General features: G+C 29.8%; 1 protein-coding gene, 1 long non-coding RNA gene and 3 pseudogenes across 7 annotated transcripts; 3 read left to right on the top strand and 2 right to left on the bottom strand.

Moving 5' to 3' along the window:
- The first annotated feature begins 18,650 nt into the window (after positions 1–18,650).
- On the top strand, positions 18,651–21,395 carry LOC111300300 (uncharacterized). Its single transcript, XR_002691423.2, has 3 exons — positions 18,651–19,894; positions 19,978–20,017; positions 21,121–21,395. It is a non-coding gene; the product is annotated as an uncharacterized LOC111300300 (long non-coding RNA).
- Positions 21,396–28,084: 6,689 nt separating this feature from the next.
- LOC149513628 (U6 spliceosomal RNA) lies at positions 28,085–28,180 on the bottom strand (annotated as a pseudogene).
- Positions 28,181–50,281: 22,101 nt separating this feature from the next.
- Positions 50,282–54,813, top strand: LOC111299031 (zinc finger BED domain-containing protein DAYSLEEPER pseudogene; annotated as a pseudogene). Of its 3 annotated transcripts, none has more exons than XR_016329638.1 (2): positions 50,282–50,743; positions 52,451–54,813. The product of XR_016329638.1 is annotated as a zinc finger BED domain-containing protein DAYSLEEPER pseudogene, transcript variant X2 (transcript). The 3 variants fall into 3 exon arrangements; XR_016329639.1 differs by having other exon boundaries at positions 50,284–50,743; positions 52,445–54,813; XR_016329637.1 differs by having other exon boundaries at positions 50,417–50,743; positions 52,448–54,813.
- Positions 54,814–55,478: 665 nt separating this feature from the next.
- Positions 55,479–63,727, top strand: LOC111299030 (uncharacterized). 3 transcript variants are annotated; one of them, XR_002691233.2, is made up of 7 exons: positions 55,479–55,987; positions 57,845–57,931; positions 58,579–58,761; positions 58,858–58,944; positions 59,027–59,098; positions 61,367–63,373; positions 63,581–63,727. XR_002691233.2 is itself a non-coding variant. In XM_022893907.2 (6 exons), exons 1-6 carry the CDS (start codon positions 55,799–55,801, stop codon positions 63,302–63,304), a joined length of 2,556 nt encoding a protein of 851 aa, XP_022749642.2. In that variant the 5' UTR covers positions 55,479–55,798; the 3' UTR covers positions 63,305–63,727. The 3 variants fall into 3 exon arrangements, 2 of the variants coding, with proteins under 2 accessions (XP_022749642.2, XP_022749643.2); XM_022893907.2 differs by having other exon boundaries at positions 61,367–63,727; XM_022893908.2 differs by lacking the exons at positions 58,579–58,761; positions 58,858–58,944 and having other exon boundaries at positions 55,667–55,987; positions 61,367–63,727.
- Positions 63,728–68,525: 4,798 nt separating this feature from the next.
- On the bottom strand, positions 68,526–69,302 carry LOC111300299 (uncharacterized; annotated as a pseudogene).
- Positions 69,303–72,089: the final 2,787 nt, after the last annotated feature.

Raw genomic sequence — 72,089 nt, 5'->3', positions numbered from 1 at the left:
AAAGTGATTACTCCCATCTTTTGTTGTTGAAGTATAAAACTAATGATTATATAAAGGGTGCCATCGCCAATATCAATGGATAAATAAAACCAAAATTTAATGTGAAATTAAAAGATTGTATTTGTACGGGATTAGAGGTCTAGTTGTCTATGTATCACAATTTGCTGATGTTGGTGTGGTACAACAACTCTTGACTAGTTATGTTTTGTCCCTCATTAAATTTGCCTTGTAATCTAAGGGAAGAAACTTGAGTTACATATGCTTTAAGCTTTAATTTCTAGGTGGCTACAGCACATTGTGGAAACTTATTAAGCCGAAAGCAAAACCGAAAAGCAACTTTTATGAGTCGATATGTTGTGGCTCTCGGTTGATGTAATGATGTTGAGTACTTTGGGCCAAATTTGGGCCTCGACAAAGCTTCCTTCTTCGTAAGCCATAACCCAAGCTTAATCTCTTAATCTATTGATGTGTTGTTTGAAAGGGGCAAGAACAGACATCTTTTTCATTGTTTGGCAGGTTTGGTGGCATATATCATTTCTTTAAATCTCTTTGATTGCCAATTTTTTTTCTTTCAAATTTGTTTCAATGAAAATGGTTCACATTTTGTTTAGCTACAGACATCATTTTGACATATAAGCCTATTGTGTCTTAGCTGGAGGTAGCTGGTAAGAGATTGAAAGTGAGATGGTCCGAAACTATAGCTAGGAAACACAATCAGGGATCACGGGAGTTGGTTCTCCAAAACTCACTCCAACGCTCAAGCCAACGAAGTATTAATGGTGACGTGAAAAAAAAGGTGAGATGCGTATAGAAGCTACAATAGAAAAAAATTGCTTGAGTGTGAAGTGTGGTTTAACAGTGATGACACGTAATAGAAATGTTAGCTCCTTGAGATAAGGTGACAACTGAACGTATACTATCTAGGTACTCTAGGGAGTAAACTATATTGACCAAAAGTGAATCGTGCTGACATGATTAAATGGGTGTATGAAAGCCCAATGTAATACTTTCATATTCCTTTTCCTCTTCTTACGCTGTGGCCCGAAGGGAATAAACATAGTATTGACAAAACCCAATTTCCATTCAAATCAATATAATATTAAAAAATGTGACAATTTTTTTTAGTGGTAATTTATAAATGCTTCGTTTCCATGGACAGTGTGCAGAGGTTTTCATCCCTCAGAAGTAAACAATTATACAGATAAAAGAAAAAAAAAAACTTTACTAAACATGTGAGACATTTCATCCACTGTTAATAGACATGAAGGAAAATGATTAGGGTTGACAATTCAACCTGTAATTTGCGGGTTTCGATTCGACTCGACATTTTAAGATCAATATTTTTTTTTTAAATTGAATTTCGAATCAAGTCGAATATTATTAAAAAAAAATTAGGTTCGAGTCAGGTTCAGATTTTAGATAAATCTGATTCAACTCGATATTATATAAAAAATTATTTTTTAATATATATTTATATTTAAAATATAATATTTTATTAATTTCAGATCGAAATCGATCGGATACCGTTTATATACAATTGAGTTGGGTTAGATTCAAATATAAAAAAAAAAAAAAAATTTTGGGTAAAGTTCAAGTTCGAATGAAACAAAAATCCGTTCTGATCTTATCCATTGTCAATTTTAAAAATGATTGAATGTTTTTCATTTTTATGTTTTTTTTTTTATAAACTAACAAAATTGTCAATCATATGCGTCGTGCATTTTTTAATTTTGCATAGGCTTCCAAGTGATAGGACCATCATTGCGATTTGGGAACATTGCTTCTTTGACTTTAAAACCTCGTGGAAAGTTGGTAGGCTTAGCACATGTTTGAAGAGTGAAGAATGCAGCTGATGCCCAGAGAATGAGATACAACAGGTAAGAAAGAAGCCCCAAAAAGCAGTCAAAGATTTCAGCCCAAGCGCAGTAGGAAAAAAAGCTTTAGGCCCTCAAGTTGGGAACCCTAATGGCCCATCACACTAAAGTTTCAAATTAGAAATTTAGAAAATTGCAAAATATCCAATTTGGACAAAAGTTGGACACTGTCGTACATCTTTGTCCAATTGATAAGTGGGGTATATTTCTTATTTATCAATGTCATTTTTTATTTTTATTTTGTAGTTTGATCTGCTATGTAGGTGATCAAGATTTTCAAGAATAGTTCGAATGCTTGATGTTTAATTCATGCAAATAAAATGTTTTCCTTTCATCTTGTTCGCACAAATCGAAGGATTTTTTTTTTTTCAAAATCTAAGTTTGAATCCAATCATGAAAATTTTAAAATTTGACAAAATTGCATGTGGTGATCCATTTGTCTTAAGAGCATCAAAAATAAATCCAAAATTTCTTGCTAGACCCACAATAATATTTTAGAACTTCAACGGCGATACATTCTTTTTAGTATATCAAATTAAAATTCAGAGGGTTGAGTATTAGTGTTAATAATTGAGGATTGGGCCCGTTTTGCAAAAAGAAATGTTGATAAGGGGCCCATTTTATTTTAAATTAATTAATTGATTATTTATTATTATTATTTTTTTGGCATTGAAAAAATCCACGGAAGGATGAGGAAAAGAAATAGAGAAGAGAGTAGAAGCCATCTTTGAAAGAGATGAACAGGCTGTTAAAATGACAGGACAGTGTCCCACAGAACGGATGAAGACATGCTTTGGCCATCTCCATCTTTGTCCACTGTCAAAGCTCCGTGCCGTTTCAACGTACGCCATTATTCCGTCCCTCATGCAGGCCTACTTTCACATGCCCCTCTCCCCTCCATTAACGTTGCATTAGGATGGTCCCATTTGGGCTTTGTCCTTCATCGGTTAAATTAAAAATAATACTCCTCCATCAGAAATTGTTTTAGTGCAATTAATTTTTATAGAATTTAAGAAAATTTTTAATGTTAAAATATTTAATATTAAAATTTAAATTTTTATAGAAAATTAAAGGTTTTATAATTTTTAATATAAAAAAGTAAAAATTTTTAAAATATAAAAAATAAAAATTTTAGATTAAAAAATAATTTTGAGACATCTTAAAAAAGAGAAATGAAAGGAATACAATTACTGATTTTGAATTATTATCATTTATACATGTAAGTGGCCAAAATCAAACCTCTTGGAAGTCGGATATCCTTTAAAATATGCTTTATCAAGTTTCCACAAAGAATCAATGCTCATTTCGATACGGTTTTACTACGAATTTCTTATGCCTAAACAATATTGAAGAGAATGACAAAAACGAATTTGGGTGTGTATGGCATTAATGCATAGCTTGAATTTCATACTTGTCTTGAAAATTTCTGATTTAAGTAAGAGATTATGAGGATGGAATGTTGTGATAGTCCCCTAAGTTGGCACAGAGAAGTGGATCCAAAAGATTATGTCTTCCCAAATTCCTATCATTAAAAAAAATTGAAGAATTGCATTCAAACATTTAATTTAATAATTAATTAGTATATTTTTTTTCTTATTAAAAAACTAAATTCAAAGATTTCATCTTTTAATATAAAAAAATATAAAAAGTGTTATTCATTTATAAAGAGGAATCCAATTTTTTATCTGAATGAAAATGAAAATAGATATTACATTATGGGTATATAGATATATATAATTTTAAATTTTTATTAGATATAAAGATAAGAAAATAATATAATACTCATCTTGTACCTGTACCCTATATATATTTTTATATATTTACTAAAAATGTATTTTTATTAAACAAATTAATATATATTTATAAAAAATTATATAAATATATGAGATAAAATAAAAAATAAATTTTATTTTTTATTTTTTTAAAACTATAAGTATGGAAGTTACTCATACTTATTAATACACACGAAAATGAAGATAAAAATAAATTTTAAAAAATTATTAGATATAAATATAAAGATAGATATAATATAAAAATTTAAAAATAAGAATGAAAAATACTCTACCTTTTTCATACTTACCTATTGACATCTCAAATGAAATAAAACGTGTTTTACTAATCTCACACCAACTCACCCCATCAACAACAAACGTATTTTACTAATCTCACACCAACTCACCACAATTTTATCCAAGTAAATTTCAAAGGGTGTAGGAAACTATAGATGGAAAGAGACAAAGATGGGCAACAATTAAGAAAAAAAATTTAAATGAAATTTTTTAAACGAAATTTGTCAAATTTTATATTAAAAATGATTAAATAAAAATTAAAATGAAAAGTAAAATGATAGAGTACAAAGTTTTGTTACATAAATGAAATGTGTAAAATTAAAAAGAAAATTGATATATTTTTAAATAATTATTTTTAGTAAAATTTTGATAAAATTTTTATTTTTAAATAAATATTGATAAAATTTGAATTATAAAAAAAAAATACAAAAAAGATATGCTTTGGTTATCCGTACAAATGATCGGATTCAGATGATGAGATTTCGTCTATCTGGCTTGTGTGCATGATCATCTGATTAACGAGAACTATGAAGGGCAGGTTCCTTTCAATTATCACAGGACCATCAAATAAGCCTTTTCCCTCTCTCTCTTATTATTGATTTCGTTTTCCCCTCTCCTTCATATCTGTGCTCTGCTCTCCGCTGTCACACGTTGGATGGATGGATTCACTGCCTTCTTTTCTCTTCTTTCCTCCCCCCTCTTTGACATAATTTTGTTCAAGTCTTCTTCGTTCTTAGCATGATTTTAAGAGCACACTTATCACATTGACTCAGTACATTCAAGATTTTAATTTTAAAATATTTTTTTAAAGGACCGAAATAAAAAAGAACTCTTTTTACTAACCTATGTGGAATACAAGAAAAGTTACGATATTTTATGTTTTTAAAATTTTATTAATTCATTCTATTCGGTAATTTGCAATTGTAAATGATTGTTAAAATATTTTTATTTTTTATATGTTCATAATGATTTGTTAGTAGAATATTAAATTTTTATTTTCAGTGATTAAAATTTAATTTTTGATAATTTAAAATATAAAAAAAAGTTTAAATTTTTATCTGTACGAAAGTATGAATTTTTACTAATTTTATGTTGAAATCTTTTGGGATTATATATATGTTGTTTTATTGAAATGTTCTTGGCATATAACTTCACTCAGTCCATTTAATGAAGCTTATTTCTTTATTTAATTTTGTCCTTTTTAATTTTCCATGCAATATTAATGTTTTAAGTTTCTAGTTTTGTTTTTCTTGTTGGTTTTGAACTACCTGTTCAATAGAGAAGTAAAGAGGGTCAAAGCTTTTAAATCAGGCCCAGGAATAGGGTGGTAGCTGGCTGGGGTAGTACAAGTTTGGGCCCATTAGACGTTGACAAGTGATTTCCTATATTTCTGTGGCTTTTTTTGTAGGTATACATCAAATGACTGTTTCTACAAATTTCCATTATTTTTCTTATATTGTCTTAATTATGAGAAATTATTTTATAAACCCATTCTAATTAAATTACTACTTTAAGGTTAGTGATCACTTGAATCGCATAGTATTTTATATGTTTAAAAATTTATGTACATTCATCATAAAAAAAAATTTATCAACAAAAATTTCTGATAATAATCCCATAACGTACAAAAGACATTTATTTCTGCCATAGTTTATCTCTTTATTGTATTCCCTGTATGCCAAAACTTTAATACATGACTTACATCACGGTTGAAGAAGGCATTGGGGCCTTAGTTCATTTGGTTGGAGGCGGGTGAGAATGTGGTAATAACATTAAAGTAACATGTTGGATCACTGAAAAAAGAATAACACCCAAACATTAATTCAAACATTTGATTTTAATGATAAATGTATATTTCTTATATATTTCAAATCTCTTTTTTTTTTTTCCCAAGTAAATGAAATTGAAAAAAAACAATGGTTTGAAATGGGCCATGGAAAGAATTAGTGATTGATGGAGGGGGTGGGGTGGGGATGATGGGATGGCTGACGATAAAGGATCATATGATGTGGGTAATCATGTAGGTGTAATAATAAAGCTTATAACTCTCCTATACGACAGACCACTCGAGTCGTACTATCCTCTCCCGAATTACAAAACAGAAAACAAGAACTGAACATAATCAGTAAAACTGATGGATGATTACATACTGCAACAGTTGGGGTGGTGACTGGCTGACGATGTGGTGGACCTGACTACTTATAACGGGTCTTTCTCTCAATTTTCTTACAACCCCAAAAAACTGAAACACATAGGTAAATTGTTAAAGGGTTTGGGGCACAGCCCCACCACCACCCCCTTTATAAGGCTCCACTCCCATCACCACATTCATATTATTTTATATATAAAGTGGGAGAGATAGGCAGTAACATCACTGCATATATCATAATGTGATCATAATATCTAATGTTATTTTGTCTCTAATTTATGTCAGTTTTGCATGATTTTTTTCCTGTCTAAAATAAAACAAAAAGTTAGGTTTATATATATATATATATATATATATATATATATAGGGGAGAGGCTCACTTAAACTATTATAAGTGTTAGATTTTTATTTTTACCGTTAAATTTGTGTTAAAGTAAATATTTTAAATTTTAACAATTTTCATTTAAGAGTAAAAAAAAAAACATTTATGTTGATGCAACTAAATTTCTACTCATAATATATATGTATATATAGAATATCATGCTTGCTTTTTTCCACTAGAAAAAAAGCAATTGCAAAACCGTAGAAATGACATTTATCGTGCTACACCAAGGCAATCAGATGGATGTTCAATGCATTTTGCATTGATTTTGATATAAATCACATTATTTTCAGTTCGGTTGCATCCAAATTCAGCCATAACCTGCAACCTTCCTACAACAAAGTTTCACACATGTCGTCTTCTTTTTTCCCCCATTTCTTCTACTTTACTTACCATATTTTTTCTCTGTATATCTCTTCTATTTCACCTCTCCTTATTATCCAATCTTCCCGTATCTCTTTTCTTTTTTTTCCCTAAAACTACCCAAAACGATGTGTTTTAGACATCTATTGCTACAGGTGCAAAAATAGATGGCAGTAATAGATGAAACTACCCTCACATTTAGAAAGCTCCCCTCATATCCCAAAGGGGAGATCCTATATACATCACTTAAAATTCTCTTCACATCCCAATATTATTTTTCCCAAAATACTTATATATGAAATGCCTTTTATATCTTTTAATAAATTACAATTTTAACCCTTTACATCCATTTACATTTCCTTTCTCTTCTTCTTCTCCTTTTTTTTTTCCTTTTTTTTTTCTTCCTTCCACTTGAGTTAAAAAACCCTGAATCTTTAAAACAAACCAAAATTTGAATTTTTTTTATTAATTTTGTAAAAATGGATAGCCAAATGAGAAATAAAACTAGAGGAGATAAGCTCAACGAGGTAATTTGTTCAATACCCATTTTGAATTGAAAATTTTATATTTACATAAATGAATTTTCGATAATACAAATTAATTTTCGGATATGCATATTCGAAATGCATATTATATTATCGGATATCCATATCCAAAAATCATTTTTGCATTGCATGATATTTATTTTCGTAAACATTAAAATTGTCAAGTAATGACATTATTATTTCCACTTCTTGATGGTATTATTATAATTTTTTAACATTTTGTAATATGCAGATTAATTTGATAACTGCATTAATAAAGCAAAATCAATTACCAAAAAATTTAGATACCAGATATAGTTAAATGAATTCATTTACCATGTAAGAGGCAAGATTATGTTTTTAAGGTAGTTGGTTTTGAAAAGTGTAAAATGTATAGATATAATAAGTTAAATATGTTGTGTAGGTGTTTTGTAGTAGAGAAATTTTGATTTCATGAGCTAAGCAAGTTGAAAAAGATAACAATTTTGTGACTGTAATTAAAAACTCTAAATTGAAAAGTCTGAGAAAATCTAAAATAAAATTGGCATGTGAATAAAGTGAAAAATACAAACAGCAATGTAAACACCCACCTCTTGAGCTTCAGATAAGAATAATTAAATAATAAATAATAAATAATAAATAAAAACAGAAGTTTAGTCCTAATGAAACTCTAAAATAAGAGGTTTTGAATTTTGAAATCGTGATAAAACAAAATTGGATTTCTTTTTTTGAAACAAAGATAAACTGATTAAAAGATAAAGGTTTTTTGAAATAAAGAAGGATTCTAATTTTTTTTTGAATCCTCATGTAATCCGGTGGACTAACCCCTATATAAGCCCCAGTAATCACAAGAACAAAGACACACAAAGAGGGAAAGCAAAAACAAATTACACAATCTTCACCCATCTTTGCCTTCTCTGTCATTACCATAACTCTATAGCTCTATTACTAAATTCCATTGCAAATAATCTAGCCTAAATTCCATTGCAATCAATCCAGCCTCACATCCAATCAACGTTTCCACTGTTAATTCCCTACTGTTGTCTATACCACAAGCAACCACCTAAAAGCTCAACACCAATTCCACTACAAGAACCTCTACCTCGGATCAAAACCAACATTTCCAGAAACCTACATTCTTAATAACATACATAGTACTTAAGAAACCACAAACCTGTAGACAGAATTAGAAACCACTTATAATTCACCATTAACACAGAAACATCAACAGTAGTCCAGAACCCTTCTCATACCACCCTAGAGTCTCTAGAAACCAGTCAGCCATTGCCTATGCCGAAGCTATAAACCTACTTCCCTTACTACCTCTATCACTGCCAACAACTAGTAGCAAGTTCCAAGTTCACCAGTTGTAGACATAGTTACCTGAGCCTCTAGAACCACCTTAGCCTAACTTCTTGTAAACCTAGAAAGCACCATGTCACATGGAAATGAAACAACTAGTGAGCCAAAATAATCACCTAAGCTTGCACCATTAAACCATTATTCGCACCTCAGGCGAGGTTGAACCACTACCCGTACCGTAGACGAGTTCATTTAGTTACACCCAAAACTTGTCGTTACCCTCATCAAATCTCTAACAAACACTTATCCATTCTTAATAATCCCTACCAATACCAAGCTAAAAAGGGTAAGGTCAAAAACTAAAAGGAAAACTAGAAGCAAAGAAACCTTCTCCGGGTTTCGGGTAGATAATTTTATAGGGGGTTTTTGGGGTTTTCAAATCAGCGACAAGATAGCCCAAGAAAAAGGGAATAACATATTGCAAAATAGTGGCCAAATAAGTAACAACATGAGAGATTCAAGAGGTCGAATCCACAATATTCAAAAACTCGATCTATAAAATTGGAGACATTTTCATGATAAACTAACTACGCCACATGAAAGAAGAGGCTGGAACAAGTTTTAAAGTGAAATTCGAGCTTGAATGATCATCGACAATGGTGGCCGACGATGACTAACGACAGTGGCATAGGGCGGCACTGGCATCAGAATTTGGAAACCTTTGAACTTTGCAGCCGTGTTCTCCTGATTTGGTGAGGAGTCAAAGAAAACAAAAGTTTTTAAAAAAGGGGCAGAAATTGGAAATCGGATGGTGATACAAGATTTTTATACTTTTATATTTGTATGAAATGATACCGTTTCATTTGTTAAAAATTCAGTTAACCCGCGTGTTTTTGTTAACCTGGCCTATGTTTTATTGCCATTTGAGCCGCTGGCCCATATCTTCAAGTTGAGCTTGAGCCATAAGCCAATATGCTTTTTATGTGTGAAGCTTAACCATGATGAGTTTTCTAAGTCGAGTCGCAATTTATTTTGCTTTTTTTTTGTTATTTTGCCTATTATTTATTTATTACTTTTTGAGTGAATTTGAAAAATAAAAAATAAAAATAAAAATTTCAAAAATACTTTAAGAAAAAGTTGAAAGTATCAATTTTTTTTTAAGATCAAATTTTAAAAAATACTTTAAGAAAAATTTGATAGTATCAATTTTTCTTGAAAATAAAAATTTTAAACAAAAAAAATACTTTAAGGAAAAGTTGAAAGTATCAATTTTCCTTAAAAATAAAAATTTCAAACAAAAATTTACTTTAAAGAAAAGTTAAAAGTATCAATTTTTCTTTAACATGAAAATTTTTAAAGATATTTTTTGGGGAAAGATTGAGAGTATCAATTGTCCTAAAAAAATAAAAATATCAAAAGATGATTTTGAGAAAAAGTTGAGCGTATCAATTTTTCTTAAATATAAAAATTTTGAAAAATGTTTTTTTTAGAAAAAGTTAAAAGTATCAATTTTTCTTGAATAAATGTATGAATTTTTTTTAAAAAAATAATAAAATAAGATAAGCGATCTACAGAAAAAGTTGAAGTATTATTTTTTCCTTTCTTGGATTTCTTTTTTAATGTCAAATAATTCGATGACGAAGCCTTTGCAAAAGATGCATACTCTTGAGGTGAGAATTTTTTTTTAATTTTTTGTTGAAAGTATAAAGTCAATTAAGAATAATTTTCAATAACTAATTACTCGGTAAGAGTTTTAAGGCTTAATGGATAATAAAAAATCGAGCTGGTACATCATTTGGATGGACGTTGTAGAGGTGTTATAACCTTCTTTACACGTAATCACACTCCCGGACCTAGTTCTGATTTTGTAAATATTAAATCTACCTTTTAAAGATACTTGAGTCAAACTTAGGGTTTTTCTTTAAAAAGAGACAGATTCAGTTAGGTGATCAATCTCACCTTAATAGTAAAAAAATAAGGTAAAAGGGATGCAGCGTAAGAGAATAGGAATAAAAAAGTGTGGTTGCTCATTTAAGTTACATGGAATTAAGTTGGTAGTGGATGATCAGTGGTGCATAAAAGTAGTCAGTGGATTTCATAATTATATTCTAGCAAAACAATTAATAAAATATTCATTTACTTGTCGATTATCTTAAAAAAAAAGAGAATAGTTGCTGATATGTCAAACAGTATGGTCAAACATATAAATATACTATTAATTATAAAACAACATGATTGGAAGAATGTTAGCACCATAAAGATAATATATAATGAATGTTAAAGATACAAATATTTTGAAAAAGTTGATAGATCATAAATGCAACAACTCATGGAGAAGTTGATCGATTGTAAATACTTAAAGTGGCATAGGACAAACGAGTAAAGCAATTATGTGAAAAATTTATTCTGGGCTCATCTACTAGTATAGATTTATTGCAAGTTTTCCTAAGTGTCCTGATTATAGATTGTACCTATAAAATGAAAAATATATTGTTTGCCATTACTTTAAATTGTTAGTGTGACTTCTACTGAGATGATATTTTCTAATGCTTTTGTCTACATAAAGGTTGAGCATTTTGAGAACTATAGTTGGGCACTGGATAAGTTAAAAAATTTGATGCTTGTCAGTATATTTCCTATTATCATTATTACTGATAGAGATTTGATATTGATAAATGTAATTGAGGTTGTGTTTCTTAACATAGTAAATCTTCTATGCAAATTACATATTTCAAGAAATGTGCTTGCAAATTATAATAATTTTTTGAGTCAAAGGAGAAATAAAAGGCATTCATGTCAGGTTGGAGTGTATTTGTATTTTGTTTATTAATAATGAGTACGAAAAGTATTTACATTCATTAAAAATTGATTATTAGACTTATCCGAGTACAATTAAGTATGTGAAAGAACAGTAATTGATAAAGTGTAAGAATAGATTTATTACTACTTGGATAGATAAAGTAATGCACTTTGGTAATGTTACAACAAATAGGTACGAGTTGTATTGCATTTTAAAGATTATTTATGGTTTAGGATTTCATAACAAAACATTAATATACCTTTATTAATTTGTTTAGGGTTAAGAGTTACACGCAAAATTAAAGAGGTACTTTGGATCATCTTAGAGAAATTTTAAATCATTATGGAAAAAAATTAACTCCCTTATTAAGCTTCAACATATAGAGATCAAGATTTCATTTAAAAAAAGTCTTACTATTATTGAGTATAATTATAAGCTTTCATTGTTTAAAGAGTTATAAGATTTAATATCTAGGGGAATACTCAATATGATATTGATGAAGGCCAAGTGAGTTAATCATGTTAGGATTGACAAAAATGTTTATGGTTGCATGATCAAAACAAAGCATACCTTGTGCTCATGAAATTATAGAGTATATAAGGGTAGAAAGTCTAGCTTTTTATTTGAAGTGTATCCTTATTAGAAAAAATTAGATTTGATGAAGAGCCAAGTTAATGATGTTTCTAAAGAGTTGACTATTGTGTCTAAGGTTGATCGAATCAGAAAACACTTTAATGAATGTGATGAGTTCGATAAATTAGCCATGAAAAAAAGTTATGAAAACTTAGTGATCTATCAACAACTACCTTGATTCCACTATTAGAGATGGCTAAGATAAAAAGTTGCAAAGCTATAAAAGCATATATCTCTACACGATGTGACTCATCACATTGAGAGATTATGTTATCTTTTCAAGATAGTACTTTACCACTAACCATTGTAAACTTAGTGAAAGTGACAACATAGATTGTTGAACTTTTTATTCAACATCCCTATGGTAAATGAAAAATGTGATATTTGGATAGTTAATTAATGGAGTTACACTCGTATATATAGAGTGTCGTTGATGTTGAGGCAGATGGACATTGTGATTTTTATTCTATTCCTGGTTACTTGGATTAAGATTAGATGCTTGAGTACAGGTGCGATAAGATTTAATTAAAGAGCTTAATTGGTTTTAAGTCAAATATGTGACTTTATATGAATTCATAAAGCACATTGATGAATTGTTAGAAACTTTATCATGTTTCAACATTTTTGCCTTATACGATAAGTGGATGACATTATCTCATATAGGTCATTTGATTACCTAATGATATAATGTTGTGCTAGTTTATATCAGTTTCAGATAGTACCTAACATGTCTCCCTATTAGATTTGTACCACCTACACCATTGGAATATATAGTCATTACAATTGGATTTGTTAATAATTATCATTTTGTACATCTATTGCTAATTAGTGTTGGTATTTACTATTTATGTTATTGATAATGACATTATATTTATTATTCTTATTTTGTGCAGATGTTAATAAAGTCGTTCTCACCAATACCTCTAATTGTATGTAATTGGTATAGGATTTGTTATAATTATGCTCGGGGATGGAAGATTCTGTATATACTTTATATAAAAGATTTCAAGTTATTTTTTAATACAAATTTTGATATGACCATTCAAGAAATAATACACATTTATTGATTATTTAAAATACTTGCTTAGCTGATTAATGTATATGTTAACAGTTTATATTAATGTTGTATATAAATTAAATATGTTATGGGATATGTTATATTGAAAATGTTACCTAATGGGATATGTTATGTCGAACAAGTAATCTAATGGATGTTTTATAAATATAATATAATATAATATAATGATTGTTTTATAAACATAATTTACTAAATAAAAATAATAAAGTTACAAAATCACTACCTTACTCCATAATATCAACACCCTACTCCTTCTCCCTTGGCCTCTTTAATCAAATATATACACGCTGTAGATGAGTGGGCTCAGCTATTGTCGATGAAGTTGATTTGGAACTTTCTAACAGGATTGATACTGTCGTTAATACAATGGGGGGAGAGCTTACGGGTAAGGCCAATGTTATCATCATTGTTAGGGGTGGGGACGGAATAAGCATAGATGGCTTGATGATGTAGATGTCAATGATAAGATTAAAAATAGAGTAGGCACAAGAGAAAGCCTAAATGGTACATGTGTTGATGAGATAAGGGATGAAGTAAGCACTAGATGAGGTTTATGTGATGTATATGTCAATAGAATAAGGGATGAAATAGGCATAGGTGGCCTGAATGGTGCATGTATCAATATTGACGATCTAGATTTAGTAGTTAAAGATGATTTTAATACTTGAAATGATCATGTAAGAGATGATGTTTGATTCGATACTATCAGTGTAGACTGATTGCTACTAGCTATTATATTTGATGACCCGGATAATATAGCATGTGCTTTGAAAACTATGTTTCTCTGTACATTGAAACCTTGTTGTAATCCATCAGAAAAAACATGCTTAAGAATAGATAAAGCAATCCAGCTTTATTGCCAAATATTAATAAGGTAATAAATACTAATAGCATATAATTAAAATTAACAATATAATCAATAGCCATAAAATCATAATGTTTAAGACTTTTAGTATCATTGATCGGCAAATTATAGATTGCCTGATACTGAAATCTGGATCTATGTTTTAGGTTTTGAATTTAAAAATATAAAATTGGTACAAACCAAACATCATAATTTGATGAATACTCACTCGATCTTTGATATCTTTGGCTTCGACACTCAACCGGCACAACATGTATAACCAATCTTTCCCAATACTAGTTCAGAAGTTATATGCAACATCGTGCATGTCAGACGATGAATCTTGCTGCTCAAGACAAGGCCAAAGGGTTAGAAAAATGGTTCGTACAAATTCAAACTTTCATAAAACCCTTTTTAGATGATATGGCTCTAGATGCCCCACACTTGATACATTTCATAAAAAATGAAATATCATGCAATGAATGTTTCTTTCATTGATCGACGTATGATTCCTAGCACATATCATATATCGTCAACACATCCAATTGCTTTCGTAAAGCTTATAACATATTAGTATAAGTACAAGCTTTCCATTATCGAGCACACGGTTGATCATTTGTGTATGTCAATATACCTATTGGACTCAGTGATGTAAAGTGTTTATAAATCTACATTTACATGAAATACATGAGTAATAATTAATCATATTTTCGTTTAATAACAAATAAATCAAATAATTATAATATATTTTTACTAATCATAAATACATACATGTAGAAATATCAGATAACCAATATTTTGATGAATGTTTACCCTACTCGTAATGTCAAGTTGCTTGTATAAATATGTTAGGTCAGATGTCCCCCAAGCATATCTACCAGTTGCATTAAGGTCACTCAATAGGATCAAGTACTTTACTGATACTTTCATCACGTTCTTGTCAATGAATAATGTACACTTTCGTAAATAAAATGAAAAAGTTTGAGATGTATACTCTATTGTCTGATCATATGATGTATATGTTAATATCTACCAGTTGCATTAAGGTCACTTAGTAGGATTCAATATGCTACCAATACTTTCATCAAGCTTTTGTTAACAAATAATGTACATCATAGTAGATGAAGAGAAAAAACCTGGCATGTATTCTTTATTGTCTAATCATATGATGTATCTGTTACATTTTTAAAAGTATCTTGTAGCCATTATAGTCGAATAGTGGATCTATGAGCCCGATTAATCTCTGTGCGACCTTAGACACAAAAACTCCAAGTAATCTAACCAACAGAGTGTTTGCTTTATCGATTGTCTAATAATTAACTAAAATCATGATCTTAATGATCGATATGTGTAGAATTAAGAACACATTATCTAACATGATGCTCATTTCTCTCTAAATAGCAGATGAAAGGAGTTAGTTTTTGGTTGCCACCTTTCATCAAAAAAAAAAAACTTTTACTTCTTGAACCCATTTGAGGGCATTATTGTCAAGTGCATCAATGAACGTATTTTGATTTTGTCTCTTAAGTTTTACCTAAGTTGACATTATCAAAATCTCTTGTAAAAGTAAATCAGTAACTAAAAAATGTAAAATAAAACATAAAAAAAATTAAGAATACTTTTGAACAAGAACAACAATGTACAAAGAGAAATGATTGTGACTTACATAAGAAACAGTGTTCAAAGTTTCACAACTAAAAAAACTAGAGTTTATAAATAGGAAACATAGACAGAGATAGAGAAAAAAAAAGTCTAGTGAAAAGATAAGCTTAGTCTTTAGTTGTCACCTTTCAATAGAAGCCAACACTATTGTATTATTTATCAAATAATAGGTGCAATTATTAAATGAATCCAATCTCGACTTGACTACATTAGCTCGGATATGTTTAGGTGCATCATTTATATGCCATTGCTACAATTTAGGTCCATAATTAATCGATTTCAATGGATCTCATTTTTGTAACAATAAAAATAACAACATCAATAATATCAACAACATAAATAACAACATAAACAATATCATAAAAAATAACAACATCAACTAATTCATTTTAAAAACATAAACTAACACTATTGTATTATATGATTCAAATGATTACTAAGCCATTCCATATCTGTAATGCAATATGAGATTTGTAACTTCTAAAAATATATCGATCGAACCTTCAAAAAAAGGTTGAAAAACCTGCTCTACACTGTTATCTCCATCCTTATCATGATGCTTGTGGGTGGCAAGTTCCTCATCATTAGTGAAAGGCTCAGCCTGTGGAATATCATCTTTTGCACGATCCTCAATCGACTCACTATCATCTTTGACAAGGTATTGCTTTTCAAAGGTAGTCCAATGCCTTCGATTTGGACCAAGATCAGCTATGGTACATCCATCACCTTTTCAACACCTTTACCTTTCATACTAATGACTCCACCTTGAGTTCAAATCATATTTGTTGTGACATTGTAAAAAAAGTAACAGTTTAGTAGCAACATACGGAATGAATTTCAATTCTGAGCTTAAGGAAATGAATTTTTGCAAGCTTTGAATGGCTTACAGAAATGGATTTCTGTAAGCTTCAAAGACTTCTCGAAAATGCAATTTCGAGAGCCTTTTAAAGCTTACAAAAATAGATATCTGTAAGCTTTAAAAGGCTTATGAAAATGAAATTTTGAGAACCTTGCGAAACTTATGGATATCCATTTTTGTAATACATGATTTGAATGAAAAAATTCCTAAACCCTACATTATAAATCCTAACAAATTAACCAAATTAATTAATAATAACTTGGAAATCCTACCTTGAATGAATGAAAAAAACTTGTGATTTAGGAGTTTGTTTGAAGGTTTTAGGTTAAGTTTGGATTGAGTTTAGAGAGAATTGAGATAATGAAGAAGAGAAAATAGTATAAAGGTATGAATGGAAGTGTGAAATACTAAGATAAGGTATATTGAGTAAAAATATTATTTATATTTTAAATATTAGGTATATTTAATAATAGGGTTAAATACATATTTGGTCTCTGAATTTTATAATTTTTGTCACATTGGTACTTACACATTCAAATCAGTTATCATGTTGATACCTATGACTAATACCGTTAGTCAACTTTATTGACATAGTATAAACATCTAATAAGATGCTAACATGTGTCAAAAATCTAATTGACGTCACATCATCAATGCGACATCATTTTAAAAAAAAATTTCAGAAAAGTTCAAAAAATTCTAAAATTTTTTTAAAAAATTCAAAAAAATTTTAAAAATTCAAACAAAAATTTTAGAAAATTTTAAAACATTTTTAAAAAATTCTAACATATTTTTAAAAATTCTAAAATAATTTCAAAAATTTTTTAACAAATTCAAAAAAAGTTAAAAATTTTTGAAATATTTTGAAAAGTTCTAAAACCTTTTAAAAATTTTAAAATTTTAAAAATATTAAATAATATTAACATATTAAAAAATTTTAAAAATTCTAAAAGTTCTAAAAATTCTAGAAATTGTTAAAAATTCAAAAAGAATTAAGGAAACCAAAAAATTTTAAAAACTTTTTAAAATTAAAAATAAATTAAATGAATAAAAAAACAAAGAATGGAAATTTTAATAAAATTTAAATATTTGTTAAAATTAAAAAAATTAACAAAAACTAAAATCAAAAATAAAAAATTATTTCAAAAAATATGATAATTTTTTTAAAAAATTTAAAAAAAATTGAAAAAATTCTAAATTTTTTTCTTATTTTTTAATCTTATAATTTCATATTTTTTTATAAATATATTTTTAATTTAAATTTTTTTTAATTTTGAAAAATTTTTAGATTTTTCTTATTTTGAATTTTTAAAGTTTTGTGATTTTGTTTAAACTTGAAGAAAATTTAATTTTTATAAAATTTAATTTGTTTTGAAATTTTTAATTTTTAAAAAATTTTGATAATTTTAAAAAAATTAAAATTATTATAATTTTAAAAATATTGAAATTTTTAATTTTTTATAAATCTAAAAAAAATTATTATTTTTAAAAAAATTTTAGAATTTTAGAATTTTTTGTAATTTTTGAATGAAAATTTTTTTATAAAATTAAAAAAATTTTAAAATTTTTAGAACTTTTAAAAATTTTGAAAAGAAATTTAGAAATTTTTAAAAATATTTTAAATATGTTTTGAATTTTTTTAAAATTTTTTTGACTATTTATAAATTTTTAAGAATGTTTTAATATTTTAAAAAAATTTTTAAACTTTTAAAATTTTAAGAAACTTTTTTGAAATTTCTTTTAGTGATGATATGGCGTTGATAATATAATATCGACTAAATTTTTTTACACATATTAATATTTTATTAGATATTAATATTATGTCTGTGAAGTAGGCTAACAACATTAATTTTAAATACTAATTTGATAATAAATTTGAAGATTTAAGTATCAATGTGATAAAAAAAATTTTAAGTATCAATGTGACAAATTATAAAATTTAAGGATAAAATATGTATTTAATCTTTAATAATAAAGTGTAAAGAGTATTTTTTGAGTATATTTAGAATTATCCATCCCCAAATATTCAGGTATCGGTTGAAACTTTCAAAATGCCGACGAAAACTGACAAAATAGGGAAAAAATAGCCTTGATTAAAACTCCAAAATGCCATTTGGTTCAAAATGCTCACGCTATCATTTTTCCGGGGCCATCACATCAACATCAAAGTCTGTCCAAGTGAGTCGCATCGTTGCAGCGAATTTAAAAATTTCAGGTCTCTCCAAGTAAAAAGTACAGATAAAAAAAAAAAAAAACTCATCTTCGGTTTTTACTCCCATTGTTCAACTTTTTCTCCTCCTGAAAAAATAAAATAAAGTACTAATTATTTCATTTATTTTCTGGAACAATTATACATAAAAGAGAAGAAACACAAAAATGAAGAAGGCAGAAACGTTTTACAACATCATGATTGATGATCACCTATATATTATACACTGGGTTGGGCTAAAAAAAGAAAAACATAAAGATTGGGGGACCATAAAACAACCCATACCTTTAGTTTCCAATAAATCTTAAACAAAAAAAAAGATCGAAATCACATGGTTGCATGTGATGGGGGGGATGGCCGGATGGGATTTTGTTTGGGTGTGTGGATTTTTCCTTCATTTTATTTTTATTCTTTTAATTATGGGTTTCTTTTAATTTTTCTTCATGCATGTTTAATTATTCTTTTTTTTCTCCATAATTTTTTCAATGTTGGGTTTGAGTTTAATTTTGTTTTTCCTTTACCTATCTAATCTGGCTGTGTTTTGTACCCCACTGCGCACTCACCAGTAAAGCAGGCGCTTTTTTTGTGCGTAAAATGCTAGTTTGTGAGTGAAAATAAACCCTACCCCCAATCCCTGTCTTCCCCGCCTCTCAGGCCTCCTCTTCCCCCTTTTTCTTTTCTCTATAAAGCTGGTAGACAGATTATATATTGTTAGAGTGGTCCATGGAACTTTGGATGGCCATGCTCCTTCTTCTTTTCCTCTGTCTCTCTTCCTTTTCATCAGTGCTCAGTGTTTTTAGGTCAGAAGGACTCAGGACAAAGGCTTCCCTGATGATTTGAGAGTTCTTTTTTTTTGAGATCTGAGGGTCAAGCAATTTCAGTGGGACGGTTGATTTTCTTTTTCTTTTATTTGAAAGTTCTGGTCATGCTTTTCCACAGCTTTCTTGAACTTTCTCGGTGTACTTACTCCATCTTTAACATGTTAGCTATATATAGCACACCGTGGAAGCTCAAGAAAGCTGTGGGAGAACATGGCAATTCAGGACTTATTGTTCTTGTTTCAGCTAGCTACATTGAAGACCAAGATTTCTGCAGCAAAAAAAAAAAAAAAAACTCCATTTCTCTTTTGTGTGCATACAGATCATGGTACGCTTTATCACCAGTTTTTTTTTTTTTTTAATTGCAATTCCCTTCGTTTTTCTCTGAATTATGATCCACAATTCTTGCAGCTTTCCCACAGAGAAAAGATTTCTGATGCTGAATTACAAGGTGGGTTTTTTTTATCTTTTTTTTTTCTCTCTTGAAAAGATAGTTTCTTCAAATCAATAAAACTAAGGAGTAGTGGTGATTTCATTTATTTTAACCCATATAGACTGCAACACGTTTCTTGCCATGCAGGAATAATTTGCATATATATATATATTTGAGTATATAACATTAGTTTGTATGAATTGATGTTAATTATCCTTTTTTTTTTACTTTAACTTATATAGAGTAATACTTCAGTAGTATTTCTGATTATCTTCAATCAAAATGGTGAAAAAAGGGGGGTTACATTTGCTGCAGGGAAAATTCCCTACCTTTAATTCCTTTTTATCTTCAATGATGATAGTTCCTCCTGTTGGCCTTCTGGTTTTGCTTTGTGCCTGTCTCTATCTATGCCATACATGATCTCTTCTACATTTCTGTGGAAAAAGGTTAACCTTTGTCCCTTTTTGTGACATCATTTTTTAACCACTCCACTCCCCCACTGATCTATTCCAAATTATAAATCTGACTCAGTCTCTTTCTTTCCTTTTAATTAATTCTCTTTATTATATCTCTCAATTCACCCTCAACAGAGGCAGTTGAGCTCTTATGGAAATAATCCAATGCTGAATTATATATCATAATGGGTTTGGATAGCCAACTTGTGAAAACTGATGATCTCAACTTTTCCAACCTATTCCTCCATTGTTCTCTTTCCTAACCCCTATAACATCCCTCTAACCCTATATCTATTTCATGCATTAATTATTGACTGCATTCCATCAATGTTTCCAAAATTCCTATTCAAAACTCTCACATTACATTGAGACAACCCCCTGTTTCCTTTGGTGCTTGCCTTCTCCTGCTAAGATATAGTAATTGGATTTCTTATATCTTTAGAATGGTGGCTGAGTTTTATAATACCTGTTGTAGACCAGGCTTCAGGAATTCAAACAACATATCTTGTGATTATTCAGTTGGATTTTGAGTTTTTTTTTTTTTTATCGTTCTAAATTTGAATTAAAATTTTCATATATTTTATGGATCTGCCAAATATTTTTGAATTAAAGAAGCAATTTTGCTAGCTAAGATGGGTTTTTTTTTTTATTTTTATTTTTGACAAGTTATGGCTAGAGAGGATTGACCAAGTTGATAGCAGAAGTAGCATACATGCGGAAACAGCATTGGTGGACAGCAGAATAACATCCAAGGAACTTGAAGTTTATCTACCTCACAAGCACCTCTTATTCTCAACTACTTCCCTTTTTTTTTTTTGCTTTTCCATTTTTCCTTTTCTGTTCCTTTTTGGTTTTTCTAGATTTCAACCAATTATGTTCTAGCAAGTAACAAGAACATCAAAACAGTGGGACATTTATAAAAATGCTCACTCATTCACCAATCCCTGGCAATAGCTTTAATTTGCCTTGAAAATTAATTTTTTTTATTATTATTATTTTACAGCTATATATAGTATATACTTTAGGCCTCTAGGAAATTTAAAAAAAAAAAGCAGTGATCCATCATTAAAGTCAGGGAAGTTAAAGATGGGTGAGAAGAATATCACCAAATACAAAACCCCAAAAGAAAATGGCTGTGTTTAAGGTGTAATTAAAGATGGAGGAGGAAAAGGGTGCAGTGGAGAGAGAGATACGAGAGCAGTGATGGGGAATCTTTCCCTAATACAAAGAAAGCTTTGGAACAAACATCATTTTGAATGTTTAGCCCAGGGAATGCTACTGATATGGGTAGATATAGAGGTCCACCAACAAAACAAGTTTGTAACAGGCCAGACAGGGGATCGTGGCAGGTTCTGAGTGATTTGTACACTGAAGAAAATAATTAATAATAATAATAATAATATAATGTTACAGTACTATAGAGAAAAAATATATTTTTTGCTAATATTAGACCCCTGATATTTTATCTAGCTTTCGTGAATTCAATTATTGACAAAGCATGGGGAAAAGGTGACAATAATTCAATAATTTTTATTGCATTAGCAAGTTACCAATTCAAGCATTTATATACTTATATTGTTGCTTTTATAATTAAACACAGATTTTGTGATTTTTTTGAAGTGCAGGGTTCTCATCCAATCAATTTTTAAGAGAGATTTTAATAGTTTCTCATGAAGATGATGCCAATTGCTTTAAGTTTGATTGTATATTCAGATGAAAAATAATCTAAGCTTGTAAATGTGGATCAATTTCCATAGGCAAATGGTTGAAAAGAGAGAAATTTACATATAAAGGTTGAACAAATATAAGTTTGAAGCTATTTGGTCAAATTTTTTGTTTAAAGTGGCAAAAGACAATCGACTGGTGGTGGTGGCAAATCTTTTCCCCCCAGAAAGAGTGTCTCAAGTTCAAATTTTACCCTTTTAATTGCCAACTTAATTATAACTATTATAAAAAACCACAACGGAAAATTCTTACAAGCTTTTCTTCCTCTTTCAAACTATTCGATATAAGCAAACAGTGTAAGTACTGAATCAGCAACTGAAATTTGTGGGGGAGGGGGAACCGTCCATATTTTTGTACACATTTGAATGAAGAACAAGATCATGTTCTTGTTGAATTCATGCTAGCTCTCTGGATTTACTTAAGTTGAGGATTTATTTGTTTGTATAATTAAATAATTAATATCTACATATACAAGATCATGAGACGACAACTGGCGCCTTTGAAAGTAAAAACTAGTGAAATATATATATGGGGGAGCCATGGACTAACTGAAAGGGAAATGGCAAGGCAAAGCAATAATGCCGCCCCCTTGTGTGGGGGAAATTTGTTTCGGTCACGTCGCTTTTGATGCATAACTCTTATTAAAAGTTCAAACTATTCAATAGAACAATAGGACAGCAAGTGAAATTGCAAGAGGGAAGGGGCCTGCCCTTTTATCTTAAGTTAAAGTGCGCCAGCAACGATAAATGGCAACTTTATTGACCATGAAGATGAAAAGGAATACATATATAGGGACTTTTGTACAAGCCAAAGTGAACCCATCATCATGACAGTATCTAACTCTTCAACCCTTGGCTATAGCTGCAAACAACGGTGCATTTTAACGAGGCGTATTGACGTGAATAAGGTGTTTATGGAAAGTTTAAAAATTAAGAGATAAAAAAATTTTTTAAAGAAAAAGATAAAATTAATAGGTTCGTCCACAGATTTCTATATATATATATATATATATATATATATATATATATATTAAGAACAAACACCCTAAAAAATCTTGGATCTGCTATCGATTGGCAGTCTTCCAATTCACTTATGACAATTAAGAGCAGGAATAAACTTTACATAAATTACTTTTTTTTGTCAAAAATAGGAGGGCAAGTGATCAAATTGTATTATCACATCCTAATCAAATATTCAAACGGCCAGAGCAGGATCAGTTTTCACTTTTGACAGGAAAAACCAACCTAACTTGCCTATATACAAACAGCAAAACATGCAAGAAAACGTACGCATTTTTGCATGTGTGTAAGAGTAAAAAGGAAATATAATACTAATAGTTCATATGTGATTTATGAATACTTTAATTTATTGACATTCTAAACACTGATGCAAAAAATCTAAGATGAGAGAAGGTTTTTTCATTTCAGGATCATGACAGATTACATGTCTCAAAAATAATTTACATCCAATTTACAAATCGTACACCAAGAAGAATTAGTCGCAGCAGAAATCGAATCTAAACTTTACAAGCGAAATATTTGATCTTTATCAACTCAATCAATTTTTATTGATAATATATACTTAATTTGTCAAATGATAAATTAGTAAATTAGTATTCACCTTGTATTGGTTTTGTTCTTTAAAGAGAGAAAGAGATGGAAAGAGTCCTGAAAAGGGTTAAGAATATTATTACAGTATTACAGCAAATAATACAGGCAACAAGACAAAATGTTGCAGCAGTTACAGTACCAAGTTCTCTAAAGATCACCAAGATTCAAGTAGACATTCACAAAACACAAGGCAATCACTGCTTTTCATCTCTCTATCTATTCCATTCCTAAAGGAAAGAAGCTATAATAATTTTAAATTAAATAAGACAAACAAACCCTTCCTTTTTTACCTTATCAATATAATTGGTAGCTAGGTTGTCCAATAGCATATATATTAGAAATTTAATCACAAATTTGATCCCCAACAATTTCCTTTAAGATACAATAATGCTAGTAAAATACTTTCTTCTTGGAATAAACTACTTGTAAAAACAATTTAAGTAATTACAATGTATAGCAGTACACAGTAAATTATCAGTTAATTAACATTCATAACTAAATACAAATAAAAAAAAAAAACTCATATACGATTGTTTCAAGTGGCAAGCATTCTTTTCTTTTTGTTGTATGGGTTTGAATATGTTTGGAAGCTGAAAAAAAAGTAATTTTTCATGAATTTACTAGATTTGATATTAAATAAAATTTTTGAATCAATTAAGAGAAAAGATATATCCAAAAATGTTTTATTGCTAAAAAAATAAAGGAGCTAAGCAATGCTCCATGTTCTATCAATCATAAAGTAATGTTATTAAAAAAGACATTATACACCAAACAAAAGGAGCAATGACTAAAATATGAGCGTGATTAGTTGGCGACATTAAGACATGCATGTATGGATCATATAAATAAAGTAGCTAGATCAGATGATCCGTGCAACTTCAACCAACAACAAAAGAGTTGGCCTCTTAACTGGATGAATTCAATTTTCTCGTGAACATATCCGAATACAGCCAAGTTAAGTTAAATGGTTTAGAAAGAAGACAGCAATTGTTAGTTTGTGAGGCTGCTGATTGTACTTTCTTATAGAATTTAATTTATTGCAGTAAAAATTAGTTTAAAAGTCTATATATCCCTGCATTTAAAAATATCACACTAGTTTGTCTATGGTAGATCCACTTGTCTATCGAAAAAAAAAAAATGCTTCATTGTTTCTACTATCTCAGAGGAAAGCACCAACATTCAGATCTGATTTAGAAACATCCCCAGTAATATCAGGACAAGAGACAGCATGTTTTTGGGATATTTAGAAGCCCTTTTTCTTGCAGCTAAGTTGTCCTTGGGAATTGTTGAAAAAATATGTATATATATCACAAAAAAGAAAGAAGAAAAACCCTAATCTTAGGCAATCTCAGCTACTTGATCTATCCAATCTTCTTATGTTATACAGTTTCCCTTTAGATAAAAGGTATATTCAGCTAAAAGAAAATTCACATTCAAATTCAATTGGATGAACTTAAGCAAGGAAATTAAACTGGTACAATTGGATGGGGATCTCAAATGAGGCAAGCTAGGCTAAAGACTAGTTCCAGTGGTCCATCTATGACATCCAATAACTATAACTTCAATGCTCCTTACATAACCCGATTAGAGTTAAAAAGTTTCGTGGTAGTTTTAAGCAGAAAAGAGCAGAATAATTGTAAACTATTTATAGATTAAAAAGCATGTATTCCAATTTATGAGAGTGCAGTGAATCATATAGTCACTAACAAAAAAATATATATATTTGACAGCAATTGAATTTTTGATGTGTTTGGAAATGCATAAAAATGACTGAAGTTAATATTTATAGATGGAAGTATAACTGCAGATCGATCAGCTGAAATCTATTGCAATTTTATCTACAAATATCAAGGGTAAGAGCTTTTTGAACCTCAAGTCCAGCAGTGTGGAACCTACATATAGGGTTACGCTACTATAAAACAAAACCAAAACAATTAAGATAAAAAGATCCAAAACAAACTGAGAAATATTCACCAAAGACAAGAATCTAAACCTGCAGAAAATTCCATATGTCAAAACAACAGTTATCATTCTCTCTCTCACACACTCTTCTCTTACAGTGTTTCTGCAAATCAGGAGTAACCTTTTCATTTTCTTTGATGTACAAAGTAGCAGCTTGCAGAATAATAGCAACGGAAGAAAACAGCTTGCCCCTTGATTTTTCTCTAAAGCATGAGGAACAAAGAACAGATATACAGAATATTATTATGGAATAATGGTTATGATTGATTGGACTCTAAAACAAGAACAGAATGGAAGAAACAATATAAGAATTATAAAAAACAAACAGATCATTGAAAATGGAAATTCTCTACATCACTCAAAGGGAAAAAAAAAACCTGTTTAATTAGGGTTAAGAAAAATTTTGTTCTTTGGAGCAAAGAACCATGAAAATCTATAAATAAATCATGTGAAAAACTTATATCTGTGCATCAAGAAAAACTCCTTTGCAAGTGTCAGAAGTGATTGAAGAACAAATCATTCAAAACAAACAAACAAAAAAGAATAATTAGATTAAAAAAAATCAAGCACACAAAGTATAGCATTTCAAATCCCTGGCCGATCGATCTAGAATTTTTCACTTTGACCCTGTCCGTATCTTCCCACAGCTTTATTGAACGGCAACTACGTACCCGTGCACCACTCAAATGCATCAACAACGACAAGGAACGGTCTAGGACGAAGTTGCAGTTCAAGAAAGCTGTGGAAGAATACAAAAAGGGCCATGTTTTCTTTTACACCGCCACAGAACCAACCATGTGCTAAAACAAAGAAAAGAAAACTGAGTAAAAAAATGAAAGAGAAGGAATGGGTAGCTGATAGGGTGTCGGAGCATGAGGGAAGGGGTGTATTTATAGCGGCAATGGGGACTTCTTTTTACCTGCAATCCCGAGAAGAATATCGGAAGGAGGGCTCTTTAAGATTGACCGAACCCTTAGCTTTTACTATTCTTTTATTTTTTTTTAAAGACTATTCTTTTATTATTTTGTTATAATAATAATAATAATAATAATAATAATAATAATAATAATAATAATAATAATAATAATAATAATTTAGGATCTGAGGATAAAAAAGGAATGATTTGTTTTTTTTTTAATTTTTTAATAAAATTATAAGTACAAATTATAATTATAATTAATTATTATATAAATAAATAAATAATTAATTAATTAAAATATAATTAAATAAATTTAATATAAAATTGAAATAAATTCATACACCATGAGATTTAAATTTAAGATTTTATAGTTCTAAATAAGTTCAACATAAAATTAAAATAAACTCATAAATCGTAAGATATAAATTTAAGATTTTATGATGCTAAAGTTTTTTTTGTTACTACTAAACTAATATCTTATTGATAAAATAGATGACTCGGTTTGAACCCAAAATTGTATACATTTTAAAGGTATTTTTGTTCACCAAATATTAATATAATAATTATTTTTTAAACTATATATTTGTTTTTTACTAAAAATTAAAAAAAAAGATTATTTCATTTTAAAGTCAAAATATAAATAAATTTTAATAAAAACTTACACTAAATTTGCCAATAAATGATTACACAAACCAAATGTTAAAACTTTACTGATTCAACCAATATGGTTATATTTTTAAGGCCTTCTGATGTTAAAAAGCTGACAACGTTTTGATCCCATTAACCCTAACAGGAGAAATATAACATTATATTTTCATAAATTAACGTGCGGCTGGGATGCATATTGCCGGATCTGACGGTGGCTGTTACCTTAGTGGGGGTAACACGGGGTCCCACCCACATATTTGAAACTAATTTCCCCACGCGCCTTCCACGCCAACTAGATGTACGGAGCTCCTAATCCAAATCCTTTTGCTTTTTCATTTGGCTCGTCTTTTACTTAAAAAAATAACAATTAATTCTTTTCTAATGAATGAATTAATTCCTTTTCTTAAAAAAAAAAATATTAGGTAAATTTTGAGATATTTTTTTATCTTATTATAAAAAATTATTTAATAAAAATTTTTTCTTATCCATCAGTGTAATGCAATTATTATGTTTTTGTTTTGCCCTATAATGATATTTAATTTGCCATAGTCTTTGTTTCCTTTCTAATCTACAAGTCATGGAAAGGAAAATCTATCTAACTAGTAAAGTACTTGCTAAAATAAATTAAAACAGTTATTTTGATTAATATTTAACCAAATTTGGAAGATTTCAATCAACTTTGACATGATTTTATATATATTTGTCAAAAATTAAATTTTAATTATTAAAATTCAAAATTTTATCAACAAATCATAAATTATTGACAAAAAATTTAAACTATTTCTCAATTTGTACATTTCATCCTAGGGTCATGTTAATCTTTTCGGTATCATTTCAATTTTATCCATATCTTCAAGGACATTATTTTCAAAGATGAATATAGCCACACTCATCAAGTTAATTCTCAACCATAAGTCAATATTTAGTCAATATTTTATGCATGTTTAAAACTTATATAGACATGGAAAATAAAAAAATAAAAAAATTTCTTTTAATCAATTTCTTTTTTTCTAATTAAAGCATTGCCCTTTTCAAAGAGTACATTTGGTTCATTTTAATAGTTTGAAATTTTTTATTTTAAGTGTATGTGTGATTAAAAGGATAAATGTACCTCATACCTCATAAGAGTTAATACTGAAGTTTTTAATACCTTTTCATTTTATGATGAAATAAAGTTTGTAAAATTAATTCAACTATGATATTTCCTCTTTTTTAAGATTAATTAATCGGAGAATTAGTTACTATTGATCAATTTAGTCCTTGTCATTGCTTTATTAATTATTATATTTATTTATGCATAATTCTTACATTTATTTGAGAATCATTCTTTGGATATGGAAAAGAAAATTTAAATAATGAGTATCATCTTTTATTTATTTATTTATTTTCATATAAAGGAAACATAGTTTATCGTTGCAAGTTCTAAGATTTGAGTATCAAATTGTTTAATATCATCTTTGTAAGATAATTGTATGAACTAATTGAATTAAGTTTTAAATTTATCTTTTATTTGCTTATTTTGATAGAGTTTTACTACTTTTAGAGAGACATTTAGTAAACATGCTACAACTTGTCAAGTTTACAAGCTTTTAACTTATAATAATTTGTAGACAAGCTTGGAAGGAAAATCTACCTAGCTAGTTCTTACTAGGTTGCATCATCTATGTCCAAATAACTTTTCAAGCAATGAAGAGACCATCTATTCTTTTTAGCCATTCCCTTGCAATAAAAATATAGTTTGTTCCATTCAATTTTCATTTGGAATAAGTTTTTCTATTTTAGGACCTCATAAGTTGATGAGTCAAATTAATAAGGGTAAAAATAAAACAATTTTCAACTTCTATAAAACTTGAAAATTGGTTTTTGGAGACTTAATTTTCATATTTTGAGCTTTAGAAGAGTTTATAACAAGACAAGATCCATGATAAAGAAGGTTAATGAATCTGTTTGAACAAATGAAACAAGAATCTCTTTTGTTATTATAGATAAAATTTTTGTACAAATGAGGTAATAGCTTAAGGATAGAAAAGATATTGCGAGTGTTGGATTTAAACTCCTGACCTGTTATTATATTTCTTAAAAGTAATTATATAAAATAATTAAATTAAACCTTAAGTTCTTATTATAGATTAGTTTAATCTAACGTTATATTTTCAAAAAAAAAAATTCTAGTTTAACAATAAGGTTTTTATTGTAGGCCAGGTTTGCCAAATTATAAGCAATAAATCTTATTTGAGATACACCAATATTTAATTTTGTAATGACTTAATGGCTACTAAGTTATAATGACATATCTTATAAAACATCATGTAATCCCTTATGATTAATTTGTTTAAAGGAAGCCTGGTTACATGAAAGAATTATCACATCCCTTTCTTCTCTATCCAATTTTCTTGAAGGTAGCTTGAACAAAAAATTAAGTACTCATTGTCTTGCAAAAAAATGTACATTTAATTAGATCAAAAGCCAAGCCATAGACTTATATATATATTCTATATGAAGAGATTGAAACAATTTTACTCTTAAATTATTTTCTTTGTATTAGTATATATAGAGTGAACAAGCCACTCCACACCAACAATATTGCTATTTTTTTTTATAAAGTTACAATTATAATCATAATTTACATTCATATTAAAAATTATTGAATTTAATCAAACAAATAAATCAACAGATGATTGGACAAATTCAACATGAAATTAAAACAAAATTCATACATAATAAAATTTGAAAATGGAACCTAAACGTTCTAACTGCTAAACTAAACCTCATTTTTTTCACAATAAAAAAAAAATCTTTATTCACTGTTAGCACAAGTGATGTTACACTGAATAGGATAAGCCTTTAATTAGTACTAACATGGCGTGCAATGGTAATGTTACAATAATGTTTTGATTTTGAAAACTTTGATGCTAATATATCATCAAATTTGAATGAGGTGTCATTATCTAGTTATTTAAGTTAGGTATAATGATCAAACTGTGGTAAAATTTTTATTTAAGCCCATGTTTTTTTAATTTGTGTAAAATGAATTCTCAACTTATTAGTGTCAAATGGACCTAATTTTAATGAGAAATATTGACATAGCTAAAGGTCTAATTATTCACATGCATTGAAATAAGTCACATTATTAACCTTAATCACCTAGTCAACTTTTTTAATTCAAATTAGATTTATTTAATCTTAAATTAATAATAAATTAAGAGATTGATTGATAAATAAAAAACTAAAGACTCGATTGAAAATTTTATCATAAATCGAGGATTTTATTTATTATCATGCCTTTAAATTACTGAAAATATTGCTTTTTATTTGCAAAAATTTACATTAATTTGATCATTTGTCTTTAATTAAGTACAAGTTGAAGCTCCAAGCAACAATATAAACAATATAATTAAGTACTATTATTATTGATACAAAAATTTCCCTAAAATCAAAAAAATCCAAAAGGGGTGCGTGAATGCACTCAACGAAGCATGCAAGTGGGGATACTTTGGGGGATGAATCAAGACGAACCCTAAATCAAATCAAAATTAAAGAAAAATTGAGCCCAAATGAAGAAGCTTGGTAAAAAAAAAAAAGAAATCTTGTTCACATGGAGGCATGTGGGAATGACCCCACCGTAGGAACGTTGGTGTGGGTACAGCCCGTTTTTTCAGGGGCGGAGGTCGCTTTGTCGGGAGGTCGTGTTTGCGGACACTTCTATTTGTAACCACTTGCCAACTTCATAGGACATTCAACAACAAACGAAAATCAAGGGCGGGCACATTAAGGTTGTTTCATGGAGTTTTTTAGTTACGAGGGATATCGTAGTTTGAGTCTAAAAAAAATTATTATGGAGATTGAAATTTAAATTATAAATTTATTAATTATTATTTTTAAAAGTATTTATATGAATTAATTAAATTAAAATTAAAATTTATATAATCATATAAATTTCGTATGCATATATATATATATATATACACACACATAAAATATTAAAAAAAATTTATTATTATTTACTGACACTGTAAAGGAGTTGTTCTGATAAATAATTCTTTTATAGAATATCACTTTTATGGAATAGTTGTTCGGTAAAACAACTTTTATTAAAATAATCTTATTATTTGTTTTAAAAATAAATAATGTAAATCTTATTAAAAAAATATATATTTTTTAACTATGCATTGCGCATGGACGGATCCATTTTAAAGGAATAAGATATTAATAATTAAAATCAAGTATTTACATATAGTAATTAAGATAACATTTTATTACCATTAGACAATATTTGCAACTAATTTTTTTTTTTTTTTAAATTTGACTCCCAAGTTTGAATAAAAACTGACCGCTTGTAAATATTGAAAAATGTTAATTAATTAATGCTTGTAAACATGACTAAGATGATATTTATAAAAAGTTGTTATTAATATGTTTTTTGAGTTTGATGAGGAAAATATATTAAATAAAATTTTATCTCCTAAAATAATAATTTTAAATAACCTTAACAAATGATTAAAACCACTAGTTAATCAGATTTGAAAACAAAATCTTCTTAATAATGTTTTTTTATACAAAGGAGATCCAAAACCTAAGAAAAATTTTTAAAAAAATTTGTGAAAATCTATTAAAAGAGGTGAATGAAGCATTTCCATTTAGATTTAATTTCTTACTAATTTGAGTTAATTACGGGGGATTAGCATATCCCCTTTAGATTGAAGAGATAGTGGGCTCATCATTCATGCTTAAATTAGCTGGCAATCACTAATTACATTTAATTAAGCCCTACATCTTTTCATTAAACACATGCCTTTTTTATTTATTTGTGATTTGATATTTGACCAATATAAGCACTTGTTGTTTTACAGCCTTATTAGAGGCGTGAGAATTGGGTGCCGGTATGTGGGAAATTTTGTCAAGAGAGGATATGCAGCTTTAGGTGAGTGGATGGTTACTAGCTCGAAAAAAGTGTGACAAAGATGGTAGATAAAGTTAGTGGCAAAAAATAGTAGAAAAAGTCATAGCAATTATAAATATTTAATTGTAATTAATGTATTTTTCAAGGATTTTTTTTTCTTTTTTTTGGTTTAAATGAAGAAAATTCACTTAAAATTAGATGAAATCTACACATAGTTACTCGATTTAATTTAGTTTAATGTACACTATAAGAAAATAATGAAAAAAAATGCCCCTAAAAACCTAATTCCCTCTAATGGTATTTTCTATAATATTTTTGTTCTTTACATTTTGTATGTTAATGGGATTACAAAATTGACAAATATTTTTTTCTTATTAATTTTTTAATGTATCATATAATAAGTGTTACCCTGTTAATTTTATTAATGAAAATTTTAAAATTTATTATCAATAAATGAGATAATTCTATTAATAATTTATATTTGATTTACAATCAGTATATAAATATTATACATTGTCGGTGAACCACATAATAATATCTTATAAAAAATTAATTTTAAATATATTTAGGATTAAGTATCTTTATTTTTAAGATTTTAAAATTTTAAAATTAATTTTTTACAATATATCATTGTATGATTTTCTTGATACTATATAACATTGAAAGTAAATAAGATATAAATTCTTTCTATTAATTATAAAATATGAAAAAGTATTGTTCATTTTGATAAATCCTAAATCAAATAAATTTTGAAGCACTAGTTGTGGATATAAAAATGCAATATTTTATTTTTTATACTCCTTTTTTCATACATGTATTAAGCTAACTCTTAAAAAAATATATATATAATATCATATATATATATTTGTTTTCATATGTTTCTCTTTTAATAATCGTTTAATTGTTGAAATTAGTAAAATGAGAGAGAGAGAGAGAGAGGATTAAATATTTTTAATTTGGTGTGTTTTTTCAACGGCCTAAATTTATCCTAATTCCCCGACAAGAAGAAGCAGAGTGATGAAGACTATAGGAAGAAAGGAAGCTGGCTCGCACGTGTAAGAGAATGGCGACAATTGCATGGAAATGCATGTATTTCCTTTGTCAGTATATCACTGACGCTCTCTAAATTCTTCCAACACCTAAATCACACATGCCCGACACCATTGAAGCTCCTTTGTCCGATCCATGCGATTTAACCCACAACTTTGTCTTTTCCCTTTCTCGATTACTCGTCCTGCTTTTGCCTTTTTCTTTTCCCCTTTTCTTTCAAATTTTATTTTATAAAATTATCTTATATATTAAAAAATAAAATGAAATTTTATTTTAATTTCACGAATAAATTTATAACCGTTATGATTTGTAATATAATTATTACAATATATAACAACTTATGTATATGTTTATGAAATTTAAAAAAAAAAAATTCATCATCATTTAAAATAACAATTGTTTTTTATTTATCAATTATTATATTTTTTTACAAAAAAATAATTTGAAAATAAAAAAATTACAAGTACTAAAATTTAATTTTAAAATATTTTAAATGTCATATATTAAAAATAACAACATAAATTAATTAATTAAACTAAAATTTGAATTTTTATTATATTATTTAATAATTCACTGTAATCAAGATAAATGTGAAACATGATAGATGTCTTAGGAGTTGCGAATGCATGTTCATGACAATGTGGCCATACAACTTGTGATTTGTTTATTCAAACGACTTATATTAACACCAATTAAAAATTTTTAATCTATTTTTATATCTCTGTCAACTACAATTAGTCATAATATAATAAAAAGGTCAGAAATCTAAACTGCTTATGCTAAACTATTGTGATCATTACTTTGTTTTTAAACAATTTGAGTTTAGATCATGTTGTTTTTTAACAAAGGATTCAAATTGTGTTGTTAACTTGTTATAGAATTATAGGTTATAGCCATGTTCGGAAGGTTTGTAATTAGACCAACATCACTTGTCAGACTATAGAGTATAGAAATAAAGTCGATTTTATGTGCCAAAACACGGCAATATTTTGCATATAGTTTTTTTCACGAAATATGGGATTATGCTAAATGATCTGAATCCAAAAAGGAAAACAAAAATAATATTAATAATAATAACCAATAATTATGTGATAGAATTTTAAATTTTAAATTTCAATAATTAATTTTTAATAATCTTAATTATAAAAAAATATCAAAATTAATCTCTTACAATTGGCTTTGGTGCTCACCAAAACAGTTGAACCATCCCCAACCCGATTGGTCCGTTACGGGCCCATTATGCTTGTTACCTACAAATTCCACAGTGCAGCCAGGAGAAAACGAGCAAGAGCAAGAACCCGTTGGGGCTATTTGTGAGGCTCGATTATCGTTTGTTAAAATTATTTTAAATATATGATTTATAATTATTTATTATAAGTTATTTGATAAAATATATTTTATCTTAATTTAAAGGATTAAACAATTTATTTACTCATAAGTTTTTTTTTATTAAAAAAAATTTTTTTATATAAGAAAACTTATGTGAAATTTTTTAAGAAAAATTTATAAAATTTAAAAAAAAAATAATTTAATAAAAATTTTAATAAAACATTCAAATTGATAAATTGATAGAGTTTAATATGAAAATCAATAATATGTAAAAAAATTATTTAAAATATTATTTATAATTTAAATTTGATGGATACTTATTTAATGATAAAAATTCTATCAATATTTTTACTAAAAATATTTTATCTAAAAAATGTATAACATGTTTTTCAAATTTTACACACTTGATCTATGTAATGAGATATTTTAATTTACCGATTTTAATTTTGATTTTTAATTTTTATTTAATCATTTTTATTTGAGAACTTAATGAATTTCACATAAGAAATTTTATTTAAGTCTTTCCCAACTCTTTAAGCCTTGAGATTGCTTGCATATGTCTCAAGAGGAATTTTGAATTGCATATTTCGACTGTGATTGTGTAATAAAATTTGATTGGGTACTTAAATCATATTCATGTCGTTTTTAATTTGTGAAATGCTTTTTACAAATAAAAATGTGAGATTTTATTAGTCGAAACCAAACAAATATTGGCGTGAGTGTTGAGAACTCGCATATTCAATGAACAATTATTTTTTGCAACTACTTTGTCGTGTCAAGGAAAATTTTGTGTTGAGAAAACATCAAAATATCAAATTCTCAAAATTTAGACAAGTTTGATAATTAACACTTTGACAACAAGCTCCCACTTCTGATCTACAAAACAAAAAACAGATTGATCAAAACTTTTGTATTTATTACCTATCTAGACTTTGATGAAGGCTTTTGGCAACCATTTACATCATTCTAACATCCCATGCAATGAGGATATTAATCACTTCAATTTTTTTTAATGGATTACAAACAAAATTAATTTTGTTTGTCTATTCTCTTACAATATACAGCCTAAGTTGAAATTCCAAAAAAAAAAAAAAAAAGAAAAATGAGTAGGAAGAAAAAATGACTGCATGAATATTTCTCTTGATGTTATTACAATTATGTAGGCACTGAGTTTACTCAAGGGCGAAGCCAGAGGATAGGTAGAGGCCACAGCCCCCCAAAAAATTTTTCACCTCTTTTATGCCATAGTGTCTGGACCACTAAAATATTACTTTGGCCTCCTTTTTCTTTTGAAATTACTATTTGGCACCCCTTTTACTCAATTCCTACTTTCGCCACTAAGTTTACTGTTAAATCCAAGACTTACTTTTTCATGAACTTATAGTTGATGATGGATGATCTTTCACTTATAATTTTGATTGTAGTATTCCCTTTCAAGCTTTATTTTGAATCTAAGATGTAGTATTCAAAAAACATATGAAATGGTTTTAAGTATGCTATAAATGCCATTTTTCTTAAGATTTATTTTGTCCCTATCCAGTTATGGTATGCAAAACGAATATAACCGAAATGCTTCCAAAATATAATAAAGCTTTGATGTATGTTACCTTATACTTATGATATCAAAACACTAAACATCCATTGTGAGAGATGAAAACATATAACTTTGAACAATAATTTACGTAGAAGTAATGTCAAAGTAACTAGCCTTTGTTTTGTGAAAGAATAAGAGAAAAAAGAGTGATTTCTTAATTGTTCAATCTCTTAAACCTCATTGATTAAACATTTACAATCTCCATTTATTGAGTTGTTTCAATCAAATATCATTTTCTTTAATTAAAAAGATACATTTTTAAATAATTAAGAATAAAGCGGTTCATTTAAATAGTTATTTTTTTTTCATTATAAGAGTAATAACTTTTCATGTTTTTTTTCTAGAAATTGTAATGTTTCACTTAGAGCAGTTAACTATTTTAAAAGGGTAATCGACTACTTCTTTATATTTTTTATTTCCAAAAATTATAAGAAAACGGGCAACCTATTCATTTAGTAAAGCAATCGATTCTACCTTTAATCCAATAGGTTCGTAAATGTAGAGCAGTCAATTTCCATAAAGTGTAGTCGACCTCCTACTTATTTCAGAAAGTGTTCATTTAGGACAATCGATTTCCTTCTATAGTAGTCGATTGCTTTGAATCTTTTACTCATCCAAAAGATTTTATATGCAATGGTAGTCAGCTTCTCTAGGAATAAGAATCGACTAGTATTGATTTCCAGTTGTGACACTCAATTACCTAACTTAGGCAGTTGACTACTGATTTGTAAGTGTGAGTTCCAAGTCTTTGCTTAGTTTCTATAGACACATTGTAGTCAACTGCATCATGATTATGATTGGCTACCGTCATTGGCAATCTAAGGTAATTAACTCCTTATGATATGGTAGTTGACTACTCTTCTGGACAATCTTCTAACTTAAATTCTTTGGTTTTTCAAATCATGAAATTTCTTCTTTAAGTAATTTAAAACTTAATTTGATCCCTTTTATGATTAAGTTTTTATTTAATCAAATTATTTTCATATCTTGAAAATATTTTTAACATTTACCAAATCAAATCACTCTTTCCTTAACATTTTGAGGTTCTTGCATGTTTTCTTCCCTAACAAAAAGTTCTCTAACCATTCCCATCACATTAGCCATAAGTTCACCCAATAATAAAAATGCCTTCTCATTTTTTAGTATGACATAACCAGGTAACAAATTTGAAAGTATTTGCCTTTTTTAGTATGATGAAAAGTAATAATCATACTGAAATTTTATAGCATGGATCTTTAGTTTTATCTATTCTTTTTCTGCCCAAAGAAAATGTTAGTTTTTTTAGTCTAATAGCAACTGCCTCAAGCTAACCCTTTTGAGATATCTACATTGGTATGAATCATTGCTAGCAAACCTAATATTCTACATTCTAATACATAGTAAAGAGAGGGTAGGCAGACACTTGCCTTGACACCATCAACATTTGTTGGTCTTTGGTGTAAGTACTTGCTGCGATGTACTTGCTGGTCCTTAATACGAGTATTTGCCTCGATATCATTGGTACCGACTGGTGTAAATGTAAGCACCAACCCTATTTTAACAGCTAATTCCTCTTATAATCTATTCTAGAGTGTAATCAAGTCTAATTGAGTCAATACACTACCATATTTGAGCTGAGCTTGATTTGAAAACTCAAGGCTCAAATCTCAACTTAAACTTTATTTTTCATACTAAAGCTCGATTCATAATTTAATTGAGTCATTCGAGTCTAGTTAGTAAGCTCTATTAAGTTTGGTAAAGTTATAAATATTGATATTAAATATTGTATTTTTATCATTTACTTATATATTAAATATATTTTAAAAAAATTCAATTAAACTCATGAATCTTTTGAATTGGATATTAAACTACTCAAACTCGGCTTAACTCGTTACTCGAATACTTTAAGCTTGAGTTAAATTCAACAATGAATGAGTTGAATTTGAATTTTTTTAGTTGAATCCAAATAACTCATAAGTAACTTGACTTGTTTACATAAAACTCCATCCCTACTACTCAGATAATGTGTTATTCAAATCTTTTTCCTTTAAAGTATAAAGTTTGGATGCAACTAGCAATAGCACTTGGACCATTTCTTATTTTGTGACAAAGTGAATTTAGTATGGTTTATGTTGTTTTTCAGGTAAAAGAAAAAGATATCAAAACATGGGTAAAGTTGTATTTTGAAATGGTCAAGTGAATTTTATTTTTGGAAATAAAACTTGAGAAATTATTAAAATTGTAAATATGCATAAAACTTACTTGAAATTTTGTATTTTACATATAAAATCTAACTTTTATAGCTAAACAAAAAAAAAAAAAAAAAGGTTGAGCTTCTATAAAAGTATAAAATGACTTTTTAAGAATTAAAATAAAGAAGCAACAATATTGAAGATATAAGAAATGTATGTATCTAATGAGATTTCTGACTGAATGTATATAGTTTGAACATGCCAAGTAGATTACTCCTAGTTTTAGGCACATTTGATTTTAAATAGGATAATAGCACTTGTAATCCTTAAACTTTGATTCAAAATTTATTTTATCTTTAATTTTTAAAAAATTCTAATTGAATCCTCAATTACCCAAAATTATCCTATTTTGATCCTTTGGAACTGTCTAAATTGACGATAAATACAAGCTAGCACTATGTGATGACATTAAGTGGCACTTACATTGCAAGTAGGGACCAAAATTCTCTCAAAGTTTAGGGATCAAAGATTAAAAAGTTAATAGCATGCGTGGTCCCTAAACTATGGGCCAAATTTTATATCGGTCTCTGAGCTTTAAAAAGTTCTAATCGAGTCCTCAATTGCCTAAAAGTGTGTCAACGTGATTCTTCCATCTGTTGCACCATCTAAATTGACAGTAGATCTTATATGACATGACATATAATCTGAACAAGTTATATTATGTGAAAATTTTTAAATGCTATAACACATTATGTGAAATTTTTATCAACTATTAAGCTAATCATAAAATAGAAAAAATAAAAGATTAAAAAAAAAGAATGTTGACCAGACAAGAACAAAAAAAATAGTAAAAAAAATTAGTAAGAGATAAAAAAAACTATGAAAGAGAGAAGAATCTATGAAATAGTGTGAAAGAGAAAGACATGTGCAGGAATGAAGGGACTTTATGAAGTGAAATAGATCGACCAAGGGGATTCATTTCTCAACAAGAGGACCGACCAAAGGGGGATCGTGTGGTTTTGGGCATTTCAAAAAGGGAATATCATGAGTTGGAGTTTGAGAGAGGATGACGATAGTGATGTTGTTTATGGTTTTTTTTTTTTTTTTTTTGCTTGTTGATTTATGATTTTGGATAATTTTGCATTGTTTATAACTTGGGTTGTTTATTATTCCTGTTTGCTTTGAGAACTTTTTTAAGGGTTTTTATGTTTAGGGTTTATGTTTGATTTGTTTAAGGGTTTTTATGTTTGGGAATTGTTTGATTTATTTATTAATCCTATTTAATTTTTTATGAGCCTAGTTACATACACTTTAAATACGCCCTTTATTGCATAAACCATTGACAAAATCTAACAAGTCAAAGGCGATATTATAACAAAGCAAATAACAACTAAAGTTATATGTTGACAAGATCTAAAAGAAAGACTAAATTAAACAAAATAATTGGTAAGATAAAAGGAATCAGTGATAAAGGGAATGGAAATCATTGATAATTGTCACAACTTTAAGGTACTAATAATAATAAAATACAAGCTTGAAAAGCAAGAAAAATGAAATTATTTAATTGATTAGTCATTTTAAGTTAGGACTTGTCACTAAGATCACCATCATTGTCAAGGCATATGCCATATTAACAATTGTGACCTATATACATATTAAATACAAGTTTAATAATAGAAACTAAACAAAACTCCCATGTAATAGAATAAACAATAATAAACAACACTCCCATAAAATAAAATCATATAATAAACAACAATAAACAACACTACCATACAATAAAATCATATAATAAACAACACTCCTATATAGACCAAACATAAAAATATAAAAACTAAGTATATTGATACAATATCACTTAATAATGCTATAGTTTCTTGAGACTCACAATTCATATTTACAAGGAGCTGGTTGAAGACTATGTATATGAATATTACTCTGTTGACAGACAAAAAAAAATCTACAAGGAAGCCATAAATCGAATTAGGGTTGAAAATTGTTGGCCTCTATATGACTACAAGCTAAAGCCTTTAAAAGTGCAAATGAAATAACGTGGCAAACCTAAGACCAAGAGAAGAAAAACAGGTGTCACAATGTCATGTTTTAAATGTGGACAAAAGGGTCACAAAAGGTCTTGCAAGAATATTCCCCAAGTTTAATCAACTGCAATTAATAATCACAATTGAAAATTTTTTGTAATCTTGTTTAATTGATATTGTTTATTTCAATTTTTTTTGTCCAATAACAACAAATTCCCTAATCTACTAGCAACATAACACTAATAGTAGCAAACCTCCAACAACAGCAACTCACCAATAGCAACAACCCACCAACAGTAACAACAACAATTAATTCTAGTCAGTTCTAATCTAGCAGTAAAGAATACCAATAGTAACAAATCATTAATAGCAACAACAGTTGTAGACATTGAATTTTGTTCAGGTTTATTAGATTAAATCTTTTTTTCAAGTTCTATTTATTAATATTGAATTAATTAATAATTAAATACAATAATTAATAAAAATAAAAAAAGAACACAAAAAAAGATGAGGTCTGGTGCCAGTAGTGTCGTAACTCTAACCACTGGCACCAACCACCCATACAGCTATTAGACCAACCAACCCCTATAGCCTACCTTACTCATACCTTCAGCCTTCCTACAGCTAGTTAACTAGCCACCCTTATAGCTCCTAGCCATACCTACAGCCACCTCCTATAATCACCACCTATTTCACCCACTATCCCAGACACTCAGCTCCCTTCCCTTTTAGATCTTTGGACACACCCATAAACCTTAAGCTCAGACGCCCAGCTCTCCCAAACTCTCATACCTAGAAATTCCAATATTCTACACTTTCATACCCAGCGCCATAACCCAACAAAAATCACCAGCTAAACTTGTATCCCAAGATCACTTAGTTCAAGCCCCAGTTTCAAGCATCTAAGCCCTCTCTTACGCCTAAACCACAAGCCTTCATGCAACCCACGAAGCCCTTTTTATCCAGCCAACTAAATATCCAAGACATCTTAAGCCTCCATGCACCCTACCAAGAACCTTTGACTCTAGCCTAGCCTTAGACCCTATTCTCAAATACCTTCAGCACCCATAAGAAAGCAAACCAAAACAAAAAAAAAATCCATAAAAAAAACATAGAAAAACAAACGATCCTTTATGTATGGAGGAACCTCAGTGCCAAAGCCATCTTACAAGCAAAAAAAAATAATCATCAATTTAGTTAAAAAAAACACTAAAACTTCAAACCTTGATCTACGTTGATCGAGGTTATTTTTTACAAAAAAGATAGATCTGAGCTAAGAAGGTCAAAAGAAATTTTTTGATGATGTTTGGCATTTTTTGATCTCCGACGACCATTGGCAACGACCATCGGTAGCTACCTCAAGCAATGACCGATGTGACGGTATGACATCGGACTCCGGCTAAGCTAGAGAGAATTTTTAGAGGTTAGGATTTTTTTTTTGAAGGAAAAGATAAAATGAACAAAAAAAGTTAACTTTTATATAGAAGCCAAGTAACAAAATGATTTCGTTTTGGGCAATGGAGGATCTGCGCATGCCGTGACCTGACCTCGGATTTGCGCAAACTAACTCATTGATCCGTTCCTTCAACAGCCCCTGACCAGCCCGATTGAATCAGACCAGATCAGACTAAACCATTGACCAACTATCGAACTGCCCAAACCGCTGATCAAACCGTTGAATCGCCCGAACCGATTGAACAAGTGTTGACCGGTCTAGTTCAGGTATTTTTGTTTTTTTATTTTTTAAAATTTTTATATTATTTTAGTTTTATTTATGCATGTTTAATACCTCTAAATCTGTTAGATTAAATATTTGTTGTTTTATAATAATAATAATAATTGATAATAACAACAATAATAAAAAATGATTTCAAATTTTATATTTATATTTTTCTTTATTGCTAATAACCCAAGTGTTAAATAAAAATTATTAAATGATTATAAAGTAAACTAGTAATAAGAAAATTTCACTGCCTAGATGTTGAAGGGAATATAATTATGTTTTAAATAATGATAATTCTACCTAGATGTTAGGGAATTGTTAAAAAAAACTAATAAATAAATTAAATATTATTGACAATAAATTTTCATATAAAAAAATTTTTTAAAATAATTTTTAAAAAAATCATAACAATCAAATTTGCTCCGAAAATTTGCTTAGATATTAGAGATTTTTAGAGATGTTCGTGTTTTTTTAAAAAATCTAAAACCCTAAACACTAAACCCTAAAATCAAAACCCTAAAACCAAACCCTTAAAACCCAAACTCTTAAATTGAAACCTTAAAATCCCAAACCCCAAAAATTAAAAAATCCAAACCCTAAACCCCTCCAAACCCTGAACATCGAAACTCTAAACCTCAAAACCCTAACTTTAAAACCATAGATCCTTAAAACCCTAAAATCCAAAACCTTAAAATTCAAAATCCCAAACTCTAAAATCCTAAACTCTAAAATTAGCACACAACCCCAAATCATCATAAAAAAGTGTCCAAACCTTAATACATTGACCTAAACCTATGCCCAGAATTATCTCAAAACTCTAAGGATACGGGTAAAAATCTCACATGAAATGATTTATTCCCAAATGTTGCTTAGACGATGGGGTATTTAAAAAATTTTATTTCATAAAGTTTTTCATATGAATCCTTAATTCGCATTAATAATAGGATTAATAAACAAAAAAGTATAATAGTAAATTGAGATCTTAAATATAAACAGTTGTACCTAAACTTTGCTTAAATGTTGAAGAGCCATGGCGATCTCATTATACTTGAGAACCTAACTTTAAAATTGCATTTCATCACCTTACATAATATTCATCGGTTTACATACGTTATCATGTTATTGTTGGCAATCGTTTGCATTTCTCTATATTTAATTTTTATTTACTACTTGATAATAAAATGTTCTATATAAAAAAAGCACTACGTTTTTTAAAATTATGATATTATAAAATAAAACAAAAATAATATTCCAAAGAAAATAATTCTTCGTACTCTACCTAGATGTTAAAAAATCACTAATAATTATCTTCCCCAAAGAATGTTATTTTCATTTTCAAGGAATGTCGTGGTTAATATTAGTAAAAAAAGTTATATTTAAAGTTTTGTCTAGATGTTGAAAAATTTAAAAATAATTTTTTAACTTAAAAATTTCCTCGATGCTCCTAAATGAAGAATTTTGATAAAGTTAATTTTTTTAAAAAAAATAATAAAAGGGAGTTATTATTAAATTTCAAAATAAAATTATTTTATCTAACACCAAAAATAGCACATGATTAATTGATACCTATTTATAGGTGTTGTGAGGATGCTAATCATTCTCCATATATAACTGACTCTCGGATCTAACCTGGTTTTCGTAGATCAAAATTTATCTTTTTGATAAACTTTAAACATGCTTTTATAGTTTTATTAAAAAGATAAATTTTTGGGTAGCCAATCACACCCTAAAAAAGATTGGTAGCGACTTCTCCCTTTTTTTATTTTAAAATTCTTTACGTTTGGCAGTCCCAAAACCGTTACGACAGCTTAGTGATTCCTCCCATCTTTTTTTATTTTAGAAATTTTTACGTCCGGTGGTCTCAAAACTGTTACGACAACAGTCAGTTCTATTGTAGGATGTAACATTTAGATAGATGCCTGATGTAAGTGTTTATATTTATACTGGTTAATAATGACTTACCTATATATTAATTTTATCTAACCATTATAGTTTGTTGTATTTAAGGGTTCAAGTTTGATTATGTATCATAACAATCTACTATGAGGTACGTAACATTTACAAAGTGATACACAAAGTCTAATGTTGAATCTTACTCCAGCTTCTAATGAAGTAAGTTAATTGCAAATTTGGTTTTTAGTTGGCTTTTGGGTTATTGCAAGATTATATTTTTTAGTAATTTTTATCTTTGTATGCAATTTAGGGTTCAACTTCTCTTTCACAAAGTCTAGCTTCAAAGAAAATCTTGTTTAAAGATGTTGCCCAAAAGCCTATGGCCAAGCAACAAAAAGTCTAGATGTTTGCACGATGAATGAAGTTTGCAATGTGAAAGAGAAGCTTGTTTTGTCTAGAGCCATATTTTTTGTTAGAACATTATAATTTTTTGTTAGAACATTGTGTTTCATTATGTTGACAAATTTTAGTGTAGTTTAAAACATTGTGTTTGATTTTGCTGGGAAATTTCAATGTAGCTAGTTTAGGGTTTGAACTTGCTAGCATTAAAGTGTACAAAACTATGCAAAATATAGAATTGTAGCTTGTTTAGGGTTTGTCTAGAACTGTACTTTTTGTTAGAACATTTAGTTTTTTAAAGTGTACAAAACTTGTTGGCATTGAAGTGTACAAACTTATATTTTTTTGCCATTTGAAATAAAAATATGAAATTATTACTTATGTGTAAAAGTGTTAAACAAACTTGTAGTCATTTCTACAAAATACAATTATTATTACTTATGTATGTGAACAATAACCATTACTTATAAAAGTGTTCTACAAACTTGTTACTACCAAACAATAGTCAACTGTTTCCTATTCTATTCTCAGGATCATTCCATTGATTATGATATGAACATAATCATATTATACAAAATATGTAAGTTTAAAAATATACTACTTTATGAATAAACTTGCATTAATACCCATGAAACATATTCATAATACACAAAATGTGCAAGTTTACAAACATAAATAGCTTCCAATTGATAGCATACATATTACAAGCCAAATACCCTAAATAGTATACTAAATTTTGTTCAATTTCTTTCCAACGACAACATAAAAATAACTATAATCAAGCACATTGCAATCCACTTTCAGTTTTTATTCTTACAGTTGTTGTTATTTGCATTATCTGAAGAGACTTGATTTTGGTTTTTCATTCTTCACAGCCTTTTTAATAAACCTAAAATGATTGTCTTGTAGTGTTCATTTATTGGAGGATCACACCATTGAAAAAACTCATATGCGCCAAGTTGCTACAAATTTAAACAAAAATCATCACCAAATTAAAGGAATAAAAACAAACTAAATTAAAGAAATAAAAATCATAAAAACAATAATTTGCTACCTATTATTGCTATTTGCTACCTATATTAAAAAAAGTATACCCTAATTTGTTATGTTCTTAAATATCTATAAAATTCAAAACCAATAATTGTGTTTACATATTCAAAACTAATATTCAAAATCCATTGTATGTTTGTTGTGTTGTCAAAACCCTAAACTCAATTAATAAAAAAAAATACAATGATGTGTGCTTACCCCATAATTGTTACAATTGAAAAATTGACAACCTAGGTCAGTGTTAGTTCATGATATCCTAATTCAAGCTTGTTAACCACAATGACAAAATAGGTAATAAGCCGATATCTTTCATATGGCAACTCGTAACTTTTCTCTTTCGAGCCTTAGCTCCTCTTTTCAACCCTCAATTCCTTGTTTTCAACCCCCAAATTCTCCTTTTCAAACTCCATTTCTTTTCTTCTTCAACACCCAAAAAATTGCAATAGTTTTTTATAAGCCTATATCTTCTGTACGGTAACCTGTAGCTCCTCCCTTTCAACCTTTAGCTCCCCCATTTCTCTTTAACACCTGAAACATTAACAGGATCTCACAAGTTTCTTTATATATATATATATATATATATATATATATATATATGGTTAATTTTTTTTTAGGTAAAACATTAAAGTTTCTTTTACTTTTTTTATTTGCTTAGTTGGCATTTAAAAAATTTCACATAATACAATTTGTTCAGATTATGTGTCATGCCACGTAAGATTTACGATCAATTTAGATGGTCCAACAAAATAAGAGACTACATTGACACACGTTTGGGCAATTGGGGACTCGATTAGAACTTTTTAAAGTTTAGGGACCAATATAGAATTTGACCTATAGTTTAAGGACCATACGTGCTATTAACTCAAGATTAAAATATATTAAAATTTTATATATTTCATACATAATTATAAAATATTAAATTTAAAATTTTATTTTTTTTTGTTGTAATATAACTTATTAGTTAGATTTTTTGTTTTAAATAAAAAATAAATATTCAAAACTTAAAATTAAGTCAAAATTTTCAAATTCCTTTTTTAAAAAATTCAATACATTTAAAAAAATGTATATTTTCTATTAAAATATTATTTTACTCATAAATCACAATAAAAATATTATTTTCTATCAATTTTTTAAAAATATTAAATATATTTTGTTTTTCCTTTTTAGATATATACTATAAAATATGTTTTTGAAAAAGAAAAACAAAAGTTTTTTAAATTATATTATTATTTTATATGAATATAAAGTTTTTAACAAAAAATAGATTCAAAATGGATTTTTTTTATGAAAAATAAATTTTTGAATAGATTAATAAAAATATTTTTTAAAATGATATGAATATTTTTACATAATATTTTAAAATGATATGGAGTTTTTATTTAATTTCTTAAACAGATATAAACATTTTTATTTAATTTTTAAAAAAGATATAGAATTTTTTAAAAATTATTTTGAAAATTTTAACTTAATTTTAATTTTTAAAAATATATTTTCTAATAAAAATATTATTTTATTGATAAATCACATCATAATAAAAATTAAAAAATATTTTAAATTATAATATTTTATAAAATATATTTGAAATATGTAAAAATCAAAATTTTCTTTAATTATTTTTATTTTTTCCTTTTTATTTTTTATAAAATATATTGGAAAAAGGAAAATAAAAGATATTTAATATTTTAAAAATATATTTTGGATCAAAAATAAAATTTTTATTATGATTTATGAGTAAAATAATATTTTTAATAGAAAATAATTTTTTGTTCTTAAAATGATATTGAATTTTAAAAAAAGAATTTGAATTTTTAACTTAATTTTAATTTTTAAAAATGTATTTTTTATTGAAAACAAAAATATAACTAATAAATTATATTACAACAAAAAATATAAAAATATCATTTTAAATTTAATATTTTATAACATATATATAATATAAAATTTTAAGATAGTTTTATTTTTTATCGTTAAATTTTGAAAAAAATTTATTTTGATCCATTCTTTGCTACATAAAAGCCAGTTGACATCATCACGTATGGCAACTAACATTTACTATTAATTGAGATGGTTTTATAGATAAAAATACTAAAATAAGACAAATTTAGGTAATTGAAGATGCAATTAAAATTTTTTAAATGTTAAATATCAAAATAGAATTTAAATCAAATTTTAAGAATTACGAATATTATTAACCTTTTTTAAATAAGTAAACAGCACTTGAAAAATGTGTGAACCTTTATCGATTGTGTGACTACCTAGTAGATTCCAAACTCGAAAATTAGGTAGAATGCTTTCTTTTCACAATTGAATTTGACTCAACCTAACTTTGGGCATTCCTTTTTTATTAGTATTTATTTGGATAGGAGCTATGCAAAATCTTTATATATATATAAATATATATATATATTTATTTATTTATACATATGCAAGAAGTAGTATTGTTAAATTTAAAATTTAAATTTCAATACTTGTAATGTTTTTTTTTTTTAATTTTGGGGACTTTTTTCATTCTTATAAAAAAAAAAAAGAATGAAGTAATAAATTATATATTGACATTTTTTTCTTATTGCATTACTTTTATATACTAATTTAACTTGAATTATCAAGTATAATGGAAATAAACAAGATCTTACCTAACCAAAACCAGAATTATGATTTATGACTGCTTTAAAGATATTTAATTGATAATTTTCCAAGACTTTTTGTCTTTTGGATGTACAATATTTCTAATAAATTGGAATAATGGTTGTCATGTTGTAAAAGGGAAGAAAGAGATAAAGGGAAAGAAATTATGATAAATTGATATTTTATTTTATTTTTCTACTTGATATTGTTACAATTTGAATTTTAATCATTAAAACTAATAGTTTAACATTCTATATTCTATTACCAGATAACATGACTGTAAATAAATATTATGGTATCGTTCAACCATTGGATTAAAATGCTTTCATGATAAGAATCTATATTTAGTAAAGTTTTGAAGACACTTATAATGGCATCTAACAAGCTTGTGATCTATGCAATACACAAGTTAGTTGTTTACTTAAATATTTGTAAACACATAAAAATTAGTATTTTATAGACACCTATATCTAAAATTAAAAAATTATAACATATTTAAAATTCAAATATTGAAATAATATATTAAAAAAATAAACTTGTTAAAAAAATAAATATGATAAATATTTTTAAAATCTTAAAATAGAAAATACATGATAAAAAAATAAATAAATAACTTGCATCTATACCTATATGTTTATGTCATTAATAAAAATAAGTTATATTTATTTTTAAAAATATTAAATTATATTATGCAGTTTTTTTAATCCAAATAAAATTTTGGGATTTTATCTACTCCAATTAAATAAAATTTAATTTTTATTTTGAGTCAAATAAAAAACTTTCATTACTAATAACTTAGTTATAGCCGGCAAAAATAATATCTATAATACTTCTCTGGTATTCTTCTATCTAAATAGTATCATCATCAGTAATGCAAAGTTTAAACTGTACTAAAACATTTCCAAACATAATTGGCTTCTAGTATAATATGCTTTACACAACGAAAAATGGAATCTCTTCTCCTAAGCCTTGCTTCATCTGCAAAGTTACCTATCATTGAAATGTATGTTAAAAATCAGTTGGATCAGGTTTATTATGCCTAGTGCATCTCTTTCAAGCACTATGTATATCTTACGTCCTCAACAACAATAATTTAAGAAATATTTATTTTTTTCAATTTAGTTTAAATAGATTGACTGAATTAAATTTATTTAGCCAATTTTCTAAGGTTTATATCATCTAAATTTATTTAAAATCCATATATAAGAAATAATATTAACATACCTAAATTTCAACAGAACACTTGATAAGAAAAAATTTTAAATTAAAAAGATAATTTTTTATTTTTGAATTTTAAATTAAGAATGATTGATTTGATTTTTTATTATATTTTAACTATAAGTTAAATCAAAACATAAATAATTAAATATACATATGATTCAGTTTAAGTTAAATATTAAAAGATTTGGATAATTAAATAATTTTTTAATTTATTTATTTGATAAATAGCATAAAATTAAAAATTATCTTACATGTTGATGTTTTATTATTTTGAATAATATATAATTAGATTTAGATATATTTGGATAAAAATGGATTTAAATTCAAATCAATATTTATATATTTTGAATATTTAATATGATTTAATGATTTAATTTAAAAAAATTTTATATTTAATTATTTTAAATAATATTTAATTAATATTATCTTACATGTCATTTAAATAAATTACCCAAATAAAAATCTAAATAAATAAATTTTACCAAATTTGTATGTATATTATAATATTATATTATATATGATTGCCAACCATAGAACAAGAAGTCAAGAGAAACATAGGAAACTTGGAAACTTGCTAAAAAGACAATTAGTAGCCATGGCCTGCCTATTAAATGGGTTGAAATTTTAACAGGATAGCCAAGCCAACAAAAACAAACCACCACAAACGGCCGAACACTAAGAAAAGATGGACCAATCTCAGCCTCACAAGAGAAGGGCAAGGAAGGGGGATCATTGATTCATAGATTTTAACAATGGTTTAAAGTTGGAGTGGACAAATGCTATTGGGCTAACCCTAACACTCAATCCCCAAAACAAAAAACACTAAAAAAATACCCAACGTGGACCCTCACCAATATAAACAGACCATTAATATTTGTTTGGGCTACGATCTCTACGTTTTACACGTGTCTTCACTTACCGTAAAAAGACGCAAAAAAATTTAAGTACGAGTTGGGGTGGGCTGGCTTTGTGGTTCGTTCCAGCGTTGCGTAGATAGATCGAAGTCATGGTTTGTTTATGTTTTTGCCGTGCAAAGCTGAATGAACCAATAAGGAACTGAAAATTTTGTTTTCAAAGTATTTAGTAGGTTAGCCGATTGGAGTTGGAGCAGTGGACGGTGGACCTTTCTCCCCAAGTCCAATACCCAAAAATAAATAAATAATGAAGACCTCTATCCCATTTCAAATTTTAATCTCAAAGTCTCACCCCACGTTGCCTTATCCCCAAGTAAAGCCGAAAGTCCCATCCCAACAACTACTACTACTCTCCTCCTTTCAGGTCCAATTAGCCCTTTCGGGTCTGTTCTAAGCCCAAATCCTCTTCCTCCCTCTCCCCTTTCTTCCTGCAAGACTCTAGATCCCTTAGCGTTCAAAAGTCGCTTTCCGGGCTTCAAATCCGCTGCCAGATCGCTTCTCTTCGGGTTTTTGACCGGTATAAAAACTTACCCTTTCCTAATTTTTTTGTTCCTTTGTTTGACCCTAATTTCACCTTTTCTTTTTGTTCCCTACTGAATTTTTAATGTTTGCTTCCTTATTCATTGGTATTATGAGTTTTGGATTTTGATTTTTAGGGTTTCATGTTTCATGGTTTGAGAGAATTGTGATGATTACTTTTGATTAGATTTAAAAAAATGAGAGATTGTTGGATTTTTGTCTTTACAGTTATGGAAGTTGAGACTTTGTTTCAACTTTTAAATGCAACGACGTGTTCCCTCTTTTGTTATACATATTGCTTTCGTTTCTTTGCTTCAGGCTTCGATGGGTTTTGAGTTTTGATGATCCGGGTGGGTTGTAGATTCCTCTCACAAGTCCTGTGTTTTTCTTTAGACGTTACGTTAATGGGTTTTTGTTCTAGTTGGTGTTCTGCAAACATGGGTTTTTTTTTTTTTTTTTCATTTTCCCTTTTTGATCTGGGCAGATGAGTTTCGATTTGATCTTAGAAATTCAATTGGGTTTCACTTTCGCTTGATCTGGGCTTTTCTTTTTCTTCATTTGTTTTTTCAAGTATTATATTTTTGAAACCCTAGATCTATTTCTTTTTCATATTAGACCATGTCAGATGTTACTCGTCAAGCCCATATAGATATGAAATGCCTATTTTATCCCCGGCCCGTAAGGTAGTCTTTTGACTTATACCGACTTATCGAGTCATATAATGTTAAATGCTTTTATATGATTTGGTGTTGGAATGGACCCACTGGTCCAGGCCCAATGATTCCTTGACCCAGTCCCAGTGGTCTAACGTCTATCTTGTGAGTGAGATGGAATGTACCTGCCGCGCGATTCGAGAGCCGAAGTTTTCAGCAATAGGCAAAAAAACAATAAAGATGAAACCCAGGAAACTTGGCTTCTCCTCCGTATCAAAAAGAAAAAGGAAAAAAAAAAGTGAAATGAAAACAATCAAACTCTAGACAAGATGTCTTAAATGTAATTTGTCCCACGAGCCAATGGAAACATGCACTAAGTTGTAATGTCTTTGGTCTGGAAAACATCCTAAAAAGAACAATTTTCATGATTTCAGCCCTATTGTGGATTTAGAGACCCAGTATAAAATTTGTGTTGCATATGTAAAATAAGGTTTAGTTGATGGTAAAGTCATTGTTAGATTATTTTATTTTTTTCTTCCCATCAAAGCAGCTCTTATTTGTAATCCTGGATTTCCAGCACATGGACATTACCGAGTGTAGCATGCACATCTCATGTAAATGTAATATTAAAATGTCATAGTTCAGCAAGAGTACCGTTTTACACTAACTATACCCATAGCATGCAACCCTTGCAACATTGAGGGCATGCCCAATAGCCTTGACTTAAATCCTGACTGTTTTGCTGTTTAAAATTGAAATGAATTAGGGCTTTTTTTTTTTTCTCTGGAACCTCTTGGTATGTAGTAAGCCTCTATGTAATGATGATCTCAAAGCTGAGAAGATTCTGTTGCAAAGGGGCTCTCTCTCTCTCTCTCTCTCTCTCTTTTGAGTTGTGAAAACCGGTAAATTGCTTTGGCAAAAACTCATCATTTCCTGTATTTTCTAGCATCCTAGTTGTGCTAGCCTTATGGTATTTGGAACTACCCTTTTGTTATGTTATTAAATACATATTTTGATTGCTTCTTTAAAATCTCTTTTGCTGTCAGTAGCAGGTTTACTTCTAGACAGCAATGGCAGAAATGACAGAAATGGAAACAACCCCCGGGGAGAATAACAATGATTTGGCGCTGATCACTCCTGAAACACAGCCTAACAAGCGAAGGAAAAAGAAGTCCATAGTTTGGGAGTACTTTACCATTGAAAATGTGAGTCCAGGATGTAGAAGAGCATGCTGTAAGCGTTGCAAGCAAAGTTTTGCTTATAGCACTGGTTCCAAGGTAGCAGGTACCAGCCATCTCAAACGTCACATTGCCAAAGGAACCTGTCCAGCACTCTTACGTCACCAAGATAACAATCAAGTGACTCCATATAACCAAAGCATGGGTGGAAGTGAAACACCAAAGAGACGCTACAGATCTCCTAGTTCACCTTACATTCCGTTTGATCAGGATCGTTGCCGCCATGAAATTGCAAGAATGATCATCATGCACGATTACCCTCTTCACATGGTTGAGCATCCTGGGTTCGTAGCATTTGTTCAAAATCTTCAGCCTCGGTTTGACAAAGTGAGTTTCAACACCGTTCAAGGGGATTGTGTCGCAACTTACCTGAGGGAAAAGCAAAGCCTCATGAAGTTTATTGAGGGTATTTCTGGACGCTTTTGTCTTACACTGGACATGTGGAGTTCAAATCAAACACTGGGCTATGTGTTTATAACCGGACACTTCATTGATAGTGACTGGAAGTTGAATATACGGGTTCTCAATGTCATAATGGAACCATATCCTGATTCAGATTCTGCTCTAAGTCATGCTGTTGCCGCTTGCCTGTCAGACTGGAGTTTGGAAGGCAAGTTATTTTCGCTCACCTTCAATTATCCTCCAAGTGAAGCTGGGCTGGAAAATCTTAGGCCTTTACTCTGCACTAAGAATCCCCTTATTCTTAACGGTCAGCTGTTAATTGGAAATTGCATAGTTCGTACTTTGAGCAGCATGGCAAAGGATGTGCTCGGAGCAGGGCAAGAGATCATCAAGAAAATCCGTGATAATGTAAAGTATGTGAAGGCATCAGAATCCCATGATGATAAGTTTGTTCAAGTTAAAAACCAGCTTCAAGTGCCAAGTGAAAAGACCGTATTTCTTGATAATCAAACTCAATGGAACACAACATACCAAATGCTTGCGGCCGCTTCTGAATTGAAGGAAGTGTTTAATTGTTTGGATACTTCTGATCCAGATTATAAGCTAGCCCCATCAATGGAAGACTGGAAGCTGGCTGAGACTTTATGCACTTTCTTGAAACCTCTCTTTGATGCAGCCAGCATCCTTACAACTACAACTAGCCCTACTGCAATTACATTCTTTCATGAAGCATGGAAAATACATGCGGATTTGGGTCGTTCAATCATTAATGAGGATCCCTTCATCAGCAATCTTGCAAAATCAATGCAAGAAAAGATCGATAATTACTGGAAAGATTGTAGTGTGGTTTTGGCACTTGCAGTAGTCATGGATCCTCGATTCAAAATGAAGCTTGTTGAGTTCAGTTTCACAAAAATATATGGTGAAGATGCTCCCACACATATCAAAATTGTTGATGATGGAATTCACGAGCTCTTTCTTGAATATGTGGCACTTCCACTGCCTTTGACACCAACTTATGCAGAAGAAGGAAATGCTGGAAATAATGGAAAGACTGACGAATCTCATCAAGGAAATCTTCTTTCTGACCACGGACTTAACGATTTTGATGCCTACATTATGGAGACCACTAGCCAACAGATGAAGTCTGAACTGGATCAGTACTTGGAAGAATCCTTGTTACCCCGTGTCCAAGAGTTTGATCTGTTAGGTTGGTGGAAGCTGAATAAGATTAAGTATCCAACTCTTTCAAAGATGGCTCGTGACATTTTGTCGATTCCAGTATCTGCTGCAGCTCCTGACTCGGTCTTTGATATCACATACAAGCAACTGGATGAGTACAGAAGCTCCTTGAGACCAGAGACCGTGGAAGCCCTAATCTGTGCCAAGGATTGGCTTCATTATGGATCTGAAGTTTCAAATGCACTTGTTAAAATGGAATTTTAGATGTAGATCTTACTTCCATCAGAGTATCATGGTGAGGTTGCCCTATTGGACATATTTAGTTTACTATTTCACTATTAGGCTTCTATTTTGTACTATTAGAAAGAATTCTATGGATGCTTGGACATGAAAACTTAATTGCTAGGGTAGTTTTTGCTAGTGCATGCTTCTTTGAAGGTTGTACTGGGCACAAAAAAGTCCCTAACACCAAGTAGGCTTTTGACAGGGTTAGACCACGGACTAGTCTTAAGCTCCTGTAGCTTCTGTTAGGGACCGGAAGACTATCCTGTCTTTTGCTTCTTATTCAGATGGATGTACAATGCAGATTTGCATATTTGCATGTCGACCTAAGCAGCTAAAACAACGACACAATCGGAAGAAATCATTCTGAATTGCATCTCTGAACTTAGTCAAGACAGAACGAAACTGAATCAAATACAATCTGGGTAACTATTATTTGCATCTTGATTTTTGAGTTGCTTGGTATGTTGCCGCCTATTCATAGCAAGGCTAATCGACATTCACACTTTGACTTGACCATTATCATCTCGATCATTTTAGGAAGGTTAGTTAAGTCATTTTCAATTTTTTCAAAACCAAAATGTACTTATCGCTTACCCCTACTTAAAAAATCAAAAGAAAAAAAAAAAAAAAACCAATCCCGTTAAATTAAGATTAAGAATTATTATTTAATATGAATTTGAATTTTTTGAGTTATGCAAAATTAAATAAATGACACATTTTTTGATCAACAGTTATTTTTATAAAATATACTATCTTAAATGAATATGTATCAATTCGTTTAAATTAATTAGTTAAATTCAAAATTTTTTGAAGTATTAAATTAATGACTCCAAAATCTAGTAAACCTAATTAAAAATCTTAAAAAAATCAAATTAAGGCAAACAACTCCATCATCTTTCATACTCAATCAAACCACCCCACCACTGCCCACTCAGCAGTTTGGACTAAAAAGTGAAAAAAAACCTCTCCCTGTGGTTTCAATCTGTGTCCACCCACCAATTCGATCGCGTAGGTTTTTATTTTTTTCTTCTCTTTTCTTTTTTTTTTTTTGTCATTTCTGCAAATCAGACGACACCGAAGCGGCAAAAGAACGCAGGTTGATTGTCCGCTTTCGCAATTTCTACAAACTTTTTGAGGACTCACTACGAAGAATCCCACCCAAATGGAATTTAATTAAAAACCTATACGACATTTTCTTGTTAAAGGAAGCTAGGTTTTTTGTTTTTTTATCCTCTACGGCTGAATTTTTTTATTTTCAAGTTTCTTAGTCAGTCCGGTTGGTCTGATCTGGTTATGGATTCGCGAGATTCGTCATCGTCGTCGGCTCCGAACCGAGATGGTACCGCAGGCGACGACGACGGCGTCCTCTCCGTCACTTCCGCACTCGCTAAAGACGCCGCTCTTCACTTCCAGTCTGGAAAGTTTGTCGAGTGCGTCGATGTCTTGAATCAGCTGAAGCCGAAGAAAGAAGACGATCCAAAGGTGAATTATTCAAATTATTACTCATATGCATGCGTTGGTTTCGTTAATGGATGCGATTGACTCGATTCATTTTAGCTCTTTTCTGTTTTATTTATTTATATATATATAAGTTGGAATTTTATTCAAGTGTTTTGTTGTGTATTTTTCTGGCTCACTAATACTTGATTACCAGCTGATTTCAATCGCTGGAATTTCCTAAAACTATTAACTTAACAATCCAATGTTGACTACCTTATTTATATAGTTAATGATTATGATTCTATACAATTACTATGGATGTTAGAAACCCCATAACTAGGTTTAATTATTGCCATATGGCGATTTCACTATATATGTTAGCGTAATAATTCCTTTGTTGATATATTTATTTGTACTTATACAGACACGTGGTAATCACTTACCTTAATTGTGGCGATTCTAAACTTCGCGATCAGTGTGTATAGGATAATAATCTTATAGTTAATCAGCACGTGGTGAATGTATAAAGTTGCTGGTGGGGTTTTTAGCTTCAGCAGTGCTATATTGGGTAATAGTCCTTTTCTTGGTGATGATAGATTACTTTATGTTACTGTACTACCAAAAGGTCTACTCTGTTGCAATGGCCTCCTAAGCTCCTGCTAATGAATGTAGGATGTTTGAATTTTGGGGTCATTTTAATGAGAATACAAATTAAATGAGTCTACTGTGCTTAATTGATTAAAAGCTAATCATTATATGATGGAGTTAGACTACAGGATACCCATCAAAGATGGAATTATAGCTGGTTGAAAGTTCTGTCATGGTCTTGTTGTTCCTACTATAACAGGTGGAGAACCGAATACTGTACATTCATGTTTTGTGCTATGATATGTTGATATCGGCTCTCTCTTTCGGAAAGGAAATGGTTAAGATTTATTTTTCAAGCAACTTTATCTGAGTGTTTTAGTAAATACTAGCATGAGATAGGGATATTTGCTGTAATGCATGAAAAAGACCAATTTTAAGGTGGACGGACTAGAGAAGCTGTATTTACTTACGCTTTTAACTAATTGCTGACTACAATGCTATTTAATGATCTTGTAAGTTGTTGAAAATTATAAATTTCAATGTTTGGTTACTCATATTGGGTTACTTAAATAAGATCTTTAAATAAAAAAAGTGTTGACAATGTTAACTAGGAACTATTTTTTGCTGAATGTTGATTAATATTAAATCAAGATGTTCTTAAAACTTTTTAGGCTATTAGTATATTATAATTGTCAATTTGTCAAACTTTGTTCTTTGGAGTTATCAAACGATTTAAATATATCTAGCATGAAAATTTCAGTTGCATTCCAAAATAGTTCTTATAGTGCAAAAATTAGTAGTTATAGCATGCAGTAGTAAAGTTCAGCATTTAATTTGTCAGAATGAATTTTTAACTTTATCAAATAGTACTTAAATTATGTCACCAAGAACAAATTCTTCTGCTGCAGGAAGTTTAGCTTGAACCCTCAACTAACATCTATCTCCATTTTTTTTTATGAAAAGCTTTATTTTGGTTTAAATTTTTAGGCCTTAAAAGCATCTAAGATGGCTGTGTTATATGAATCATTTGTCTTTGTACAAATTCAAACAGATTTTAATTTCATGAGATTGTGATGGTATCAAATTCTGTTTATATAAAGTTCTAGTTATGTTCAGAATTTTCATTACTTAATTGTCCTTATTATCCTTTGTAGGTGTTCTATTTCATTGCTAGAGTACAATTGTTGCCCTCACATTGAAATTGCGCTATCTACCTATAGCTTCACTTCAGTGGCTTTTGACATCTATTATAATTTTTCCCTTTCTGTTGGCACGGTCTTAAGTTTTTTGAGCCAGTGGATTATTTAACAGGTTCCTCATAATATTGCAATTGCGGAGTTTTTTCGGGATGGTTGCTCAGATCCAAAGAAGTTGCTTGAAGTCCTTAACAATGTCAAGGTACAATGTTCTTTTTTTTTTTCCCCTTCCTCTGGGTTTACATGGCTATGCACTCCCACCAAATTTCTCATTATTAATCAAGTCATGTACCTACGGGAAAGAATGATAGTGCTGGCATGTTCATCAATTTTGTAACTTTGGGGTGGTCTAGTTTTCTCCAATTGAGAATGGGTAAGGAAAAACTAAAGTATTATCTTCTAATACTCAAATGAAATCTTTTGTTGAAAAACTCTGCTCAGCTTAATCAAAGTTGTCTGAGTGTTTCTATAATTGCAATCTACTAATGACAATTATGTTAGGCATTTGGTAATTTGAACTATGAATACCTTCAGTATGAAACCACTGCTAGTTATAGTGTTTACTGTGGGAAATGCTTAGTGGTGGAAATGATTTATGTATCTGACCCCATTTAATTTGGTTCTAAGACTTTTGAGCCCAAGTTTGTGTTGTGTATTTTCACCTCTAATAGCAGGGTGCCTGTAATGAATTCATTTTCTTTTTCCCGGATGCTCTAACTTGGAAAAAAAAATTTTTTTGAGGAGGCTGATTTCTGTCAGGAGAGAAAGTTTTGTTGTATTTCTATGTTCAGGACTTATTTTGACTTACACTGGCACTATTTTTTTTTTTTTTTTTGGGTGTTGGTTCAGAAAAGAAGTGAGAAGGTTGCTTATGCCTCTGGGGAACAGGTTGAGTCTGGTAGCAATGTTGGAAATAAAGTTACTTCAGGTTCAAAAGGAAGTGGTACAACTACACATCAGTTTTCTGCTTCAAATAGTGCCAGTATTATTTGCTCAGATGAATTTGATTCCTCTGTGGCTGCTTTAAACATAGTATATCCCCTTTCTATACTTTCAAGAGTTCAGGAGCAATAATCTTTTCATGAATTCATTGGAGTAACATGTTTGTTCTGAATTGATCTAATATAGGCAGTCATTTGGTTCCACCTTCATGAATATGCTAAGGCATTGTCAGTTCTTGAACCTTTGTTTCAAAACATTGAACCAATAGATGAGGTATTTTATCTCTATGTTGTTGTCATTTTGTTTTAATGATTGTTGGTTTGTATTAATTGCTTCCCTTTTTATTTATATGCAGACAACTGCTCTTCATATTTGCCTCTTGATGCTGGATGTTGCGCTAGCTTGCCATGATGCTTCGAAATCTGCTGTAAGTTCTAAATATTTGTAGTGTAAATATTTGTAGTGTGATTACTTGGAATTCCTTGCTAATTTCCACTTCAATCACTTTAGAGGTTACTTTAAGATGGATATGACTAACTGTTAGCCTTGTACTTTGCGGTTTGGGAAAAGAAAAAAAAATGACAAAGCTAGCTTGTGTGTACTGATGAAAGAGTGTCTGCCTTACAATTCTGATAAGCATGTTGTTAGAGGACATTGAAGCACTCGCCAGTTTAAGAACGTTTAAATTTAGGAACTAATTTATTTAAAGGTGCTTTTGTTCCTTTGGATTAGGGAATGACACATCCTTCAAAGGGTACGCATCTTCATTTTGTACAGCCTTGATTGGATGATTTGAAATGTTTTATTGAGAATGAGAAACCATTCCTATATATTCCTCCTAGTGATTTTGTAAAATGATTTATTGTGTGGAGTGCCAAACTATAACTGAGTACTTCAATCCAAATTAAAACTTTGAAAAGATGCAAGACATTATATCAGAGTGTTCCACACCATTTTTTTCCTAGGATTTTGGTATCCCCATTTTCTCTTTTGCTGTTGTAAAGTAATAGTTAAATCATGAACACTGGTTTTGGTCCAATATAATCAATTATTTACAAGTCCTATCTACTAAATGCACCCTTTTTTTTTATTCATCATATGTAGGTTACTAGATCTAAACTGTTTTTGCCTCCTAGAGTCCTAGTATATGAACTAACTTATTAATTTATGTAAGCAATATGAAATTACTGACGTTCTTTGCTTGTACAAATACTTCATGTACTACAGGGTACTTTTTTTATATTTTAAAATAGGACTGCTTTCCTATTTGCTGGTATTTCTAGCTAGTGAAGAAGAATGAACCACATTTTTTCCTTTTTATTAAAGAATTTTTATAATTTGCTTGGTGGTTGGTCTATTGTCTGTTTTTGTTGCAATTGTCAAAATTATGTAGCTTTGCGACTGTAATTGTTAGTGAACATAGTATAGGAAGACTATATTTACCTTATGCTGTCATGCGCATTCAAATTCTCCTGTAACTGCGGCATTAAAAGGAACAAGTTCATTCAAATTTTTGTCCTTACCATGATGTGCTCCTTGTTCCCTATTCCATCTTGCATTTTATGTATAGGAAGTCAATTCAGCATTTCTTATTGAACACCCTGAAACTGCTTGCAAAGGCCTCTTTTAGTATTTCAAAGTGCTTTGTGATGAGACAAGCATAAAATATGTCACAATTCACTAAAAAAAAGCTGAACCTTTTAATTTTTTGCACCATTATTAATGTTTGTATCGGCATGTCTTAAATGATATGCAGAATGCTCTCATTTTATTACTTACTTTTAATGCTACTTCTAGCCCATACTTCTCCAAATCATTACTTTGTATCTTAAAAAAAAGAACTGTTTATGCTTTGTTTTTCTTTTCCCCATTCCTGCTTAAAATGTCCCTAAAAAATAATGCAGTGATTTAGTTTGTGCTCCATGGAAAATGCTGAAAGCCTTTCCCAGTCAGAATTTAGGATTCTAGAGCAGTACTGCATTTCATGGGTTGTTTAATTTGATATGTTCTACTTAAAATAACCTTTATTATATGATATTAGTTTATGTATATCTTTCCCATTTTAAGTTTTTATTTTTGTAAAGGTTAGATAATTGTTCTAAGATTTTCAAATTCGAACCAAATGGATCAGTTGCTTCCTTATTTGAGGAGTGCTATCTAAAACTGTAGCTTTGCCAATTATACTTTTCTCTTTCCTGTATTGAATTTTTTTCTTATAAGATTGGTGACTTTATTTTATACTGATAAGCATGGTTGGCACAAAGATCTTCTAAACAGTTATGCCTGACTTGGAGTCTTAGGCAGTTTAGGCCCGCCTGTTGGATTCTGATTTGGATTCATGCCCTTGGTATGGGCAGCTATAACACTTTTCAGAGTTATAAACCCAGTTTGTACTCTGAACAATCTACAAACACCAATTCTTTTGTAATACACCTTGTATTGCTTATTGTTTGAAGGGACTTTGTAAATTAATTTGGTGAGAATATGGTTTAACATCTTGTAGTGACCACTTGGTTTGGAATGCATATAGGAAGATAATTCCTCATCTATTCTGAAAATTTGGCATTATCATTTATGACTTTCATTGTGGGTGTATATGTTCTTTTAATGGCAGGTTTTACCATGTTATATTTTATTTAAAATTAGTGTTTGTATCTTATAACTTTGATACTCAAATAGCTTTAATTATGTTCAGGATGTATTGAATTATTTGGAAAAAGCATTTGGCATTGGCAATGTGAGCCAAGGGGACAATGGTAACATGGTTGCCCAACAATCCATGAATCTAGTTGGAAAATTTTCTTCAGTTCCAAGCAGCACATCGGTATCAGATGCTTCTACTTCCGATTTAGTTGCTAGCGTAAATGCCTTTGAGAACCCTCTATCTAGAACTTTATCAGAGGAACCACTGGATGAAATGTTTTCAGCACTGGATATTGGTGGACAGAACCTATCTAGGCCTGCTGGTCTTGCATCTTCAAATGATCTTCCCAGGACCACAGTTGATAGATCTATCTCTGGTGTTGATCTGAAGCTCAAGTTGCAGCTTTACAAGGTTCGATTTTTGCTTCTCACTAGAAATTTAAAGCTAGCAAAGCGTGAAGTCAAGCATGCAATGAACATTGCTCGAGGGCGAGATTCATCGATGGCTCTTCTCTTGAAGGCCCAGCTTGAGTATGCTCGTGGAAACCATCGAAAAGCCATCAAGTTGTTGATGGCATCAAGTAATCGGACAGATGCAGCAATTTCAAGCATGTTTAACAACAATCTAGGCTGCATTTACTATCAACTGGGGAAGTATCATACATCTGCAGTGTTCTTTTCCAAGGCACTGAGTAATTTTTCATCTCTTCAGAAGGAGAGGCCTCTAAAGCTATTAACATTCTCACAGGATAAATCTCTCTTCATAACATATAACTGTGGATTGCAGTACTTGGCCTGTGGAAAACCAATTCTTGCCGCTCGTTGTTTTCAGAAGGCAAGTTTAATTTTCTACAAAAGACCCGTATTGTGGCTTCGGTTTGCTGAATGTTGTCTAATGGCTGTACGGAAAGGGCTTGTAAAAGGAAGTCAGGCTTCATCAGAGAGATCAGAAATCAGAGTCAGTGTTATTGGAAAGGGTAGATGGAGGAAACTTCTAATTGAAGACGGAATTTCAAGAAATGGACTCGTAGGTTCTGTTGAAAAGGATGATTGGGTTTTAGGTGGTGATGGGCAGCTTAAGCTTTCATTACCCCTTGCTAGGCAGTGTCTCTACAATGCACTGCACTTGTTGAACAGTTGTGAGTGGAGTAATTCAAAGTCTGTTTTACTCTCCAATTCATCCTTTGAGGAGAATAAATTAAGTGATGGGGCATCTTCCAATAACTCCAACAATAAGAACTTACCTAGCATCGCTGCCAAGAGTTCAACCTTGTCAGGAGGTCTAGTTAACTTAAACGGGGATTTGAAAGAGCCTAAGGGGGGAGCTAATCAGGAGATTATTCAGAACTCCATTTCCTATTATGAAGATATTTGCAGAAGAGAAAATCAGATGATTAAGCAAGCTCTTCTTGCTAACCTGGCATATGTAGAGTTAGAACTGGAAAATCCTTTGAAGGCCCTCTCTGCAGCACGATCTCTCTTAGAACTACCAGGTTGTTCAAGAATTTACATCTTTCTAGGTCATGTCTATGTGGCAGAGGCTCTCTGCTTGCTGAACAAACCCAACGAAGCTGCAGACCATCTGTCCATTTATTTGTCTGGGGGAAATAATGTTGAATTGCCGTTTGGTCAACAGGACTGTGAACAGTGGCGAGTGGAAAAACTTGTTGATTGTGAAGAACCAAATGGAGGAGCGGCAGCTGCCAAGAACCCTTCCCCTGAGGCCTTGCAGGATTTCGTGTTTCTTAATCCAGAAGAGGCACGTGGAACGCTTTATGCTAATCTTGCCACTGTTTTTGCAATTCAAGGTGAGGTTGAGCGGGCCCACCATTTTGTGATGCAAGCATTGTCCCTAGTACCCAACAGTAGCGAAGCCACTATGACTGCAATTTATGTTGATCTCGTGCTTGGTAAGTCACAAGAAGCTCTGTCCAAATTAAAACATTCTAATCATGTTAGGTTCCTTCCCAGCAGTTTACAGTTGAATTAATCCTCCGATGGTTGGGGGGTGGTTCTAATTCGATCCTGTGTGGCCCATCTTTCAGTTGCTAGTTAGCAGGTAGATCAGCAATCCTTTTAGAGGATTTGTATCATATAATATAGTTCAATTCAGATAATAAGTTTCTGTTTTTTCTTTTTTTTTTCCCTTTCATTTTTTCCATATCTAGGGTTCATTTTTCAGTGGTGTGGCTGATTGTTTTGGTAAGAGCTGAAGCCCACCTGTGAATTTGAGATGTAGTTCTAATTCAGGGTTTTTGTGTTTTAGTGGCAAATCCCTCCCTCTGGTATTTGAAGAATAGAGAGAGAGAATGAGATTGAAAACGGAATAGATTTTGTTCATTTTGGATTTAAAGCCCAACTCCTTCATTTCGATGAGTTGTTGCCTTTGACTTACAATTTTCTTATTTCTTCATTTTTTTTTTTCCCCTGTTGTGTCTACAATTCCGATTTTTATCTCTGGATATTTCCGTGGTGGATGATGCATTATGCAACTGTTCATGTGCTCACAAGTTACTGTATTGGCAACAGAGACGTGCTTTTTGATTTGTTTCATTTGTCCATTGGGACTTTTAATTTCAAGCTAGGTTTATCATTTGGGGTTCCGAAACGAAACCTTTCGATGGTAGAAAACAATAATAAATGAAATGTACGTTTTGGTTTCTGATTTCCGATGTGACTAGCTTATCTTTTTCCAAAGTCCAAAATCCAAAATCCAATCCCTTTGATTTACCATTTATCAGAACAAGGGGGGCCGTATATGGTTGTTGAGACAGAACATCAAATGTTTGCATTTTTTCTTTTTCAAATTTACTACACAATTATCATCACTATAATATACTCGGCTAAGTCTTTATATAACTACATTACTGAGCATTACCCAGTCTGAGCAATTAACAATGGCAATTTGTCATGGAATTCTTAATGAGCACCCGAATTTATCATTCAGCAAATGTTTCAATTAACTGTTGTCTTATGTCTCTATGAAGTAATGGTAACATATATTCTGATTATGTGTTAAATCTGAGCTTTCGCAAACTCTGGTTTTATATTTAATAGGAGTCTCTTAACCTATTTATCACTTGATTTCATTTTACGCAAGAATTATAATTAATATATAAAAGTAGAAAACAAAGAATTTAATATCAACCAATGGGAGACATAATTTTGTTGAACTCCAAACAAACAATAAAAATCCACAAATACTTAAATGTTAATTTATGGGATAATTCTCCAACTCCGTTAATAAAATTTAAAATCTCAACCATGATATATTGTTTTCAATAATTTACTAATCAATGGAAAAAAGTCATTTAATCTCTTCGGCCTCCTCTCCAAACGCTGTCACCGGAAAACTCTTTGACAACCCCATGGGAGTAGTAAACGTGATTTTGGTAGGATTAGTATTATCCTCAGAAATGTCAGAAAGAGTAATGCAGATCATCATCTCCTTGCTTTTGACTCCTGTCAACTTCCGCATCCGACGATCCTCAATAAACGCCGTAATCTCGGGATCATATGAGGAGGCTTCAAGGATCTTGAACCAATACTTAAAGGTCTTGTGCTGTTTCAGCCAGATGAAGCGTGTGTTCCGGTTGAACCCGACCTCGACGAGGTTGCTCAAATGCATCAACCATTTAGGCAGATGGAACTGATCGAGGAACTCATGCGTTTTTTGCTTGCAAAGAGCCGGTCCATAGTAGATCTCTGCCCTTCTTGGTGACTTGCTATTTGCTTTGATGCCATGTTCGTTACTTGTGAGAATGCAATTTGTAACGATCCAAGTGTCCTTATATATAGGTACTTTTGCCTTTTGGAGGGAAAGTGGGGGAATTTAGAACGGTTGTTTTCTATTTATTTTTATTTTCTTCATAATTTCTTTATTTGAAGAATTTTTTTTTTTTTAAAGTTTGTTTGTAAAGATTTGCACATTTATATGACTTATTTTTCATTCTTTATAAAGTATTATTATAAACAACAAATGAAATGCATGTTATTATATTGAAATTAAAAGCATTTATTTATACACAAGTTGATTGATTATATTTTGATACAAAAATTTTTAAAAAAAAAATTTGTTAATTGAAATGAGGATTTTGTTTTCATATAAAGAAAGGGAAATGAAACTGCACACTGTGCACTGTGCACAGCATTTATTATAGTGTATGTGCCAATTATATGTTGATTATGAGGGAAAGAAAATCCTATCAGGCAAAAGATATTAGTTGTTCTTTTATATTATTTACATCTATACTACATTAGATTAAAAGAATTTTTTAATATAATTTTTAATTTTTTAAAAATTATCATAGTAATATAATTACCAAAGTAATCTTATTACTAAAATAATCGTATTAGTCGTAAAATCACTTCATTTAATTAACAATTATTAATTTTTAGAAATTAAAAATCATTATATTTAATATTACTCAAAATTAAATATTATTTTATTTAAAAATATGAAAGTAATCATATATTGTAATAGTTACACAAATTAATAATTTTAATATTGTTTAATGATAAGATTTGGAAAATATTAGTAGTAGTTTATTTATTTTATAATAAAATATAATTAAATTAATAAATATATTTATTGATAGGTAAATTAATTTTTATAATACAAATTATCTACTTTGTTGACCTGTGAGAAAAGTTTAGAAACATAATTAATGCTTTTGATATCTAACAATAATCTATTTAAACTTACAGTTCTATCATGATAAGTATTCAATCTATTATTTGAAACCTTACTTTGTCAATAACTTTGGAAATTTGATTCCAAAAAAAGGTAAAATTTATTAACAAAATCTTTGTTTACATGATTAAATAAATGGGTTAGCCTTCTATTTCAATCTTTTTAATTCTCTCTTTTGATTCATCTTCTTGCATAAAAAATAAGTAAACAAATTCTATGGTCGTTGAACAACTTTTTTAATTATTTTCTTGTAGCTTTTCTTTTAATTAAGTAAAACATAAAATTTAAATGAATTAATTATTGCCAAGTGCCAAGACATAACCCCTCAAGTGGATTCCTTTCAACATATTGTGTAGATTTTGCTCTAATTTTTATTTTATATAAGAAATCGCAATACAAAAATAAAAGAAGAAATTATAATTGTTAAGATTCGAATTCGGAATCTACTAAATGTTATATCTTAAAATAATTACATAAATTTATTTTTTAATTAGAAATTTAAATGTATAAATGTTCTCTTTTATGTACATATATTAATTGATTTTTTTTTAGTGACCTTGTACAAATGGCTAAGAGACAAAGTATTTCTTGCTGGATTATTAATTGTAAAGGAAGCCTCTTCAATCTTTATGGATCACTTGAGATATTAACCAAAAAATCTGCTGAATTCTAACTGAAAACCTTATCACGTGTTATTATTATTGAAGATAGAGACAAACAAGGTTCATGTGCCATAGCTTAAAATTGGTTCCCTCTTCCTTCAATCTTACAGCCTGCCATTGGTCTAGTGAAACTGTATTCTTCAAGTTGCCCCTTGTGATCGATTCCCTGGCTAATTCCTTTATAACATCCCGCTTGAAGAACCAAAAAAATACCCAAGAAAAAAAAGAAAGAGTCTAGAGTGGCCTTTCCTGATTCTCTCCCATTGCCTTATATCAACAGACACTCTTGGTAGAGCTTGCTTTAAAGCTGAATTATAATGTTGTGGTCGAAAATAAAGATGAAAATTGTAAGCATAAGTTAGGACCCTTTGTCCATAAATGGACCCATTAATTGAACATGGTTCACCGAAATTTTCATCTAAATGCATGGTAAGATTGTCCAGTCATGTCCTGATCATTGCTACATTTGAAAAATGCCAAAAATGAAAGACAGATTTCGTACAAGAACCTCCATGATTGACGACTTCATCTGTAAAGCAATATTTTCCAATGCCATTGATTATCTGCTGCCTGTGTACTCTCTCCCTGACTGTTTGTGTTGAATTTGAAGCCTTCTCATGCATGGAATAAAAGGAAAAGCGTATTTCAAGTTGGGGTTTCTGTCTTTTTTTCTTAAAAGTAATTAACTCTCCCAAAAGGCATTTCCACTGTCCACCCATATATAGTTTCCAAAAGTAACCTCGTAACGTGCACAGTACAGGGCCAAAATAACAAAGAGGACATAATAAAGAGTAAAGACTCCAAAAACCAAAAATATTTCATGATGGCACTGATTTTGGATGGTGGAATTCTCAAAGCCCATTGGAACTGTAAAAACTAAGATCTCTGATCTTTTCATTATTTAGATGATGACCTAATAAATCAAAGGTATCAGACTGAATGGTGGATTTTGGTAAGGTGCTTACCATCTTTTTCAAAGTGAGAATCCAGAAGGACTAGAACTATAGGCATGCAGCATGCCCTTAAACTGTACTATATCATGTATATGAAGCGGAATCTCCTGGGAGATAAAGTTTAGTTTCTTTCAGACTTCAAAAATTTTAAGATTTTTTGTCATATATTTTACTGTGGGAATCATGTTAAGTGATTAAATTGAATAGGAAATATTGAAAAGTTATCCCTTATTCCCCACTATACACGCAACAAAATAAGAATCCTGGAAAATTATGAACAGAGAGAAATGATTCTTGATTGCGTCTACAAAAACACACTTGCAACGTTGTTTTAAAATAAATAAATAAAAACAAACAAAAGATGTTACAATAAGAGCTAGCCAGCAGAAATTTCCAATCCAATTGAGAGAGATCAGGGGTAGCGGAGAAAAGAGAAAGCTCGATTTCATCAGAGTCTATGAATCTAGCAACCTGCAAATCCGTAAGCCATGAAATCTAATGAGGAAAAAGGTTCCTGGAAGTGCAAAAGGAAAAAAAAAAAAAAAACCCTTTAATAATTTAACATGCAAAAAGTCATTCATTATTTAAGAGTCCAAAATGCCAAACTGTCATACTTCATATATTCTTTTTGGGTCAACGATTTCATTTTTTTTTCTAATTTTTAGTTCGTGTTTGGCATGGGAGTTTTTTATTTTTGAGAAAATTTTTTTTGTTATCGGTAAAAATTTGATTTAATTTGAGCTCTAAAATCAAGAAATACTTTTGATGCTAGTAAGATAATAGTAATAATATATTTTACGTACATCTTACCCGTTGAGGTTACGTTACTTACAAAAACATTGATAATTATACCCAAAAAAGTAGTGGAAAAATCAACTAGTTAAAGCTTCGAAGCTAAAAGAAAGCGTATTAATTAGAATTAGAATGGAGGCGATAAAAGTACTTAACTTGGGTCTAGATCGAGCAAGTGTAACCGGGAGGGGGTGTCTTCCCACAAGTGACAAGAAGCTGAAGAGCAAGTGGCACATAAATGTTGAGGTTGAGAAGCTTGGGCTTGAGAGTGGTGCACAAGCAGACTGCAGCTTCAAGCTCAACAAGACCTGAAAGAACTGGACAGCATTCATTCACAACTGGGTCACCAAGACCAATGTGTACCAACCCTCCTAGCAGATCCACACAAGCACCCAATTTCAGTGTGTCAATAGGGCAAGTGGCCTCGAGTGGTGGTGGTGGGCAGGGTTTTCCACTTGGCGGCTTAGTAGTTGGAGGAACTGTCACCGGAGGGAGGTTAATGGGTGGCTTCACATTGGAGGAACAGTCACAGGAGGGAGGTTAATTGGTGGCTTCACAATTGGAGGAACAGTCACAGGAGGAACTGTAACCGGTGGTTTTACAATTGGAGGAACAGTAACTGGAGGGAGTGTTGGAGGGACAGTAACTGGTGGCAAGTTGATTGGGGGTTTAACAATGGGAGGGATAGTAATGGGGCCTTTAGGGGACTTTCCCTTGGGCTTTCTATGCTTTGGCGGTGCTTTGCCACGGGAACCACAACCAAAAATTGGAGTGGCTGAGGAAATGAAAAGCATGCAAATGAGGAGAGCTGAGGTTTTGCTGGAGTCCATTTTGAAAGAGAGAAAGAGAGAGTGGGATTTGTAAAATTTTTGTAAGAGAAAGTAGGAATTATGTAGGAATAGTGAGGAATGGAAGAAAACAAACAAAAAGCGCTAGAAGAAAGCAGACCACGTGAACATGGGCAAGTTCAAAAGGAAGCTGCCAACGTTTGATAGTTGGCAATCTATTGCTATGACTTCATAAATTAGGAGTACGAACAAATAAAATGTTAGAAAAATGGTTGTGCACGTATTTGGTTTTTATTTATTTATATTTATTTATTAAACTTAATAAATAATTATGAATGTTATTTCAAAATTTATTAAACAAATAAATAATATAAAAAATTATTTAATTTCATTCGTTTACGCTTTTATTATAAATTCATGAATTCATAAAAAAAAAAAAAAAAACCGCTGTTATATTATCAATATTTCATCTTCGATTAACGGTGCAGTTTTGGCCTCTAGTTTTGATTTAGAAAGAAAGAACAGATTTTAGGTCAATTTTGATTAAGGAACAGCTAGAAGTTAAGTTAGGATTAACAAATCTTACTACTTGGGCTGACTCTAAGCCAGTTGTTTCTTTCAACACAAGGTAGGGCGGGCTTTGATTCAGACAAACATAGGCTGTTGTGGAGGGTAACATTGTACGAAATTTTTGCTGTGTGCTTTGATATTTGTTCTAAGCCTATCAATTCCGACCTTCCAATCTGTTTATCATTTTGGACGTTAAATTTAATCTGCCTTTATTTTACGTGTCTTTGAAACTTAATTAGAAATTTTTAAAATGTGCAATTTAATTTTGATTTCAAATATTTTCCTTCTTTTTTTTTTTTCAGCAACTTAGAACTTATATTTGATATATTAATAGTTTATAAATTTTAATATCATCAATGAACCATATGATACCATATCATTAATGAAAAAATTTTAAAAATTAAATTTTTGTATATTTATTTTAAAGTCTTGTAAAAATTTATAAATTTATATTTGAAACACATAGTTTATAAGTTTTATATACTGTCAATAAATCAAATAATATCATCTCATTAATAAATGAATATTAATATTTAAAATAAATATACAAAAAATTAATATTTTTTTTTAAATTTTACTTATTAATGAGGTAAATATTTATTCATTAATGATGTGGATTCACTGACAATTTATAAATGTATACATCAAATATAAATCCAAAATTTATATTCATTCATTGATAAGGTGAAATTATATGGTTCACTAATACGTCTTTAGTTATTCCATCTTTTGTATGCCTCTCATATATCTTTACCAATTAATTTCTAATAGTCGTTTAAATTTAAGTTGTCTTTTTTTCTCTATCTTTTCTTCGAATAAATTCAATTTTGTTTAAGCTTTTTAAAATATATATATCAGTTAAACTGCCAATATTAATTAAACCTCTCTATTAATGAAAATAACTAAATAACTGTAAGCATTCTATGATGAATTGTTGAAATAAATTAAAATGAAACTTTATTAAAAAATGTTATGCTAAGCATGGTGTATTGGTGATGGGGGCATGGCATCCCTCAATTAAACTTTCAGATGCATGATATCTACTATTAATCTTTCTACAAATATCTGGTCATGAATTATATATAAATTAAACTTACTTAACCAATTGTAATGCAGAAAGGTTCTTTTGGAATTAGGGCCACAACTCACAAGGCATTTTAGATAGTGGAATCTATGAGTTTCTTTTATGTAAATGATGGTACAAGATTCACAGGTATATATTTATTTGGATGATCGATGAAAAGAGATTCATATTGTATTATCACATCAATGATGGCATTTTGAGATTGGATCATTCCGTCCAAAAAAAAGCATTAATCGGCTATAATGCCGACTTGCCTCGTTCATGATACGACTTTGAAGGGGGCGGAAAAATCGTTTGGTTATCACTTCCTTTTTTGCAATATAGGGGGCCACATGAAAGGAGACCGATCGAGATGGCTAGATGACCATTCTCCTGTCTGTGTAATCTCGTCTTCTTGGGGTGCATCTACAAATACAACTTTACACATCTTTTTGAGCTACAGAATTTTGATTCCCCAATGCATACTGTTAGTTCTTTCTGAATTGAAGCATAATATGATTTCAAATATAATTAAATGCATAGTTTGAGCTTCATTAATTGTAATATATATAAATATATATATATATATATCCTTTTTCTCCCTGCTTACAAAGCCAGCTCAATGTGAACCACTAATGGAATTTTTGTCCCATGATAGCACATAAAAATTGTATAATTCAGACCAAAACTTTTGTATTGACTGATTTATTTAATTTCCAATTTATGGTTGGAATTATCTGCAAGAAAAAGGGGGTACCATCTCTTGGGAGAGGAGGAGAACGAGAAAGAGGTACAGCTATAGGCATTGCAAGAGAAAAGACGATGAGTACAGCAAGGCAAGCATGTGAAATGATGGTTGGAGTGAAACGGAAGAGAAATGGTGGTGGGGGATGGGGAGGGCATGGGCACTAATCAATCAAAACCAAAAAATAAAATAAAATAAAATAGAAATTGTTATTTGTGTTGGAGAGAGCGTCCGTTAATTCATGCAGGTTATATATGTGTTTGAGAGGAATGGCCTTTTTTGTATTCTTCTCCATCCTTGATTCTTCTTTCCTCATTCTGATGTGATTGGTCGGCTCTTTCCCTGTCCCTCTCTCTTTCATAATATTACTTTTCTTCTTCAACTAATATAGGGTTTTGTGGTGACAAACTTCATATTGTTTGATCATGCTATTGCTATAATTAGTACAAATTGTTCCATTGTAGGTTTTGGAATGCCTAAAGTATACAAACATCCTAATTGAATACAAT

This window comes from Durio zibethinus, chromosome 18 (genome assembly GCF_047325235.1).
Source record: "Durio zibethinus cultivar Kanyao isolate XHJ-2024 chromosome 18, ASM4732523v1, whole genome shotgun sequence".
NCBI lineage: Eukaryota > Viridiplantae > Streptophyta > Magnoliopsida > Malvales > Malvaceae > Durio > Durio zibethinus.
Note: the sequence above shows the minus strand (reverse complement) of the source record. Positions and strands in the feature narration are given on the sequence as shown.

Coding starts and splice junctions, on each gene's coding strand:
- LOC111299030 (XM_022893907.2), top strand. CDS start 55,799: ATGGATTCGCGAGATTCGTCATCGTCGTCGGCTCCGAACCGAGATGGT. Junction 55,988..57,844: donor AGAAAGAAGACGATCCAAAG/GTGAATTATTCA, acceptor ATTATTTAACAG/GTTCCTCATAATATTGCAAT. Junction 58,945..59,026: donor ACATTGAACCAATAGATGAG/GTATTTTATCTC, acceptor ATTTATATGCAG/ACAACTGCTCTTCATATTTG.